The sequence below is a fragment of the Xyrauchen texanus genome, chromosome 45 (assembly GCF_025860055.1).
Source record: "Xyrauchen texanus isolate HMW12.3.18 chromosome 45, RBS_HiC_50CHRs, whole genome shotgun sequence".
NCBI lineage: Eukaryota > Metazoa > Chordata > Actinopteri > Cypriniformes > Catostomidae > Xyrauchen > Xyrauchen texanus.
Genome location: NC_068320.1, coordinates 27,349,400 through 27,420,746, shown reverse-complemented (window position 1 = coordinate 27,420,746; position 71,347 = coordinate 27,349,400). Strand labels below are relative to the sequence as shown.

General features: G+C 39.1%; 6 protein-coding genes across 7 annotated transcripts in view; 3 read left to right on the top strand and 3 right to left on the bottom strand.

Annotated features, from left to right (window-relative positions):
- Positions 1-6,149, top strand: part of LOC127637337 (exportin-T) — a 23,176-nt gene extending 17,027 nt beyond the window's left edge. The window contains exons 19-25 of the mRNA XM_052118350.1: positions 1,336-1,525; positions 3,062-3,178; positions 3,371-3,486; positions 3,576-3,623; positions 3,828-3,896; positions 5,363-5,419; positions 5,623-6,149. Coding sequence (XP_051974310.1) covers positions 1,336-1,525; positions 3,062-3,178; positions 3,371-3,486; positions 3,576-3,623; positions 3,828-3,896; positions 5,363-5,419; positions 5,623-5,649 — 624 coding nt within the window. The 3' untranslated portion in view covers positions 5,650-6,149. The remainder of the gene's footprint in view (positions 1-1,335; positions 1,526-3,061; positions 3,179-3,370; positions 3,487-3,575; positions 3,624-3,827; positions 3,897-5,362; positions 5,420-5,622) is intronic.
- A 118-nt stretch (positions 6,150-6,267) lies between these two features.
- On the bottom strand, positions 6,268-13,625 carry LOC127637352 (RNA-splicing ligase RtcB homolog). Its single transcript, XM_052118369.1, has 12 exons — positions 13,454-13,625; positions 13,056-13,134; positions 11,520-11,587; positions 10,806-10,905; positions 10,571-10,727; positions 10,327-10,483; positions 9,908-10,067; positions 9,660-9,835; positions 8,721-8,909; positions 8,481-8,591; positions 8,285-8,404; positions 6,268-7,660 (listed from the first exon to the last, which is right to left on the bottom strand). Exons 1-12 carry the CDS (start codon positions 13,544-13,546, stop codon positions 7,553-7,555), a joined length of 1,518 nt encoding a protein of 505 aa, XP_051974329.1. The 5' UTR covers positions 13,547-13,625; the 3' UTR covers positions 6,268-7,552.
- Positions 13,626-19,227: 5,602 nt separating this feature from the next.
- Positions 19,228-28,298, top strand: fbxo7 (F-box protein 7). Of its 2 annotated transcripts, none has more exons than XM_052118373.1 (10): positions 19,228-19,264; positions 19,594-19,721; positions 20,017-20,212; positions 20,307-20,528; positions 23,851-23,995; positions 24,086-24,169; positions 24,256-24,351; positions 24,476-24,652; positions 24,747-24,793; positions 27,503-28,297. In XM_052118373.1, the coding sequence occupies exons 2-10, from the start codon at positions 19,600-19,602 to the stop codon at positions 27,809-27,811; spliced, it is 1,398 nt and encodes a 465-aa protein (XP_051974333.1). In that variant the 5' UTR covers positions 19,228-19,264; positions 19,594-19,599; the 3' UTR covers positions 27,812-28,297. The 2 variants fall into 2 exon arrangements, with proteins under 2 accessions (XP_051974333.1, XP_051974335.1); XM_052118375.1 differs by having other exon boundaries at positions 19,231-19,264; positions 19,599-19,721; positions 27,503-28,298.
- Positions 28,299-43,848: 15,550 nt separating this feature from the next.
- Positions 43,849-48,791, bottom strand: LOC127637374 (mediator of RNA polymerase II transcription subunit 21). Its single transcript, XM_052118400.1, has 4 exons — positions 48,729-48,791; positions 46,704-46,818; positions 46,516-46,616; positions 43,849-44,407 (listed from the first exon to the last, which is right to left on the bottom strand). The coding sequence occupies exons 1-4, from the start codon at positions 48,768-48,770 to the stop codon at positions 44,228-44,230; spliced, it is 438 nt and encodes a 145-aa protein (XP_051974360.1). The 5' UTR covers positions 48,771-48,791; the 3' UTR covers positions 43,849-44,227.
- Positions 48,792-48,847: 56 nt separating this feature from the next.
- Positions 48,848-64,032, top strand: LOC127637349 (transmembrane 7 superfamily member 3-like). Its single transcript, XM_052118365.1, has 12 exons — positions 48,848-49,051; positions 53,172-53,326; positions 54,300-54,450; positions 54,603-54,723; positions 58,283-58,454; positions 58,563-58,740; positions 59,143-59,229; positions 59,549-59,629; positions 62,031-62,183; positions 62,286-62,383; positions 62,460-62,622; positions 62,729-64,032. Exons 1-12 carry the CDS (start codon positions 48,982-48,984, stop codon positions 62,980-62,982), a joined length of 1,683 nt encoding a protein of 560 aa, XP_051974325.1. The 5' UTR covers positions 48,848-48,981; the 3' UTR covers positions 62,983-64,032.
- Positions 64,033-64,805: 773 nt separating this feature from the next.
- fgfr1op2 (FGFR1 oncogene partner 2) lies at positions 64,806-67,532 on the bottom strand. Its single transcript, XM_052118384.1, has 6 exons — positions 67,448-67,532; positions 66,809-66,945; positions 66,602-66,719; positions 66,203-66,345; positions 65,961-66,074; positions 64,806-65,870 (listed from the first exon to the last, which is right to left on the bottom strand). Exons 2-6 carry the CDS (start codon positions 66,941-66,943, stop codon positions 65,733-65,735), a joined length of 648 nt encoding a protein of 215 aa, XP_051974344.1. The 5' UTR covers positions 66,944-66,945; positions 67,448-67,532; the 3' UTR covers positions 64,806-65,732.
- Between the last annotated feature and the right edge of the window lie 3,815 nt (positions 67,533-71,347).

Below are 71,347 nucleotides of genomic sequence, written 5' to 3'. Positions count from 1 at the left end.
CCATTTTTACCAAGAGCTGCTTAAGTTATTGAAATATCGAAAATCGTAAAATGCGTTGCTTAAATAGTTTAATAAATGTAATGTATTTATTTTCGGAAAAACACTTTTGGCAGTGCTGGTCAGAATGGGACAATCATGATTAAAAATACTTGTTAACTATTCTAATGCCACAAAGCACCCAAAAAGGTTTTAGAAATGTTAATATTTATTTTAGGAATTATAGTCCTTTTGGATACACTTGGTCAAACCCACATGATAAATGCAACCCCTAAATAACTATAAAGTTCCACTTATCTTTGATAATTATTGACCTATTTGATTGCCGGCTGGCGGCCATGTTTATTTATGTGTCCGACTGATATTGTACGATATGTTAACCGTTGGCCCCTACAACATGCATACCAATTTTCAACTTTATTGATCATACGGTTGCGGCGTTATGAGCGTTTCTTTTTTGTTGTGTCCCTTTTCTTGCATCCTTAGAATGTCATGTTGTTCATGTGTATCAAGTATCGTAACATTTGGACTTTTCATTTGGTAGTTATGAGTCAATATGTACAAGATGGACGACGCCTGACCAATTTGTTGGCTTATATCTTCACAAAGCTTTCGACAAATCAAAATATATGTTAACTTTTTGTCAAGAGGGTTCATAGTAGAGACACCCCAATTTGCGAATCGGACATACGGCCTAGGAGGAGTTCTAAAAAGTAGATATTTCGGATTATGCAGATTAGCACACACAATTTCATGACCGAAATGAAATCGGAGATATACGTTTTGTTTGCCTTGAGCCAATGAATCCAATGACGTTAGACACTTGAGTGTATGACAAAAGGTTTTGGAGTTATGGGCCAAACCATAAACATGATTACTATAGCGCCACCTTGAGGTGGATTGGGCCGAAACTTTGTTTTGGACTACCTTCCCTCAAAGTTTCAGCTCTCTAAGACTTACGGTTTGGTCTGCACGATCAGTTTTATGGCAGAATAATAATAAAAGTCCTTTTACAATTACAATAGGGTTTCAACCCTTCAGGCTTGAACCACTAATGACTCTCCAGAGTGAAACAAATTAGATACGTAAAACGTTCTGAGATCTGAATGCAGATCAATAGAGGATTCAGTTTTGCGGGTCGTCTAGCGCCCCCTATGTGTCTCACAAAACAGGTTATTTCTGACAACATTTGGGTCAGTATCAAAATATGTTGACAAATGTGTCCCTTGACTTTAGGCATGAAACGGCTTTTAAATAGCTAAAAAATATTAAGCACTCAGTGATGTTTATTCATTTTGCAGACTGTTGTATTTTAGTGACTCTCTTTCCCCCCTCTAGAACCAGGTGTCTCCGTTCCTGCAGGAAGTCTTCATGCCGCTGGTGATGGCAATATTTGAGGTGCTTTCTCGTCCAGCGGAGGAGAACGATCAGACGGCAGCGTTAGAGAAACAGATGTTGAGAAGAAGCTACTTCAGTTTCATTCAGATGATCGCTAGCAGTGGCATGAACGAGGTCATGGCTAGTCAAGGTGAGAGTTCACTGCTATCCTGCTTAGCCTCCTGAGACCCTGCGTCCACATGTGAGGACATTGCGTTTTGGTTTCGCTATAGGCTATGCATAATTTAATTTCATTTAAACCGACTGATCTCAGTTCAGGAGGCTCTAGGCTGTCATTAAAGAGTTAAACTTTTGATTCACTGAGTCATGTGATGAAACAACGTGGCGCTGACCACAGCGGAGTTTGTCTTTGGGAGAAACGCCAACAAAACTACATCTTGTAAGAAACCAAATTACATGTTCACATTAAAACCTGTTTGTGTCGAAAGATTAGAGTCTCTAGTTTCATCCGAGATGCGGTTTTTAAAATGGCATAGATTTATCGCGAAACGGCACGCTGTTAAACACAATGACCACGTATGTGGACTACAGGCTAATTTGATTTAAAATATCATATATTCACTGTGCATTATCACTCCGCATCCAAAAACTGATAAATGTGTCTTTCACAGACTTTGTATGGCGTTAGGATGAAAATAAGGTGCATTTCAAACTGTTCTGAGACCAGTGCAGACAGACAGCACACTAGAGGTTAAGTCGTTCACTAAATAGGGAGCAAGGGAGCATCCTATAGCTCTCCTATAACTGTTCTGAGACCAGTGCAGACAGACAGCACACTGGAGGTTAAGTCATGCACTAAATAGGGAGCAAGGGAGCATCCTATAGCTCTCTATAACTGTTCTGAGACCAGTGCAGACAGACAGCACACTGGAGGTTAAATCGTTCACTAAATAGGGAGCAAGGGAGCATCCTATAGCTCTCCTATAACTGTTCTGAGACCAGTGCAGACAGACAGCACACTGGAGGTTAAGTCATGCACTAAATAGGGAGCAAGGGAGCATCCTAAAGCTCTCTATAACTGTTCTGAGACCATTGCAGACAGACAGCACACTGGAGGTTAAATCGTTCACTAAATAGGGAGCATCCTATAGCTCTCCAATAACTGTTCTGAGACCAGTGCAGACAGACAGCACACTGGAGGTTAAATCGTTCACTAAATAGGGAGCAAGGGAGCATCCTATAGCTCTCCTATAACTGTTCTGAGACCAGTGCAGACAGACAGCACACTAGAGGTTAAGTCATGCACTAAATAGGAGCAAGGAGCATCCTAAAGCTCTCTATAACTGTTCTGAGACCAGTGCAGACAGACAGCACACTGGAGGTTAAATCGTTCACTAAATAGGGAGCATCCTATAGCTCTCCAATAACTGTTCTGAGACCAGTGCAGACAGACAGCACACTGGAGGTTAAATCGTTCACTAAATAGGGAGCAAGGGAGCATCCTATAGCTCTCCTATAACTGTTCTGAGACCAGTGCAGACAGACAGCACACTGGAGGTTAAATCGTTCACTAAATAGGGAGCATCATAATTGCATAGAGAGCTATAAGTCATTCACTAAATGGGGAGCAAGGACTTACAGCAGTCACACGGGGGTCTCAGGATAAAAATACACCAATGAGCCTGAAGACATAATGTGACCATGAATACTTTTTTGTTTTTGTCAGGAGCCGGAAACATTGAACGTGTGCTGTTCACCATCATCCAGGGAGCTGTGGACTTCCCCGACCCCGTCGCTCAGAAAACCTGCTTCATCATCCTCTCCAGATTAGTGGAGCTGTGGGGTATGAACAACACGCTCAAACATCAGCAGACACAGAAAGCTCTTTTCACACTGACAGAATTACAGGAATCTTAAAATGATATAATGACACTCAGTTGTCATTGATAGACGTGTATAAGCATTAATAAACACTTAACAATCATTTAAGACAACAGCGTGACAACATCTCGAGTGATAAATTATTCTCTCTCAGGTGGTAAAGACGGTCTGGTGGGATTTCCTGATTTCATCTATAAACACATCATCCCAGCATGTTTCATGGCCCCTCTAAAGCCGACCTTTGACCTTTCTGATGCTCAGACTGTCTTGGTAAGTCTGTTCTGTGTTCTTAAGAGCAGTGAACCGGTATGGTAATTTTGATTGTTTGTGATATTTAACTCTCCACTCTTGTGTTACAGACTCTATCGGAGTGCACGCTCACACTGCATATGATTCATCTCAAAAGAGTGAGTCTCGTTTCATCTTATGTAGAGCCAAAACCGTGTGTGTGTGTGTGTGTGAGATCCTGGAGCAAATCACCATGTCAGATTGTCCTTGTGTAACTATATTCGACTGATGTGCGGTCACTGGTGTTTATGTGTTGGCTTTGAACGTAACGGTCTTTAAAAAGGACGTGTTGTAACACAGACAGTGTTTTTGTCTTTGCTCAGGGGCCGGAGTGTATTCAGTTCCTACAGGAGTATCTGCCCTCACTGCAGGTGTCACCTGAAATTACACAGGTACCTTAAACACTCCTGCCTTCATCAGGATGAATTACATACAGAGGAATTACATTAGTATTAATGGAATATTCCAGGTTCAATACAAATTAAGCTCCACAGCATTGGATTGTTGATTACCACAAAAAATATGAGTTCCATTTTAACTCGTCCCTCCTTTATTTTAACCCTTGTGTTGCGTTCATTTTGTAGTCCCGGTCAAAAATGATCGGCAAACTAAGATTGTTAATAAATCTCTCATATTGCATATATTATCACAAGATTTTCCATTAGATCCTTTTATCCACTTTTTAATAATTATGACAGGTTTTGTACACTTTGTAGTCTTATTGATGGATTTATAGAACTGAGCTAAACGGGGTTTGTGGGGGGCACTCCCTGTGGAAAACAAAAACATGTATAATAATTACAGAATAAATGAACAACCACTTGCTTGATCTGAACAACATCGGTGTTGTTTAAACTAACAATCTGGACTTTATAGTTCATATAGCTTATCCTATTAATTCTTAAATTATCATTTTTAATTGGCTGACAGATAAGAACTGTTTCCTTCTCATACATTGCAATTATATTCAGAGTTTGTAAAAATGTAAAAAGATGAGATAGTCGTGTGTTATATATCGTTAGAAAGGTCAAACTGCAGTGAGATTTAATGTATGAAATTCACACTGACACACAAATATAATAAACAAGAGTGTATTTTTGTTACGTTTTTCCTTATTACTTCCTGAAACATTTTAACCTACAGCAGATTATCCCGATTCAAACGAGCCCAAACAACATATGATCAAAAGAGCTGGAAATATTCCTCATAGTGTACATGGAAAGATGATGCACAAAATGGTGTTCAACGTGTGTCCGTGCGCGAGTGCATGCGTGTAAGTGAATGAGTGCGCGCGAGTGTCTGTGTGCGCGCGCACCTTTTAGCTGGTCCTCGCAAGCAAAAAAGGCTCATAAATCAGCTAAATTGTTTATATCTAATGAAGTGCACAAGTATCTGTGAGGGTTAGGGGATAGAATATATCAAATACATGAAAGTCTATGAAATGTCCTCAGAAGTACAGTAAAACCAACGTGTGTGTGTGTGTGTCAGAGGACTTTGTGTGTGTTCATCTAAATGATTGTGATGCTCCTGAACACTTAATATTTCTGTATTTTGTGGTGTAATTCATTTCCAATGGCTAGTCATTTATGACCAAGAACACAAGTGAAATAAAACTATAAAAATGTCAAGAAAATTGTCAAATTTTTTTTGTGTTTCCAGAAACAATATTTGAGTCAAGGAATTATTATTATTTATTTTTTTGTAAGAACAGAAAAAAACAGAACAAGGGTTAAAAAAAAACACAAATCCTTTGAAATGTTTTTTAAGGGAGCTATAAAAGTGCAGACAGACCTCCCCTGTGATATCATGGGGGAATGATGCTCTGTCTGATCAATATCATCTCTTGTGTTCTTCTCAGGAAGTCTGTCAGGTGCTCCAGCAACCAGACCTTAAAGTTCTGAAGAACTACATGAAGGTTTGTCTGCCGAATTTACATTCACATATAACACCTGTAAAGTGATATTTAGCTGGAAATAATATCTTACGTTAGCACAAAAGTGTTCAAAGAGACCGAGAAAACATATTGATGATGCATTTATAAGTTAATAGGGTAATTTTTGGATTGTTGTTTTGAAATGGCGTTATGTTGCTGTATTAACGTGCTGCTCCTGTCTGCAGGCTTTCTTCCAACAGGCAAAACTTTAAAACTGGAATTGTCACGTGGAGCGTTTCAAAGCCACTTACCGACCACCATAATGACGGAGCTTTAGCATAGAAGCTACTTCAGCACTTAAAGAGAAGCATCACCACACCCATCCTGTCTGCGGACGGGACTTGTACCCCAAACATGGGTCACGTGACCACGCCCCCACAGCAGCCTTGGCTTAATCAGAGTAGTGCTCTCCACGGGGACGTAGCCATCTGGACGGGTGAGATTGTCTGCGATTGGTCAAGACCGAGCCGATGGCATACTGTAGGTGGGGTTTGTGAGGGTGGGAGGGGCTTCAGTTCTGGACAGAGTTTAAAGGGAAAAATCAAAAGTTTAATGTTTTCCTGTTGAAATTGGCAGCAAATGTTTTGGTTATTGTTTGGAAATATGACCCAAATGTTACAGAAAAATCTCTTTGGATATGAAATGGTAATTAGAATTAATTTAATGAAAGGTTTATATATATATACTTTTTTTTTTTTTTTTGAGAAATCAGTGGATTTTTGTTTTTGTAGATTTTCAGTATAAGAAGGGCTGGATTAAGACTGTATTTAATAGTTATTTGTTTTAAACTTTTGGAAAAGCAGTGTAGGTTTTAGTTTGAAGTGATGAGGTTTAAAAAAAAAAAAAAAAATGGAAGTGCTCTTTTATTGCTTTTTGAGCCTAAAATATTTGTTCTTGCATTAATTTTGTTTCATGCTTTTTAATTGTTCGTAAACTGCGAATTGATCAATTTACAAGACCATTTTTGTTCTATCCAATAAACCGTCTTCATTTTCCATGAAACGTTCCTGACAAAACTGTACTGTAATTCCACAGGCTTCATATCGCTAACAAACAATTCAACACTAAATGTTCAGCCGGTCCATCATATTCTGGAGATTTCCTATCTTGTGTTTGAAAAACATGTATGAAATATGCAATGTCTGTAATGTTACAAACTGTGAAAAATCTTTCTAACGAGGTTTGATCCCTGGATCTGCAGTGTGGGAAACGTTTCGGTCGGGTTACGCTGCTAGGTTTGTTTATTTTGGGATTATCTGAAGATTCCCCGCCTGCCCTGCTCGTCCTCAATATTCCCATGTCATGTGTAGGAAGGAGATATGGCTGACAATCGGTGTTGTATTTCTTGAGACACTCATATGCTGATCTGTTGCATGTGGGTTTAGCATAAACATTGATATGTCACATTGGCTTTAGTGTTTACGAATCAAGGAAATGTAAACAAATGTGGAACGGAGAGACTCTGCCATGAACAGAAGTCATTACTAATATTACAATGACCGTCTCTCTCTCTCTGCCGTGACACATGAACGTTTGATTTAGACTTCCTTTGACCTGTTACACATCAGAAATGCTCCAGTCCTGCTCTTCAAAACCCCCACTGTATTTATGCCAAATGAGAGGAGAGAAAGACACAGGTAGACTGAAATGTCTTGATTTATTTTTGATATGCTGAGACACGCTCCCCCTCCTCACTTCCACTTTGTGGATCTTTTGTCATGACCAATAAAGTATTTACTAATCCCACTTTGATGTTTCAGTGCTTCTGTATTTCCTACATCAACTCGCCTGTTTATGCACAGGGGTGCTGCACAGCTTTTAAAAGTCTTTTTAAGGACCCAGGGGAACCCTGAGAATAAGCAAAACCGCTGATGATTAAGTTTTTATTGAGTGCATAAACTCGAGTATTGTCAGTCAAAATCAATGTAAACTTCAGTCACCCCATCTTCAGAAGCACAGATTCATCACACTTTGTTTTATTCTGCCATGCAAAGCTCACGGGTCAAATCCTCAGTCATTATTGAAGACCATGACAGGAAGTTGGTGGTAAGCACTCGTCTGTGGGACCTCCCAGTCAAAAGTATTTGATGCCTTGCGTGCCGTTTCTGATGCCGTTTAACCTTTAATGACAGCGATGGGTCGGAGCTTGATGGCCTTCTTGCTGATTCCGACATCATGGCACGTGTTCACCACATCTGTGACGTTCTTGTAGGATTCTGGCGCCTATTGAACATGAAAATAATGTTTAGCTAAAGAGAAACAGATATTCAAACTTCTCTTTTTAACCCTCCTAATGCACTCAGAATCTGCATACACCCGGTTGTTTTGCGGGTCAATTTTGACCCGATGGTTTTCATCTAAAAAGATTGATATTTTTGGCATGTTAACTGACCCATATGAAGTCATTAGGAATAATCAAATGTAGATATTCCTTGACATTTCAAAATATACATGAACTACAGCAAAACCAGTGTGATGCAGGTGAAGACATCTTTATATAAATAAAACAGGATCAAATTGATAGTCTTGATAAAGTCCCCAAGTTTGGTTCTCGTCCTAAAAACTATGTGATTTAATATCTACCTCTCCTGGGTCAAAAATGACCCAAATGCAATATGAGGGTGTAAACATTCTTAAATATCAGGTCTGGGCCATTTGGTGTGTGTGCATATACAACAGTGTTTACAGGTGATGAGTCACACAGAGTTACACAAACATCAACGTTTTTACATGTAGCATCTTAAATTTACCAGTTAGAAATCACACCAAAATAAACAAATAATATTAGTCGATTTGTAATTTGGGCAAGCGGTTGGAGCCACTGGTCTGTGACTGAATCATTCTCACCTCCTCCATCACCAACTTTGGTGATGCCACTCTGATGGCGATGCCCTGGTCTGCCAGTTTATCTAGAACGTCCTGGAAGTCCAGGTTCCTTCTGGATTTGGCTCTGGACAGCGCTCGACCCTGCAGCGGTCACAAACATGCAGGTAAGCACAAACTGAGATTAAACCACTCCGGCAGAATTAGCGACATCACTCACCGCTCCGTGACACGTAGTGCCGAATGTCTCGCTCATGCCCTGCTCTGTGCCTGTCAGCACGTAACTACAGGTGCCCATGGTGCCTCCGATCAGCACTGGTTGGCCGGTCAGCTACAGCGAGAGATCAGTCAGAATAACTACTTTCAGTGTTTGACAGTCTAACTGCGTTTAGTTGTATAATGTGAAGGCTACTGGTATAGAGGTCTACTTCCCTCAAACACAAGCGTGTGTGTGTGTTACCTGATAGTCTACGGGGATCAGCGGATGGTGAGGAGGGAACGCTCGCGTTGAGCCCTTCCTGTGTATCAGAAGAGTTTTCTGTTTGCCATCCACCATGTGCTCCTCAACTTTGGCGATATTGTGAGAGACGTCATAGATGACGTGCATGTCCAGATCATCAGGCGTTGTGTTGAACACTTTCGAGAACGCCTGCAGTGAAGGTCAGTATGAATACATGTGACAGCATTTTTTTTGTTCTGTATGTATGCTGTATTGCATTTTGTAAATATTATGCAGTATACAGTGCGCTAAAGGGTATTCGGAACATTTACATTTTTGTCAGTCCGATCATATGAAGTTGAACACATTGCATTGTAGGATACAGTATTCCACGTAGTGTGCTCTGGTTGTCTATTGCACATTTTTGTTTTTTTATCCCCTTTTTCCTCCCCAATTTGGAATACCCAATTCCCAATGCGCTCGAAGTCCTCGTGGTGGCGTAGTGACTCGCCTCAATCCGGGTGGTGGAGGACGAATCTCAGTTGCCTCCGCGTCTGAGACCGTCAATCCGCGCATCTCATCACGTGGCTTGTTGAGCACGTTACCATGGAGACGTAGTGCGTGTGGAGGCTTCACGCTATTCTCCGCGGCATCCACACACAACACGCCCTCCCGAGAGCGAGAACCACATTATAGTGACCACGAGGAGGTTACCCCATGTGACTCTACCCTCCCTAGCAACCGGGCCAATTTGGTTGCTAAGGAGACCTGACTGGAGTCACTCAGCACATCCTGAATTCAAACTCGCGACTCCAGGTGTGATGGTCAGCGTCAATACTCGCGGAGATACCCAGGTCACGTCTACTGCACCTTTTGGCAAATATAGTTGCGAAAATGTGCATACTGTACAGCGTACACCAAGCCGTTCCAAACACGGCCTACAACAGCATCTCGGCTGACCTGTCGAGTGAGAAAGGTCATGGACGAGCGGTTGACCCAGGCGTAGTTTCCAGCGGCAGCCATTCCCTTCAGATAGTCCTGACCCTCAGGAGACGTGATGCGCGCACATGCCAACTGACGGTCGTTTACAGTGATCTGATCTCGCTTCATCGCTTTCTCCATGGCAACCAATGCATCTAAACAACACAAAGGACACTGATAACGTAAGTTTGACTCTATAATGCCTGATAAAGCGTAAGCTTACTCACCTGTCGCCACCTGGTGGCCGAGGCCTCGACTGCCGCTGTGGATCATCACACAGATCTGACCCTTGTGATCGATGCCCATCTTCTTCGCCGCATAGTCGTTAAAAATCTCATCCACAACCTGAATCTCAGCGTAGTGATTTCCTGCACCCAGTGTACCCAACTATATGATAATAAGCATAAAAACAAAGTTTTATCTTGTGTGTTTGTGGCACAAATAGCCCAATCATACATTAGAAAGTCTCTCTCTGTTCCTTTATTCCAAGACAGACTTTAGTGAGGGTTTATTTTTGCATTGTAACATGTAATATTTAGCAAAAAGTGTCCCGTGTAAGACAAAGACATACATATTGTTCTTGGAGCGCATTAATCAATACAAACACACCTCCCCTTTAGCTCATTATCTAAATGTGTGTGTACACCTGTGGCAGGCCTCTCTTCTTGGCTTTGGACGAGACTTTGTTTGGGTCGGCCTGCAGCATTCTGCCGTATTCCTCACAATGTTCTTTATCTTCAGCCCAGGCGTAACCTTCCCTCAGCGACCAATCAACACCCATCTCTAGCGCTTCCTCCAGATCTCTACAAACATGTTAAACTCATTATTACAGAGAAAGCCCACACACGGTGTCATTTTAATGATATGCGAGTTGTGTGCATCATGTTTACTTTGCATTCATGGGAATGACGCCCTTCGATCCGACACCGACAGGAATGTGGTCGAACAAGGACTGCGCCAGCTGCTCTTTCACCGGCTGCACGTCGCCCTCGTCCAGGTTAGTCCGCAGCAGACGCACGCCACAGTTAATATCAAACCCGACTCCGCCTGCACACATGACACACATCATGAGCGGTCACGCTTGTGGTGTGCACGTGTGAATCTGAACACGGCTTAGTTACGCACCGGGAGAGATGACTGCCTCAGGGTTGTCCATGTCAAACGCAGCCATGTTTCCAATGGCGAAACCATATCCAGAGTGGACGTCCGGTAAGCCGATAGACCTCTGTGGAACACATGTAGTCATCCCATAATGCATTTGCATTGACAATACTGAAGCGTTTAAGGGAAATTTGTCACATTGAAGGAATATTCCGGGTTCAATACAAGTTGAGCTCAATCAGCAGCATCTGTGGTATAATGTTCATATTCACAAATGATTATTTCGACTGGTTCCTCCTTTTTCTTTAAAAGCAGCGCACACATGCTCCAGTGGGACACTTCCAATGGGGTCAATATTTGGAAGGTTTGAAGTCAGAAATGTGACACTTATAATGTAATAAAAGCACTTACATTAATTCTGTATTATTTGAGCTGTGAAGTTGTTTAAATTGTCGTTTTAGAGTTTTGGGGTTTGCTGACATTTTATCACCATAGCAACGAAGTTGTAAAATTGTGTCTAACTTCACACAGATGCGGCTAATAAGTGATTTTATCACAGTAAAATCATGTTAGCACACATTGTTTATGTCTTATGTTTACAGATTGTAAGTGTCTCACTGGAACACATTTGTGCTTTTTTATTTTTGTTGTTGTATTTTTGTGGTAATCAACATTATTCCACAAATGCTGCCGATTGATCTTAACTTGTATTGAACCCAGAATATTCCGTGAACTCACGTGTACAATTCCCGGGAGGGCGGCGACATTTCCGATTTGCTTCATAGCTGGTAGGAAGCCGCCAAACCCTGTGAACACACATTTACACGAGTGAACTAGAGCGATATTAAATGACATCTCGACATTTTTCAGCCTATTGACGATATTCAATATATTTCGATAATTGTGTATTTGCTCAAATAGATCAAAAGGTTTTTTGTTTTATCAGAGATACCATAATTTCATCCAAACAGCCAATACATTACATATTATAAAGACACTAACTACAAATCTAATAATTACTTTTATTAAATAAACACGGGAGAATGAAGTCAATTTTCATTGATATGCACTTTATATGATTCATAGTAACTTGATAAAAATCTTGACCTACAGATGTGTTTGTGAAAGGTTTGCAGAACTACTTCACTGAAGACAGAAATGGGCGTTTCCCATCATTGAGATTCTGTCATTGGATAGTTTAGAAACGCCCATTTCTGTTCTGCAGAGACCTCAACTCCCTTCACTGACTTCTGAAGCCCAGTTGAGCTGCATGATATTATTGTATAAATGATTAGTCTACTGATGCGCTCTATGAAAGCACATTAAACTCATCAGGACATTCACATTATTGGACGAGTTTAGGTCGATTATTGATCCCTTGAACTGTTTTGTGACGCTCATGTAACGTTTATATTTCAACACATTTACACAAGTTGCTCTGATGTTGGTTTTGTAAACTGGTTTCAAACATCTGATTCAAAACGGGTTTGTGATCATTACTCGTGAATTCTTTGTGTGTAACTATTTTAAACACTTCATGTGGTAAAACGGAGGGTTATTTTGGGATGTTATTTGTTCCAGAATTGTAAATGGAGCATAATGTCCTGCTTGTTTTGGCAGGTTTACATTGTGACAATGTGTTGATTCAACTTTTGTCTTCTTCACAGAGAACATTTTGATTGGCGCTTTTGCTAGCCAAAACTTTAAGGTGTGTCTCCTTTTATATAATCATTACATTTACCTGAAGTGTTTTCTGTCGCTCATCTTGGCTTTTGAAACTTTAAACCTTCTGTGTGTAACTGAGGTATGTTTTATGACTTACAGTTGTGTGTGTGTGTGTGGGTTTTTTTTTTTATACATCATTAACATACAACATAGATATAACAAAGACTTTCACACTAGGGGGCTATTGCTAATTTATATGGAGATATTAAAGCAATTACAAATTTTCAATGTTTTAATTGCTTTTTGCTTCATAGAAAATCGGAGTGAATCAATATAAAGCTCAATTTCTTTCTTGAATGAAGTAAAATAAGTTTGTTTACAGGAGAATATACATTTATGAACATAACATGTATTATATAAATCTGACAATGCTTGATTCTACTGTTCTCCCAAATACCAAATAAAATATGTTTCCAAAACAACATAAATTGGTCATCAATGTTTCTTGTGATAAAATCACAGACATTTTGCCAAAATGGTCTTACAACTGGGCAATGCCAAAATAAATGAACGAGACTGTGAGAGTGTGTCTCAGAGATATGACGTCACCTCCTCCACGACACGCATTCCTCAGCTCTTCAAACATCAGTTTCTCCAGCGGATCATTCACATAGAAAACTCCCTCCACCTGAACATCAAACCATTCAATTATTATATAGACTAATTATAAAACCAGCAATTAAATTGAAACCGCATGTCCTCATATAATCACAATGAAACACTGATTAAAGGGTTCAGAGTAACAAAGTCCAGACACCTTTAGAAAACTGTATTGCAGTAATTTAGCACAGTAATTACTTAATTGATAATAGTATATTTTATACCATAGAATTTATATGGTGCGACCATTCAAAAAATTTAAGAGTTAATGTTATTAGAGGTTTCAGTTCACATTCACGCCACTGAATCACACCAAGTGCGCACGCTTACATCTGTGAGAGATTTACCTGCATATTCGGCACGAATCCTTTCTTAATCCGCCAGCAGTTCTTTCCGATTTTATCCAGATACTGCAGCTCATCGTTATAAGTGCGACTCATTTTAAAGTTTTAATATCTGACGCAATTTTTCTGTCAGGCAAGTTAATTCACGCTCCTCTTCTTCTCTCAGCTTTGTGGACTGTCGGAATTTATTGAGCGTCTTTAGCGCCACCTGTTGGATAAACGTATGAACTACAGTATGTAAATTAGCCTTTATTCATTAGGGCCCTCTTGTGGTAAATTATAAAATTGCAGTGAAAATTCGCTCCTATGACCAGCAGATAGCAGCTTTGAACGAATAATAATAAAAAAAAGGAAACACTAAACAAATTTATCAAAAGTTTAAAAATTTACAGAAATATGTGTGTATGTGTATATGTATGCGTGTGTGTGTGTGTGTATATATATATATATAAATATTATTTTGTATTATTTTTATAAATATACCAAACTATGAACAATTATAAATATGATGTTAGTATTGAACATGGTTGACATGGTAATATTAAAAATATATATATATTTGTCATATTTATTTTGCTTATGGTTAATACGCTGCATATTAGTATATACTAGACATTAATAGACAATTCATGTCCAAACAATATGGCGCATTAATTCCACTGACATGCACCCTCTTGTGGTAAATTATAGAATTACACTGTACATTCGCTACTATTACCACCAGATGGCAGCATTGTGACCGATAATAATTTAGGACGCATAAATATGGCTACACGTTTAATTGTCCTTTGACAGATTTGTATATTTCTTAATAATTTGTCTTGTGGATATCTGTGGTGATTATTTAGATATGCATTTATACATATATTGTTAGTTTATTTCTGTTAAACTAAAAGCAATCTTAATTATGAAAAGCAGTTAAAAAGCAGTCCTTCAGTGTGACATGCTATAAACGTTAAAACATTTGTATAATAATTGTATATAATGCATACCGTTTTATAGCCTCAAATTAAATGCGAGACTACGTGGAAAATGTAAATAATATTTATCGTTTAATTTGTGTCACACACACACACACACACACACACACACACACAGGACAATTCAAGAGAATGGCAAAAAAATTAAAATAATAATAAATAAACTAGAATGTACATTTCCTGAAGAAAATGTGAGTGGTGCTTGCCGTGGCAAAACTCGTCAAATAGCATTTTATAACTGCTGAGATATGTTTTTTTTTACTCGGTTACTAGGGTACCCCCATCTGGTTGCTAGGCAGTTACCATAGTGATATTTATCAAGTCTCCTTGCTATCCTGAGTAAAATCAGTCAACCAGGAAGTCTCTATGATGTTCTGATCCAGCGATATGTGATTTGTTATTTGGTTGCTAGGGTAACCCCTCCTTGTTGCTAGGCAGTTACCATAGTGATTCTAATCAAGTGTCTTTGCCATCCTGATTTAAATAAACCAACCCAGAAGTCTGTACGATTTTCTGGTGCAGAAATATGTGATTTGTTACTCGGTTGCTAGGGTAACCCCATCTGGTTGCTAGGCAGTTAACATAGTGATAGTAATCAAGTCTCCTTGCCATCCTGAGTGAAATAAGTCAACCTTGAAGTCTCTACTGTTTTCTGGTGCAAAGATATGTGATTTGTTACTCGGTTGCTAGGGTAACCCCATCTGGTTGCTAGGCAGTTACCATAGTGATACTAATGAAGTCTCCTTGCCATCCTGATTGAAATAAGTCAACCCGAAGTCTGTACTATTTTCTGGTGCAGAGATATTTGATTTGTTACTCGGTTGCTAGGGTAACCCCATCTAGTTGCTAGGCAGTTACCATAGTGATACTAATCAAGTGTCCTTGCCATCCTGAGTGAAATAAATCAACCCAGAAGTCTGTATTATTTTCTGGTGCAGAGATATGTGATTTGTTACTCGGTTGCTAGGGTAACCCCATCTGGTTGCTAGGCAGTTACCATAGTGATACTAATCAAGTCTCCTTGCCATCCTGATTGAAATAAGTCAACCCGGAAGTCTCTACGTTTTTCTGATGCAGAGATGTGATTTGTTACTCGGTTGCTAGGGTAACCCCATGTGGTTGCTAGACAGTTACCATAGTGATACTAATCAAGTCTCCTTGCCATCCTGATTGAAATAAGTCAACCCGGAAGTCTCTATGTTTTTGTGATGCAGAGATATGTGATTTGTTACTCGGTTGCTAGGGTAACCCCATCTCGTTGCTAGGCAGTTACCATAGTGATACTAATCAAGTCTCCTTGCCATCCTGATTTAAATAAGTCAACCCGGAAGTCTCTACGTTTTTCTGATGCAGAGATATGTGATTTGTTACTCGGTTGCTAGGGTAACCGCATCTGGTTGCTAGGCAGTTACCATAGTGATACTAATGAAGTGTCCTTGCCATCCTGATTGAAATAAGTCAACCCGGAAGTCTGTACGTTTTTCTGATGCAGAGATATGTGATTTGTTACTCGGTTGCTAGGGTAACCCCATCTGGTTGCTAGGTAGTTACCATAGTGATACTAATGAAGTCTCCTTGCCATCCTGATTGAAATAAGTCAACCTGGAAGTCTCTACGTTTTTCTGATGCAGAGATATGTGATTTGTTACTCTGTTGCTAGGGTAACACCATCTGGTTGCTAGGCAGTTACCATAGTGATACTAATCAAATGTCCTTGCCATCCTGATTGAAATAAGTCAACCCGGAAGTCTCTACGTTTTTCTGATGCAGAGATATGTGATTTGTTACTTGGTTGCTAGGGTAACCCCATCTGGTTGCTAGGCAGTTACCATAGTGATACTAATCAAGTCTCCTTGCCATCCTGATTGAAATAAATCAACCCAGAAGTCTCTCTGATTTTCTGATGCAGAGATGTGATTTGTTACTCGGTTGCTAGGGTAACCCCATGTGGTTGCTAGACAGTTACCATAGTGATACTAATCAAGTCTCCTTGCCATCCTGATTGAAATAAGTCAACCCGGAAGTCTCTATGTTTTTGTGATGCAGAGATATGTGATTTGTTACTCGGTTGCTAGGGTAACTCCATCTGGTTGCTAGGCAGTTACCATAGTGATACTAATCAAGTCTTCTTGCCATCCTGATTGAAATAAGTCAACCCGGAAGTCTCTACGTTTTTCTGATGCAGAGATATGTGATTTGTTACTCGGTTGCTAGGTTAACCCCATCTGGTTGCTAGGTAGTTACCATAGTGATACTAATCAAGTCTCCTTGCCATCCTGATTGAAATAAGTCAACCCGGAAGTCTCTACGTTTTTCTGATGCAGAGATATGTGATTTGTTACTCGGTTGCTAGGGTAACCTCATCTGGTTGCTAGGCAGTTACCATAGTGATACTAATGAAGTGTCCTTGCCATCCTGAGTGAAATAAGTCAACCCGGAATTCTCGACTATTTTCTGGTGCAGAGATATGTGATTTGTTACTCGGTTGCTAGGGTAACCCCATCTGGTTGCTAGGCAGTTACCATAGTGATACTAATCAAGTCTCCTTGCCATCCTGATTGAAATAAGTCAACCCGGAAGTCTCTACGTTTTTCTGATGCAGAGATATGTGATTTGTTACTCTGTTGCTAGGGTAACACCATCTGGTTGCTAGGCAGTTACCATAGTGATACTAATCAAATGTCCTTGCCATCCTGATTGAAATAAGTCAACCCGGAAGTCTCGACTATTTTCTGGTGCAGAGATATGTGATTTGTTACTTGGTTGCTAGGGTAACCCCATCTGGTTGCTAGGCAGTTACCATAGTGATACTAATCAAGTCTCCTTGCCATCCTGAGTGAAATAAATCAACCCGGAAGTCTCTCTGATTTTGTGGTGCAGAGATATAGTTATTGCTAAACGGTTGCTAGGGTACTCTGTTTAGTTGCTAGGGAGTGGCTTGACAGCTGCCAATCATGAATCTCCAAAGGCTGCTTGTCAGTATGAATGATATAAACCAACTCCCATGCCTCTGTGACATTCAGAATGGAAGATATCCCTCTATGGATTTTTGTTGCTAAGGTGCTCGACAATGGTTGCTAGGGAGGGGCTAGAAAGTGTTGAGGTGATTCATGATTGGCTGTTTGCTGCCCCGAGTCAAACGAGACCACCCTTGTGTTTTTATGACACTTCTATCCGGAGATATCCCTTTGAAGTCTTTCATTAGAAGTCTATGGGACTTGTTGCTAAGGTGCTCTAAATTGTTGCTAGGGCGTGGCTTGATAGATTCAAAATGATCCTGAGAGACTGATTGGTGGTCTAAGTAAAATGAGCCCGCCCCCTTGTCTCTATGACACTGTGATCCAGAGCTATGTTCAATACAAAGTCCCTATGCAATTTCATTTGATGGGCCGTCCTACACCATTGTAAGTCAATGGGGGCAACTTTGGGCAGCTCCTGCCCCCCAGGGGTGCAACTTTTACCCCATATTGAGGTATGCTCTTACAGAGCCTGCCAGCCTCTTCAAATGTGGCAAATCACACATTTCTGCAAAATCCTCGCTCGGAGCTGTGATGCGTAAAAGTTTGTCACAATGTTAAGTCTATGGGATTTTTCAGCGGCTTTTTTGCCCCTGGGGCAAATATCGTACCCCCGATCGCTTATAAAAGTCATAGCACACGTGTCCTCAATAGGCCGTTCGATTTGACACCTCATTCGTGGGTGTACGCCAAACGGTGCGGGACGAGTTAGGTGCCGAAGTTTTGTACGGAGATATAATAATAAGAAAAATAATAATAAGAAAAAGAAAAATAAGTATGTGAGATTACAATAGTGATGCTTTGCCTTTGGCAAGCACCACTAATAAAAAGCATTCGTAGACATTTATAACATCCAAAAATAAAAATGATTCAGATGTTGAATAAAACAAAGTTGTTTTTTTTTACCATCCAGCATTCAATTGTCAGGCGCCCTCTTGTGGTATATTGTTAAATTGCACTGTCAAAAAGCTGCTGCGACCAGCAGGTGGCGGCATTGTAACGAATAATTGATGAACATTTAAAATGGAAATTGTTTTAATTGTCATTGAGCATATTTACTTATCATTTCTATTTTTAAAATCAGTATACAGCAGTTAGTCAGTACGTTTGAAGTAAGTTTGGTGCAGAAGAAATAGAAATAAACCTTGTGTAAATTGTCAGCTTTACGCTAAACTACAATGCTATTTCTAGCCATTTTACATGTTACCAGACACGATCATATTTATTATCAAGAAAATTCACGTTGGATCATAACTTTATTTTTCTAGTAAGACCTTTGATATTAGGGCAAAAAGCGTATTATTGATAATAATATTTGTATTGTTTTCCTGTAAAAATATCTAAAAATCCTTAAAACAAGATCATTTTGATTAATCTTGTTTTAGAAACAACACTGCATAAGATATTTAGGTTTTACAAAGAATGTATTTTGATTTGTATTTGGTCTTACTGTGGGGGAAAGAAACAAGTTAAAAAATCTAAAAGTAATCCAAAGTATTTAGAATACGTTACTGACCTTGAGTAATCTAACGGAATATGTTACAAATTAAATTTTACAGCATGTATTCTGTAATCTGTACTGGATTACATTTCAAAAGTAACCCTCCCAACCCTGTATATGTATGTATGTATATATGTATAGTTTTATTTATATATTTATATATAGATAGATATATAAAATAAAAATTCTGGGGCAATATCAGTCCTAAGTAAATAAACGTTTCGTTCAGGACTTTTATTTTGAAAGTCTCGCTCAGCTGTTTGTAGTATCTGCAGAGATTCTGGCTTCACTGCGCTCGAGTTTGACGTATCGTCAGGTAAGTGATGTTTATGTTTATGTTTTTCCCTTTTAATCATAAATCAAACGCGGATTTTCTTATTTTTTTTTTTCGCAGTGGCTTTACTTCAAATACGCTGAAATGTTGCTGTACAGTACGGATTATTCTTTACAGACTTTGAAAGTAAAATACCAAAAGTAAAATAAAATATTAAATATCTTAAAAGTAGTATTCATATATGAAGTGATACATTATTAATGTGTGTTTTATGTATTAAACCCACGTGACGTCACACGCTTGTCATTTAATATCAGCGTTTACTCTGAAATGAAAGTGACAGTTTAACGCGAATCTCTGGTTTCATCCAGTGCAGAATGAAGCTCCGGGTGAGAATCAACAAACAGACCAGCAAACTGGAGCTGGACGGACCAGAACCGACTTTATCTGAGCTCAGTGCCCGGATCAGAGACACCCTACTGCCGCTATGTGGACTTGGGTGAGAATGATAGTTCTGACTGGTTCTGCTTGTTATGTGTTGGTGCAATCTGCATATTACAATCACTAAAAACCAGTCTAAACCAGCATGGGATCCAATTCAGTCAAGGTAGACCACGTGGTTGACCAGCAAGTAATGACTTAGTAGACTAGCAACAAACCAGTTTTAAGTTGTCAAAGCAGGTCCAAGATGGTTTACCACCATAAACACTGTTACCACCTTAATCTGGTTTTACAAACTGGATTTTCCACCAGAGATTGATTTGATGTTCATTTGATTTGTTGTCTCTGTGTAGCTCTGATGCAGAGTTTAATCTGTCTCTGAATGGAAAAGATACTCTGCTGGACACCGGACAGACGCTCTCCTCCTGTGGGCTTGTTTCTGGCGACATGATCAGTGTGATTTTGCCAACACAAACTGCCCCACAAACCGCAGGCAGCACTGGAGCCGCTCAGCAGAACCAGACAGACACACTCCGATCCAGCGAGGAGGTGAGTTCTGACTCGGTCCATGGAGAGCAACACACAATGGATGCATTGAGTGTGACTCCATAAACTGAGTCAGCATTTTTGTGTGTTTGTTCAGGCGGGTCCCAGCAGCAGGGAGAGAGATGATGTGATGGAGGAGTGGATGGAGGACGAGTCCGGAGTCTTCGCTCCTCCACCGTTGCTGTGCTGTGAAACTGATGCTGGTCTGATTCCTCACACTCTGGAGCGACTACTGGACTCCGCGATCTGTCAGAACCCGTCAGACTGTCTGATGCTCACCACACACCTTATGCTGCTGGAGACCGGCTTTCTGACGCAGGTCAGAGTTCACCTCATGACCTCTGCTGACCCTTTACAATCACTTTAGTCTAATTATACCCAGATAGGGAGGGTTAATAATAGAAAATCCATTGAAATGCTTTAAAGAGGCAAAAGAATGATCTCAGCACCATGAGTGACACCAAACAGCATTGTCAATATTAAAGGAATATTCCGGGTTCAATACAACTTAAGCTCAATAAACAGCATGTGTGGCATGATGTAGGTTACCTCAAATTTAATTTTGACTCGTCCCTCATTTATTAAAAATAAATAAGCAAAAATGGAGGTTACAGTGAGACACTTACATTGGAAGTCAATGGGGCCACTCCGTAATCATTTCACAAGTATAGCCACAAGACGTAAACATATACATGTTAACATGATATTAGTGTAATAAAGTCACATACTAACCATATCATTGTAAAGTTATAGACAATTTTACAGTTTTGTTGCCATGGTGATGCAATGCCAGTAAACCCTGAAAGCGATTTTATCACACTACAAACATTATTATGCACTTGTGAAAAATGTTGCATTGTGAGGATGTCTTCAAAAACAATGACATAAATTGTTTTCATTTATCACATAATGTCATACAAAGTCCAGTAAACTTAAAAAAGCTAAATCAATATTCAGTGTGGCCACCTTTGACTTTAAAACAGCCCCAATCCTTCTACTTACACCTGGACAAAGTTTCTCTTGGTTTTTGGCAGATTGGATGTTGAAGCTTCTTGGAGAATTCACCACAGTTCTTCTGTCTATCTCAACTGCTTCTGTCTCTTCATGTAATCTCAGACTGACACGATGTTCAGTGGGGGCCATGATATCTGTTGCAGTGTGATATCTGGCTCCCCGTTCTTCTGTTCTAATCTTTTCTATTTGCAAAAGTAATGTTTGGGAGTCTAAAATGTATTTTTTCTGTTGACACACTAAAGCTGGAGATATAAATAACCATCTGAAGACAAACAATTTTGTGAAGCATCTTAAAGGAGACCTATTATGCCCCTTTTTACAAGATGTAATATAAGTCTCAGGTGTCCCCAGAATGTGTCTGTGAAGTTTCAGCTCAAAACACCCCATGGATCATTTATTATACCACGTTATAAATGCCTCTTTTTGTGTGGAATCAAAAACACACTGTTTTCGTGTGTCTCTTTAAATGCAAATGAGCTGCTGCTCCCTGCTGTGGTCTCCATGAATGCAGACAGAGACAATGCTAACTTTAGCTGCATTAGCCATGGAATCAGCTAACAAGCACATTCAGAAAGGCGATTTGTAAACATTAACAAAATATAAAGTGCAATACATCTTCAGGATATAAAGCTGGAACACGAACAGTTGGTGCTGATCCATGATTGAGAATCACATTTTAAGAAAATCCTGCTTTATATTGACACTCATTCACAAAGCAGTCCGGTGTAAAATGATTTGGACAAACATACACACATTTTTGTATGTTTTGCGGCACATTTCCTTGAAAAACAAAACTTGTTCACTGCATCTTCAGCGGCTATGATGCGGGAGTACATGAAGACACTTATGTTCACTTTTACAGCAACAACAGGCACTTATGAGACATTATTCTTCTCACTGTATCTGCTCCAGCAGACTGTGTGTACATCACTCAGGGGAGGAGCTATGATAATAGGGTGGAGTCAATCACCAGTCATGGGTCGTGGCCTGATCTAACCTGACGTCACTTTAGAGCAGAAAGGAAAACCATTCATTTTGACACACTGTTTTTGATTATTAGAAATATAAGAGGAGTGGGTGAACTTTTATCATTGTAGGGTGTTTGTGTACACACACTGCCCACTCACATTTATGAACAAACACCATGTAAAAGTGAATTTTGCATAATAGGTCCCCTTTAAGTGCCTAAGACTTTTGCACAGAACTGTATTTTGAATCGGTATGTATTTAACCCTCTGAATCTTCATACACCTTTTGCATTAGCAGATATATTTTGAAATTGGAGCTTATAGAACATTCATAACAGTGGTTTTCATCTAAAACCATATTGTAACTCAACTCCTTAGTTGCTCATATATTTTATATATATATATATATATATAATCACACACACACACACATACACTGGCAGCCAAAAGTTTGGAGTAATGTACAGATTTTGCTCTTATGGAAAGAAATTGGTACTTTTATTCACCAAAGTGGCATTCAAGTGATCACAATGTACAGTCAGGACATTAATAACATGAATAATTACTATTACAATTAGAAAACAATCTTCTTCAAAGAGTTCTCATGAAAAAATCCTCCACGTGCAGCAATGACATCTTTGCAGATCCTTGCTATTCTAGCAGTCAGTTTGTCCAGATACTCCGGTGACCTTTCACCCCACACTTCCTGTAGCACTTGACCTTTCACCCCACACTTCCTGTAGCACTTGACCTTTCACCCCACACTTCCTGTAGCACTTGCCATAGATGTGTCTGTCTTGTCGGGCACTTCTCACACACCTTACAGTCCAGCTGATCCCACAAATCCTCAATGGGGTTTAGATCCGTAACACTCTTTTCCAAATATCTGTTGTCCAATGTCTGTGTTTCTTTGCCCACTCAAACCTATTCTTTTTATTTTTCTGTTTCAAAAGTGGCTTTTCTTTGCAATTCTTCCCATATGGCCTGCACCCCTGAGTCTTCTCTTTACTGTTGTACATGAAACTGGTGTTTAGCGGGTAGAATTCAATGAAGCTGTCAGCGGAGGACATGTGAGGCGTCTATTTCTCACACTAGAGACTCTGATGTACTTATCCTCTTGTTTAGTTGCACATCTGGTCTTCCACATTTCTTTCTGTTCTTGTTAGAGTCAGTTGTGCTGTGTCTTTGGAGACTGCAGTTACACCTTTGTGTGAAATCTGCAGTTTTTTGGCAATTTCAAGCATTGTATCGCCTTCATTCCTCAAAATAGTGATTGACTGAGTTTACTACTGGCTGAAAGATATTAATGAAATGTGTCGTGAGATATCTCACCAGTCTCTGTGACATCACTAGACTGTAAACGGAAAATAAATATGTGTCCATAGATGTATAAATAATCTGCATAATTTTATGTGTTAAGCCACAGTTGATGCATTGGTCAAAACTGACCCTCAAACTTTTGTAAAAAAAAAAAAAAAATGCTTTCAAATGGTTATCACAAACAATTTTATAAAAAATGTATCAATGTTTTGAAAATGTATAAATGTCTCACTTAATAGTCGAATCTGCTCATTACACTGGGATATGATCCCCAAAATGACACAGCTTATCTTAAAACGGTTCATGATTTGAATGTAATTCATGTCTCACATTGATTAGGGTTCAAGTGGGACCTCAGGTCAGATGCCAATTGGCTGGAGGGCAGCAGGGGGCGTGTACAGACTTCATTATGCCCACCCACTTCTCGAGAACAGCCTTGTATCGGTGGTCGCTGTACCGATGGGCCAAACACTAGTCATTAATGGTACGTTATTCAACCCACAGTTGCTGTTCACTAATAAAGTCGATCTTCCAAAATGTTTGACGTTTTTCTGTTTCTTGTTTTTTAAAAAAGCCGTCCTTAAAATGGACAAGCATTTGGAGAGTTCTAGAAAACTGGTGCTGAAACCAGATGCTTATGTGACACCTGACTGGGCAGGTAATAGGCCAGAGGAAGAATGATTTTGTCTCAGTTATATCTGTGTTATTAATAGTGCGACATGCTAACGTGTTATCACTCCGTAGGTGGCAGCACAGAGGTCGTTTACAGAGACTTACGGAAACTCTCTCGTCTCTTTAAAGATCAGCTGGTGTATCCACTAATGGCTGCCGCCAGACAAGGTGATTTTTCCTGACACAATATAATCTATAGCTATGTATGCAATAGCATACTAACAAACTACTCATACTATATCTGCAGTATGTACTGTTTAGTGTGCATAATATTTGAACTCTGGTGGTGCAGCACTGGGACTGCCTGCTCTGTTCGGTCTGCCAGTTCTTCCTCCTGAGCTGTTGTTACGTGTGTTACGATTGTTGGACGTCACATCACTCGTCTTGCTGTCGGCTGTGTGCCGAGATCTGAATGTGGCTACCCACGATCCCTCACTTTGGAGACACCTGCTGCACAGGGACTTTAGGGGTAATGCCACACACACACACACACACACACACAAGACATACCTCACTTGAGCACATCAGTGTTACTAACGCAAGTGTGTTGTTTTGTTTTGTAGTGTGTTTAGGTGCCGGCACTCAGCTCAGAGACACAGATTGGAGAGAGGTGAGTCTAACATTCAATCAACAAAACATTAAACAATTAGTACACAAATTTACAATAATAGGGATGCACAGACTGCCGATATATTTCAGCCAATTATTGACCAAATTAAAACCATCAGCATATCGGTTATAAGCATGAAAACACTGATATGAAAAACGATGGTTTATTAATAATTTATTAGTCATGTTGTAAAGGCTGAGTGAATTCAAATGCACAATACAGAAATAATAATAGCCAAAATATGTAGAAGACTTTGACGTATGAGATGTCTGTATGATACCAATTAATGCTGCATGATTGACTGATTGTCTGGATTGGCCTTGCGCGATTACTTTAGTCAGCGCTGTGTGAGCAAGCGGCGCCCTCTAGCGGTCTGGACTCCATTATCCATTATGCCTTTTTAGTACAGAATTTAAAGGGGGGTTTTGTTCCTTTGGTTAAAACTTTTCATTTGTTCATGATGTGGTTGACATTTCTGTGGAACATATGCATAGTATGAATTTGTAATGTTCTAATTCTATCGTAAAATTCGGTTGTATTAAACTGCAAAAACAAAAGTGCAAAAATGGTTTAGAAGTACAAAATAACCTTTTTGATGTCAATCATGATGTCGTTTTATTTATCTTCTATTTATCTTTCATTGTTGCTCTCTTTAAAATGTTGGCCTGTCATGTGTTCAACAGATCCAATCAATGTTCAATTGAAATTATTTATTGTTACAAAAGTGCAGGTTTCAGTACCTCTTTTAAAAGAATAATTTCTAAGTAAAATCTGATGACAAAATAGTGCCAAAAAATCGTTATTGGCCTATAGTGTTTTGTTAAAATCGTTATTGGCCTATAGTGTTTTGTTAAAATCGTTATTGGCCTATAGTGTTTTGTTAAAATCGTTATTGGCCTATAGTGTTTTGTTAAAATCGTTATTGGCCTATAGTGTTTTGTTAAAATCGTTATTGGCCTATAGTGTTTTGTTTGAATCGGTATCGGCCCATAGTGTTTTGTTCGAATCGGTATCGGCCCATAGTGTTTTGTTCGAATCGGTATCGGCCCATAGTGTTGTGTTCAAATCGGTATCGGCCCATAGTGTTGTGTTCAAATCGGTATCGGCCCATAGTGTTGTGTTCAAATCGGTATCGGCCCATAGTGTTTTGTTTGAATCGGTATCGGCCCATAGTGTTTTGTTTGAAGCGGTATCGGCCCATAGTGTTTTGTTTGAATCGGTATCGGCCCATAGTGTTTTGTTTGAAGCGGTATCGGCCCATAGTGTTGTGTTCAAATCGGTATCGGCCCATAGTGTTGTGTTCCAATCGGTATCGGCCCATAGTGTTGTGTTCCAATCGGTATCGGCCCATAGTGTTTTGTTTGAATCGGTATCGGCCCATAGTGTTTTGTTTGAAGCGGTATCGGCCCATAGTGTTGTGTTCAAATCGGTATCGGCCCATAGTGTTTTGTTCGAATCGGTATCGGCCCATAGTGTTTTGTTCAAATCGGTATCGGCCCATAGTGTTTTGTTCAAATCGGTATCGGCCCATAGTGTTGTGTTCAAATCGGTATCGGCCCATAGTGTTGTGTTCAAATCGGTATCGGCCCATAGTGTTTTGTTTGAATCGGTATCGGCCCATAGTGTTTTGTTTGAATCGGTATCGGCCCATAGTGTTGTGTTCAAATCGGTAATCGGCCCATAGTGTTGTGTTCAAATCGGTATCGGCACATAGAGTTTTGTTCGAATCGGTATCAGCCCACAGCATTTTGTTCGAATCGGTATCGGCCCATAGTGTTGTGTTCAAATCGGTATCAGCCCACAGCATTTTGTTTGAATCGGTATCGGCCCATAGTGTTGTGTTCCAATCGGTATCGGCCCGTAGTATTTTGTTAAAATCGGTATCGGCCCGTAGTGTTGTGTTCAAATCGGTATCAGCCCACAGCATTTTGTTTGAATCGGTATCGGCCCATAGTGTTGTGTTCCAATCGGTATCGGCCCATAGTGTTTTGTTCGAATCGGTATCGGCCCATAGTGTTGTGTTCAAATCGGTATCAGCCCACAGCATTTTGTTTGAATCGGTATCGGCCCATAGTGTTGTGTTCCAATCGGTATCGGCCCGTAGTATTTTGTTAAAATCGGTATCGGCCCGTAGTGTTGTGTTCAAATCGGTATCGGCCCATAGTGTTGTGTTCAAATCGGTATCGGCCCATAGTGTTGTGTTCAAATCGGTATCGGCACATAGTGTTGTGTTCAAATCGGTATCGGCACATAGAGTTGTGTTCAAATCGGTATCGGCACATAGAGTTTTGTTCGAATCGGTATCAGCCCACAGCATTTTGTTCGAATCGGTATCAGCCCACAGCGTTTTGTTCGAATCGGTATCAGCCCATAGCGTTTTGTTCAAATCGGTATCAGCCCACAGCGTTTTGTTCAAATCGGTATCAGCCCATAGCGGTTTGTTCAAATCGGTATCGGCCCAATTTTTATTGGTATTGGCCAAACATTTCTATGCATCCATAAACAATAAAATAATTTAGCAATGGATCATATAAAAGAAATTATAAATTGACAAGTGATCATTATTTTTAATATGCAAATATACATTTTAAAATGTATAAAAAAAAGTACATTGTGCTGTATTCAAAACAAATAACAGTTACTTTGATTTTGCTATCTAATACAATTTGTGACCAAATAATTTTTAGTCTTTCTCTGTTTTGTCCTCAGCTTTACAAAAAGAAATATAAACAGAGGAAGCAGAATGAGCGTAGGGGCAGATGCAGGTTTTACCCTCCTCATGTGCCTCCGATTTACCCTCTTACCCCCATCCCACCTGCCCCTCTACCCTTCCCACTCTACCCTCCCGGCATCATCGGAGGAGATTACGACCAAACCCCCGTCGTTCTGCCCCGGCCACGCTTCGACCCAATTGGCCCTCTCCCCGGTCATCTCCCAGGTGCGGGCGTTCCCATTGGGCGGCGGTCTTTGAGGCCTGGTGGAAATCGTCCAGCAGACATCAGGAGAGGTTTCATCTGAACGTCAGCACTTTAAATACTCCAACATAAACACGATGTAAACGAGAACTCAAGAATATGCAGAGGATAAAATCATTCTGATGCTGATATTTTCTTTGTGCTCCATTCATTCAAGCAGTCATAGTTACAGGTTTTTTTAATCGATACACAACAATTCATTTGATTAAAGGAAAATTCTGTCATCGTTTCCTCATTCACATGCTCTTCCAAACCTGTTTGACATGCGTGAAAAGTATCATATTAGTAGTACATATGACTTGTGCACTATATTTCAAGTCTACAGAAGTCAGACGGTAGCTTAGTGTGACAAACAGACCCAAATTAAATTTCAGTCTTATGTTCAAACAAAGCTTTTGTTTTAGTTAGTATGAGCAACTTGAGGGTGAGTAAATGATGACAGAATTTTCCTTAAATTAGACATAAGAATAAAGATGTTGAGGCACAAAAAAATAACATTCAATAAAACGTGCAGGGTTATTTTAAGGTGGTCTTCCTTTGTTTGATTTATCCATTGTGATGGTTTATCAAGATTGGAACTATTTGTCTAAATTTTATGTCCAGCTGAGCTTGTTTGTGTCAGTAATTGTTTCTGTCAGTAATTGTTTGTGTCAGTAATTTGCCGTCGTAGCCGTTCAAACAACACCAGTGGTCACGTGTGTGCTCTCTCAGCGCTGTTGGTCCACCCAGGTCTCCGCTTCTCCAGGAACGCCCTCTTGCCCCTCCCGCAGTGCCAGGTTCTCCACCATAGCGGCAGAAGCAGAGGCATATGCCATGTCTCGCCCCTGCGCCATCTGCCTGCCAAACACTGCTTTCCCCAGAGCCACCACAGGCTGTCTGGACTCACACAGCTGTCGGGCGATCACCAGCGTTTCCTTCTCTAACTGCACACCACCTTACTCACCAGTCCATGGAGCAGAGCGTCCTGAGTCGAGATGGGCTGGCCCGTAAACAACATCTCCATTGCAACCTGGAGACAAAGTACAGAAAAGAACTATATATAAACACCGTACTATCAAAACTATTTCATCTCTTTCAAAAGCAGGCATCTCACTACACTCATTTAATAATTGAACTTATTATGATGCCTTAGTGAAGGAAATTCACCTTTCTGGGCACAGCTTGTCCTGTTGCCACACCTGGAGAGGAGCAGAACAGTCCAACGTTGACTCCCGGGGGGTGTTTGTGTGAGTGTGTGTGTGTGTGTGTCTGTGTGTGTCTGTGTGTGAGTGTGTGTGTGTGTCTGTGTCTGTGTGTGTCTGTGTGTGTGTGTGTGTGTCTGTGTGTGTCTGTGTGTGTGTCTGTGTGTGTCTGTGTGTGTCTGTGTGTGTCTGTGTGTGTGTGTGTGTGTGTGTCTGTGCTGTGTGTGTGTGTGTCTGTGTGTCTGTGTCTGTGTGTGTGTGTGTGTGTGTGTGTCTGTGTCTGTCTGTGTGTGTGTGTGTGTGTGTGTGTGTGTGTGTGTGTGTGTGGCTGTCTGTGCGTGTGTCTGTCTTTGTCTGGCTGTCTGTGCGTCTGACTGTCTTTGTCTGGCTGTCTGTGCGTGTGTGTCTGTCTAGCTGTCTGTGCGTGTGTGTGTCTGTCTGTCTGTCTGTGCATGTGTCTGTGTCTGTCTGGCTGTGCGTGTGTCTGTCTGGCTGTCTGTGCGTGTGTGTGTCTGTCTGTCTGTCTGTGCATGTGTCTGTGTCTGTCTGGCTGTGCATGTGTCTGTGTCTGTCTGGCTGTGTGTGTGTCTGTCTAGCTGTCTGTGCGTGTGTGTGTCTGTCTGTCTGTCTGTGCATGTGTCTGTGTCTGTCTGGCTGTGCGTGTGTCTGTCTGGCTGTCTGTGCGTGTGTCGTGTCTGGCTGTCTGTGCATGCGTGTGTCTGTCTATCTGTGTGTCTGACTGTCTGTGTGTGTGTGTGTGCTGTGTGTCCGTGTGTGTGTGTGTGTGTGTGTGTGTGTGTGTGTGTGTGTGTCTGTCTGTCTGTCTGTCTGTCAGGGTGAGCACCCTCAATTGCAAACCAGTAAGAACTGCCCGCGGGTGGATTTACCATGAAGTCCCTCCTGTATGTGAATGTTACTCTGGCAGTAATCATTTATCAGTGTCATGCAGCATGTTTTATTCAGTGGTGTGCTGAATGGGGTGCCAAACGTTGACGAGACCCGCATCATGACCCATGAGCGTGTAAACAGTTTGATAATGTTCTGAGAATAAAACAAGTAAACGGGTCCACTTTACGGCCAACATTAAAATAAGCTTTTAGAATCTCTTTCCCGAATATTTAATTTTACTTTTAAACCCGACTCCAGATGTAGCAGTTACACTCAATACTAAATGACCACTGCATTGAAGTATCTTAAAATAATCGATTAATCGTTTTATTCAGCCTTTATTCAGGTTTACTAACACATGACTGAAAGTATAGCAGCAAAGCTTCAAGCAATCGCAGAATGTCCCATCAGTCAGAATACACTTCAGAAAACTGCATCATTCATTGAGTGCATGTGTGGGCTTAAAAGATAAAACCATACAGAACTTTTAATCTTCAATTTAACAGCTGATCACCAAAATAATCCCACACCCCTGCTCAATTGAATATGTAACACTAATACTGTAAATTGGCAAGAGATTTCCTTGAATACCAGCAAACACACAAAACTCCCTGCACAAAATGCTGCATCAAAACTTATAAACGTGTATGATATGTTTTGTACATTAAAAAATCTAAATTTATGTTGTTTAAGTAGCATTCAAACATGATTTAATCTATTAAAAAATGTGTAATTATGATTCATGACCACTTTATACAGAGCACCTGCACAGTTTTCAGAAGCACCCTCAGTGATTTTGATCTGGAACCGGACCTGACTCTGGCGTTGATGGAGCGATGACGACTCAAATCATGTGAAATCACTTTACAATGACGAAAGAACATTATAGAAATTCAAAATGTTTATTATTATTTGTCTATTATTGTGGTCATGCTCAGCAGTACAAAATGATCCGTAGATCGCTTTGTGTTTATAATTCTGCACAGTTGTAAACTTGAATAAACTTGAATTGGTGCTTTTAGCTTATTTTTTAATAAAAATATCCCCAGAGAAATATGTTCGAGGACCAGTGATTGTCTTAGCTTTTTCACCCCTCGTGAGATTGCATGCCGGTAATTAATTGTGCATTGCAAGAACAAATCTACAAATTACAAAAGCAAATTTGTTTTTTCATTCCACATTTAACGTACTTGCCACCTGTGACCTCACACAGCGTAGCCTACCTGTGTTTTTTGCATAGCCGAATTTCAAACATTACAAGTAAACACGATACTAAGACGGACAGCAAACATGGACAAGATCTTGAAGAGGAGAAATATTGAGGATTGTTAGCCTATGTGGGATAGAAGTGTGCTGTAGAATGTTTTTAGACGTAAAAAAGTGTGCCATGGCAGAAAAAAGGTTCAGAGAATTACTATATATATATATATACATCTCCAGAAATAATGAAGAGACCACTGCAAAATGTTCAGTTTCTCTGGATTTACTATTTATTGGTTGTGTTTGAGTAAAATTAACATTTTTGGTTTATTCTATAAAGTACTGACAACATTTCTGCCAAATTTCAAATATAAATATTATCATTTAGAGCATTTATTTGCAGAAAATGACAAAAAAAAAATGCAGTGTTTTCAGACCTCGAATGCAAAGAAAACAATTCATATTCATTGTTAAACAACACAATAGTAATGTTTTAACTTCAAGTTCAGAAATCAATATTTGCTGGAATAACACTGATTTTAAATCACAGTGTCTTGGCATGCCCTCTGCCAGTCTTTCACATTGCTGTTGGGTGACTTTATGCCACTCCTGGGTGCAGAAATTCAAGCATCTCGGCTTTGATGTCTGATGGCCGTCCATCTTCCTCCTGATCACATTCCAGAGGTTTTCAATGGGGTTCAGGTTTGGAGATTGTGTTGGACATGACCAGGTCTTGATCCGGTGCTCCTCCAGCCACACCTTGATTGATCGGTCTGTGGCGTGAAGCATCGTCCTGCTGGAGAAACCAATCCTCAGAGTTGAATCCTCAGGTCTCCAGACATCTATGGATTTGAATGTGGAATACTGTATCAGAACTGTTTTGTTTATTCAGGTAATAATAATATGACAATGGTTGAGTTCTACAAGAACAAGGGTGTCTGATGTTTAAAAGTTCATGTTTAAATGCCTAATAATTTTCATAGAGATAAGTTAAATGTTTTCAAAGTTTAAAAAAAAAATAATATTTCATAAAAAGATCTGTTTTCATCATTGAGCTCAGCAGTCAGGTCTATGGCAAGCCGAATTGACATATAAAGCCCCATCCTCGACCAGACGTAATTCAGATTTGACCTGATAAATATTATGCGATTGAGACTAGTCAAAATTGATATTGAAGATAACGGCAAATCTGTTCATTTCTCATGCGTTATTATAGTGATTTATTTTAATATCTTTAATAATATTTAAAGTAATATTAATGAGTAGCTGATAAGACATTTTAAGCAGTTACAGTAGTGTCCTGCACTTCATCTAAAACATTAAACATTTTTCTAAGTATTACATATGACATCATTTTGAAAGACTAAATTAAATATTTGTACTTTTAAAACTGTTACACCACAGGGCCATTTAAGTGAACTCCAAAACAGATAAAAAGTGATTATAAATGTTGTAAAAATGTACAGAAATTAAAAAAATAATTATGAGAAGTCACAGCTCCTAAAATATACACTTTCCTCAATATGGTCACATACATTTGAACCTAAAAATGTGATGTTAGGGAAAAAATAACATCATAGACATATGTCAACTACCTAAATATATTTATATATACACTACATTAGATATAAAGTTGATATATTTTGCAGCAGCGATCCAGCAAAATGTGTTAATTGCCATTTAAGAGTCATATCACTCAGATATTGTTAACTGAATTTCACAGAGAGATGTCCACGTGTATAATTGTTTTGAAAATGCAAAATGCTATGCAAATTATGCAATAATTTATGCAGATACTCCAACAATGTTATTCTCTGTTTTGTATTGCACTGTATTTCAGATATTAATATGAGCCAAAGGAAGATGGAGATGGTCTTGAGATATTTGTATGTTTGTACTTTTAATAAAAGTTAACAAAATAAATGAATTGTGTGTGTGATTGATTTTTTTAAGCATAAGTTCTGCCTGATGTAACAGAATGATCACAGTTTCCCACCATTGTGTTCAAGACGTTAAACTTTAGGACATTACATATATTCTCAAAGCATGGATAAAGTCATCTCTAATGGGATGATCTGGATTCTCTTTTGGGCCTCATGTCACACAAGCGTGAATATGGACTCCATAAATGACCTGTAAGACTCAAAACCAAACTGAATTCTTCCATGAGACCCAAAGTATACGAGAGGAGCTTCATGACCTCATCCGTCTCTCACATCTCTGAGGTTCTGGATGTTTGTGGTGGTTTAGATCACGTGAGGCTTGTGAAGTTCAGTGTGTCATGGAGTCATGGAAGTCTTTAAAGGTGTTGTGGGTTTGAGATGTTGACTTGAAGAGTTCTGGGTTCTGTTATGTGTTTCTGTAGCTCACCTGAGAGAGTGTTGCACTAGCAATGACAAGAGTTTCATTCCCAGAGAATACAAAAGATATGCCCCCCGAAAATATGCCTTGTGAGTGTGGTGTCTCAGTGGCTCAGTGGTATGAGCAAGTCCTCCTGCACGGAGGTTCCTGGTTCAAATCCCAGGCTGGACACGGTTGCGTGATGGTATCGGGTTGATCTGATTGAGTGAGTAGCGTCGAGAATGAGTGGACTGAGAGAGGGGGGCTAAAAAGCCAGTCAGGCCCCCCTGGACATCCAGTGTAAAGTGCAGTAGTGGTTCTGTCATTCACACCCAGTATGTTGACTTAGTTTAATTCAGAACTTTTTAAAAACTAAGTCAACGTACTTTGAATGACAGAACCACTGCTGCACTTTACACTGGAGGTCCAGGGGGGGCCCATCTGGCTTTTGAGCCCCCCTTTCTCAGTCTGCTCATTCTCAAGCCTCCTCACTTGATCAGAGCAACCCAATACCATCACGCAACCGTGTCCAGCCTGGGATTTGAACCAGGAACCTCCGTGCAGGAGGACTTGCTCATACCACTGAGCCACTGAGACACCACACTCACAAGGCATATTTTCGGGGGGCATATCTTCTTTAAATTGAAACAGACCAGAAACCTCCAGACTTCAAGTTCAGCCGCTCTACCGTCTGAGTCACAATAGTGAGAGTCGAGATGATTCATGATCATAACCTTCAATGATCATCTAGTGTTTCTCATACAGATCAATACTGGCTCAAAGTCTTCTGAGATGGTTTGATGAATGTTGGACTCGCAGACATCAGCATTACTAATTCTATTGAGTCTTATTTCATGTGTTCATCCGGATGATGCTGAACTCGGCTTGAGCTCTGTAGATTCACACCTGACTCAAGAGAACCCGGTTGTGTACATTATTTACACTGAAGCGATTGTTCTCATACGCTCCTTTATTCAATTATTCAGCTAATCCATTAGTCACAGAGTTCAGTGTGTGTTTCTGATGAAGTTTGTCCATGTTTGTGACATGAGTGTAATCCGTTGATCATTTTCAGAAGATGATAATCACATCAGCATGTCATCAAAGAGATGTGAGAAAAATGAGCATGAAATATTCATATCTCTATAATAGACTTGAGAAAAAGCTCTTCAGATACAGGATCAAAACTCATAATCATTTTTGCAAGTCAAATAAACTTTTACTGTCATTAAAAAACATGTATATGGGGGAACATAACTGCATTTCTTTTATAGGTCCTGATGCTTTTCCATCCAACTATTGTCTGCTTTAATACACACAGGACATTTCATAACAGCATACAGCACATACAGTATATATACAGCACATACAGTATATATACAGCACATACAGTATATATACAGTACATACAGTATATACACAGTACATACAGTATATACACAGCACATACAGTATATATATACAGCACATACAGTATATATATACAGCACATACAGTATATATACAGCACATACAGTATATACACAGCACATACAGTATATATATACAGCACATACAGTATATATATACAGCACATACAGTATATATACACAGCACATACAGTATATATACAGCACATACAGTATATACACAGCACATACAGTATATATATACAGCACATACAGTATATATATACAGCACATACAGTATATATACAGCACATACAGTATATATATACAGCACATACAGTATATACACAGCACATACAGTATATATACAGCACATACAGTATATACACAGCACATACAGTATATATATACAGCACATACAGTATATATATACAGCACATACAGTATATATACAGCACATACAGTATATACACAGCACATACAGTATATATATACAGCACATACAGTATATATATACAGTACATACAGTATATACACAGCACATACAGTATATATATACAGCACATACAGTATATATACAGCACATACAGTATATACACAGCACATACAGTATATATACAGCACATACAGTATATATACAGTACATACAGTATATACACAGCACATACAGTATATATATACAGCACATACAGTATATATATACAGCACATACAGTATATATACAGCACATACAGTATATACACAGTACATACAGTATATACACAGCACATACAGTATATATATACAGCACATACAGTATATATATACAGCACATACAGTATATACACAGCACATACAGTATATATATACAGCACATACAGTATATATACAGCACATACAGTATATACACAGCACATACAGTATATACACAGCACATACAGTATATATACAGCACATACAGTATATACACAGTACATACAGTATATATATACAGCACATACAGTATATATATACAGCACATACAGTATATATACAGCACATACAGTATATACAGTACATACAGTATATATATACAGCACATACAGTATATATACAGCACATACAGTATATATATATACAGCACATACAGTATATATACAGCACATACAGTATATACAGTACATACAGTATATATATACAGCACATACAGTATATACACAGCACATACAGTATATACACAGCACATACAGTATATATACACAGCACATACAGTATATACACAGCACATACAGTATATATATACAGCACATACAGTATATATATACAGCACATACAGTATATACACAGCACATACAGTATATATACAGTACATACAGTATATACACAGTACATACAGTATATACACAGCACATACAGTATATATATACAGCACATACAGTATATATATACAGCACATACAGTATATATACAGCACATACAGTATATATATACAGCACATACAGTATATATACAGCACATACAGTATATACAGTACATACAGTATATATATACAGCACATACAGTATATATATACAGTACATACAGTATATATATACAGCACATACAGTATATATATACAGCACATACAGTATATATACAGCACATACAGTATATACAGTACATACAGTATATATATACAGCACATACAGTATATATACAGTACATACAGTATATATACAGTACATACAGTATATATACAGCACATACAGTATATATACAGTACATACAGTATATATACAGCACATACAGTATATACAGTACACACACAATGCACAGAATACACAGAACATTGTAGGACAGCTACTGTATATGGTCATAATGACATTAATGCATCAGTATAAAAGTGTATAAAAGTGTTCTGCGGGGGAAACAGAATATACATTACAGATATTAAAATGCAGAGTGAGTAAATGCATTTCTAGCTAACATGATTAATTAATTTTTGATTATGCACAATATTTGTTTTGTATAGCATGATATTTACCTAGAGGATAGTCAAGTCAAGTCAATTTTATTTGTATAGCGCCTTTCACAACACACATCGTTTCAAAGCAGCTTTACAGAATATCAGCATTAACAGACGATAAGAACTGTAATGTCTATAAAGTCTATTAATCATCATTGTGTAATTTAGATAAAATACGAATTTTAATAGTGTTTATAAATAATTAAATGATAATTGTATTAATAACCCCAGTGAGCAAGCTGTAGGCGACTGTGGCAAGGAACACAAAACTCCATAAGATGTTGATTAATGGAGAAAAATAACCTTGGGAGAAACCAGACTCACTGTGGGGGCCAGTTCCCCTCTGACTAACCCCACCCTAACCCTAAACCAGACTCACTGTGGGGGCCAGTTCCCTCTGACTAACCCCACCCTAACCCTAAACCAGACTCACTGTGGGGGCCAGTTCCCTCTGACTAACCCCACCCTAACCCTAAACCAGACTCACTGTGGGGGCCAGTTCCCTCTGACTAACCCCACCCTAACCCTAAACCAGACTCACTGTGGGGGCCAGTTCCCTCTGACTAACCCCACCCTAACCCTAAACCAGACTCACTGTGGGGGCCAGTTCCCTCTGACTAACCCCACCCTAACCCTAAACCAGACTCACTGTAGGGGCCAGTTCCCTCTGACTAACATTATGAATGTAATGTAAATATTAATTATGTATAGGTAAAATCATGGTTTAAAATTATTAAACTAAGTGTTAAGGGTCAGTGATTAAACATTGATTGTGTTTGAACTGTAAGATTAATGACCAAAGTCTTTGAAGTCCATCTTGATTAATTGCAGAAGTTCACATAGATGCAATTGTCCTTGTTAATTGACTGATGAAGGCTTTTGTTGGCAATAGTTAGTCTATGCATTTCATTTCAAGATCGTAGTCCATCTATAGACCGAGGTGATGCAGGTTGGAGTTGGCATCAGTTAATCCTCTGAAGTCCGTCATAATAGATTGAAGTGATGTTTGGCACCGGCTGCATTTAGTCATCATCATTCTGCGACATGTAGCAGTGGAGTCCAACATGAAGCAGGAATGGTGCTGGATCCAGCCGGTTCTGGTGACCTCAGGATAGGAGTCCCGAGGTTGAGACAGGGAAACAAATAAAAAGATGTAAGCGTAGATGCCATTCAATTTATTGCAGAGTTAGAGATCATGCTCAATGTTTCTGGTTTCTGGTTCTGGCAGACCCAACTAAAGCAGCCTAATTGTGGGATAAATTAGGTGTATGCCTGGCTAAATAGATGAGTCTTTAGTCTAGACTTAAACTGAGAGAGTGTGTCTGCATCTCGAACAGTGTTTGGGAGACTATTCCATAGTTTAGGAGCCAAATATGAAAAGGATCTTCCTCCTTTAGTGGATTTTGATATTCTAGGAACTATTAACAGGCCAGAATTTTGTGATCTTAATGAACGTGATGGAATATAGTGTGATAGAAGATCACTTAAGTACTGCAGAGCTTGACCATTCAAAGCTTTGTATGTAGTAAACAGAATATTATAATTAATACAGAATTTAACAGGTAGCCAATGTAACGATGATAAAATGGGGCTAATATGATCATATTTCTTGGTTCTCGTCAGCACTCTGGCTGCTGCATTTTGAACCAATTGAAGTTTATTTATTGATCTTGCTGGACATCCTCCCAGTAATGCATTACAATAATCTAGTCTTGAGGTCATGAACGCATGAATTAGTTTTTCGGCATCAGCAACCGAGAGCATATGCCTTAATTTAGCAATATTTCTTAGGTGGAAGAATGCTGTTCTACAAACATTTGTAATTTGATTTTCAAAGGACAGATTGGTATCAAATATAACACCTGAGTTCTTCGCTGTTGAAGATGATGTAACGGTACATCCATCTAGAGTCAAATTATATTTTAGTGGCTTATTTTTAGAGTTTTTTGGTCCAATAATTATAACCTCTGTTTTGTCAGAACTGAGTAGAAGGACATTTCTGGCCATCCAATCTTTTATTTCATTGATACACTCTGCTAATTTTGAGAATTGTGAAATCTCGTCAGGTTTTGAAGAAATATAAAGTTGTGTATCGTCAGCATAGCAGTGGAAACTTATTCCACGATTCCTGATAATATCTCCCAGGGGAAGCATATACATGGAGAAAAGCAGAGGCCCTAAAACTGATCCCTGTGGCACTCCATACTTTACTTTTGTTTGGTTTGACAATTCCTCATTTAAACAGACAAAGTGGTAGCGGTCTGCTAAATATGACCTAAACCATGCTAATGTCAAGTGCTCAATGATTAGTTATTGTGTAGAGAAGTTAAAATAATTAATAATTGATTATGCAGATATCACTTACAAATAATCAGTGTCAGTGTCCAATACATGTTAAACTATAGGATTAACCGTGGTTTAACCAAATGACCGGTTGCCCCAACATCTGTCGTCATGAGGGCATTTGAGTGTCCAGTTCTGGCTAATCTCAAATCGAGTACCTCATTCAACCTGGACCCACTCCAGTTTGCATATTGCACCAACAGGTCAGTGGAAGATGCCGTCAACATGGCTCTTTACTACATACAACATCCTCTAGAGGCCCCAAACACACATGCACGTATCCTTTTGACACCATCAACCCAGTTAAACTCTTCAGCAAGCTAATGGACATCAATCTAGCAATGTGTCTCTGGCTGTTGGATTTTCTCCAAGGCCGACATCAGCAGACATCAACACAGGCACCCCACAAGGATGCATACTCTCTCCACTCCTCTTCTCTCTATTGACCAATGGTTTTAACTCACAGCATAACTGTTAAAATCATCAAGTATGCATCAAGTATGCAGACGACACCACCATTAATGGATTAATCTCTGGAAATGAATCACAGTATGTGGTAAGAGCAGCTTCATGGTGTATCAGCAATGACCTGCAACTAAACACATTTGAAATCTTTGTAGACTTCAGGCACTCAAATGACTCCAAACTCCCAATCTACATAAATGATCAGCGCATTACCATAACTGACTCTTTCAAATTCCTGTACACCCATATTCCAAGCACTTTAAAATGGGAAAATAACACAGACCATCTCATCAGGAAAGCCAACCAATGACTCTTCCTCAGACAATTCATTTGTTTCTGCACAGCCATTGTAGAAAGCATCCTAACATCATCCATCAGTAACGCTTGAACCCTAACAAAGAAAAAATGGGAATGCATTGTCATCTGGGACTCAAAGACTGAGGGTACAGACGCTTGAGATCATTGCCATCCAAATTATCTAGATTAAGGAACTGCTGCTTTTTTGGTTACTTAATAATCATGCCTAAAGAAAATTTACAACTTGTGTTTTATAATGTTTTAACCATGTACATGCACACAATCATACAAAACATAGGACTTTTATCACCCAACACTGTGAAATCTTAATATATTAGTACTTCTGTATCCATAATCTGTTTGCAATGTATTGCATTTTATTTATTTATCTTTACTTGTTAGGTCGGGCACTTTACACTTTAGAGTGTGTCTACCTTGTAATGTATTGTTTTTGTATGTATTATTATTATTTTGCACTGCAGTGTCTCATATACTTATGAGAACTATGCATGATGTTCATTGCTGTATCTATGATAATTTCCACCAGCTTGCTAAATTAAGTTATATTCTATTTTCTAGAGGTCTGGTACTATTTATATGGCTTCCGCCAAGAAAACGCGGTTAGGCCTACTTATGTTTATTTACTACAATATACTTTCTTAAAACCTTGGTTTCTGGCGGCAGCAGCAAAAAAAACAAAAAACAAAAAAAAAACAACAAAAAATAACAACAACAGGTTAGCATACAACAGGCTTGGTTATTACAATAGAATTATAGAAAATGATTTCCGCCAAAAACTATGGCTTCTACAGTCTACAATATTACTATAGTAAAACTATAGCCTAGTTCAAATATGATATTAGAAAAAATTTCCGCAAAATAAGTTTCTTACCATAGTCTTCGTTTTCCTGTATTATCGCTATGGTTTCACTACAAATAAAATACGGTTATTGTAGTAAAAACATTCTACATTTATTGCGCGGGAACGCAAACTCCCGCCTTTTCCTCTGGGGCTCCATATTTCTTGCAAAGAAGCGCAAACCCTGAACAAATCACACCTGCAGCAGTTAATCAGGCTCTTAATTTACGGGCAGGTGTGTTTGAGCAGGGTTGGCTACTCGGTTAAGGATTTTGGCAGAAAAAAAAGAGTCTAATGTTCTTCAGTTTAAAGTCATGAATGAGGCATGCAACCATTCCAGTTTCAACATGAGTGTTATGAATGATTGTGAAGACATAATTTAATAATCCTTGCCTGTCATTGATGATTAAAATAATTTTAAAGTATTAAGAATGTTTCCATTGATCATGGTATACATATTGGAGTGGTTTGTACATGGTTGTTTTGGCCCGCCCGATTAAAATAAAGACTGCTAAACATTACTTTACAATAGGTGGACATTTGGTTCTACAACATAAATTTTTCATACCTCAAACGTGAATTTTGTGGCCTTATTGAATTGCATACTTCATTCCCATTTGAGGTATGACTGTGCGTAATGGTGGTGGTGTAGTGGGCTAAAGCACTGAACTGGTAAGCAGAAGGTTACCTGTTTGATACCCAGAACCACCCAGAACCACCCTTGTGTCCTTGGGCAAGACACTTAACTCCAGGTTGCTCCAAGGGGATTGTCGCTTGTATGTCACTTTGAATAAAAGCATCAGCCAAGTGCATAATGTAAACAATCATTATATGCAGTTCCTATTCATTATTTTTTCGTGGGCTTCCATGGCCACTGTTCTCTGATTGGTGAAGCTTTCTCCACTGGACCATGGGTAATGCAGCTGTTCAACAGAAATTCCACTTTTGTAGACAATTTAAATTAAGTTCAAATAACACAGATGGATGAACAGAAGCAAATGCCATCAATGAGCAACCTTGGAGCTCACGGTAGGACTGTCTAAAGTTAAGATGGTGTTGAAAATCAATAAGTCTATAGAAGAAATGAATGGGATTATTACTACGAACCAGACCAGCTAGTTGCATTCTACTGGATCACCCAATATGACTGGTGTAGAAACCACCAAAAAGCCAATCACCTATTGTATATGGACATTGCATGCCAGTCAAATCAAGAATTATAGTCTGGGGAGGTGTCTTCAGGGTTCCCTTTCTTTACCAACATGCCAAAGGCCAGTTTTCAAAAGCCACTGATATTTAAATGATCAAACTTCCACCTGTAAGGGAACAAAAAAAACAGTAGGCATACAGCAAACAAACTCAACCTGAATCCCTTACTATTCAAAAACAGGAAACAAATGGCACCCTACCTTCCTAAACAATTCTTTTTACAACTGAAGTTATAAGCAACCCAAATGTTGATTGAGTAAATAACTTCCACTCTCATCACTATTAACTACTCAGTTCAAAGTAAAGTCTCTAATCTACAGAAACAGCAGAACAGAGTGCAAAAACAACAACATTTATGGGAGGAAAACAAAAACTGGCACATGAGGTCTGCCGGATGTTTATCCTGGTGATCTTCCTCCCACTTACCAATCCCAACAAGCAAGTTCTCATTGATGGTCAATTAAAGTTAAACAGGAGCACCTGACTGAGGAGACGCCACACATTTGCAAAAGGCTTATATCTTACATGTTTAGATAAATAAACTTTAATTTAAACATTAAATAAACACATATTAATTGGAATTAGCTATATTGATTTCCTGACTAACCAAGGGCAATTTTATATTAATAATAATATTTAAATAATTGTATTATTGTTGTATGAAAACACTGAACGGTGCCGACTTTGGATAAATGTTTAATGTTGTAGAAGGAAATGCAGACTAGTCAGCAAGCCATTTACTTCAAAGTTATGAAAGCTTATGTAAGGGATTTTTTTCATGGAAAGTTATGCAAATTTTCTTACTACTTCCTGAAAGATATTAATGATATAAGTGTTGTGAGATATCTCACCGGTCTCTAGAGTCTGTAAACAGCAAACAAAAAAAGACGCTTTCTGCCTGTCAATCATTTTGAACATTCTCATAGTATTTTAGGTGCAGTGAAATATTGAGGCTTAATGCCATTTTTATGCCATGTTGCTCATAACAGTTGTCAATAGAGGGCGCTAGCACCCTCCCCCCCATTTGGAATTCTCAATGCGTTCTAAGTCCTCGTGGTGACGTAGTGACTCGTCTGAGACGTCAATCTGCGCATTATTATTATCATGAGGCTTGTCGACGCGCTAACATGAGGCTTCACGCTATTCACGCACAACTCACCATGTGCCCCACTGAGAACCACATTATAGCGACCACGAGGAGGTTACCCCATGTGACTCTACCCTCCCTAGCAACCGGCCAATTTGGTTGCTTAGGAGACCTGGCTGGAGTCACTCAGCACACCCTGGGATTCAAACTCGCGACTCCAGGTGTGATAGTCAGTGTCAGTACTCGCGGAGATACACAGACCCCCTGCTGTTGTTGTTTTTGACCATATCTGCTAGATGTTAGTGCCAATAAAGCTCAATTGGTATGTTCTGAGGGCGGGGTTTTGGAATGAGGAGGCGTGGCTAATCCAACGGCTCAGCTTGTCAAAACTCTACAATGGCTAAAATCCCTTAGAGCATCTTTAAATATCAAAGAGCTTCACACATTTGAATTTGATCATTATACATAGTTGAGAGGGGACAGATCAAATCAAGTATAAAGAGAGTGGAATGGGATGAACTTGGGTCAGACTCAAAACCAGGTCTTCCACATGAGCACCACAGCTCAACAGTTCAGAGAATTTGCTTTGCACATAAATAAGGCCATGGTTTTGACATCCTTTGGGTTTTAGATCTCTTTTAAACGCTGAACATGATTTCTGTATGTGTGCAGATTAAACTCACTGTGAATAATTTCTATCACAGATTATTTTGTGTAGACAGACAGTATCTTGACTCATTCAGTGAAGACATGCAGGATGTGACAGTTAAGAGAAATTAGCACATCAACAGTTCAAACTGAAATGCACAAGCACTTTGCAGTTATATTTGATAAATACAAAGAAAACTCTTAATCTCAAATAAACAGAAAAATATCCTTTAATATATAAAAGTGAGCTTATTCAGACCCTGACAATAAACAGCTGAGAGGGGTTGATGGATGTTGGACATTTACTGTTATAAACAGCTCAAGACTTGAAGAAAATAAGAGATAAAAGGTTGTGTACCTAAATCTGACTTTGACATATAGCGTCTTGAGTGTTTTCCACATAGCAGATACACCAAACGTGTCCTCAGCAAAAGTTCTAATCTCAGTGTCTGTTCTGAATGTGTTTGGACTTCTTCAGCCCATAAATAAACTGTACATTAAAAGTTCTCCTGCAACCGATGAAGGATGAGTATAAAAATCCCTGCTGTGTAGAGATGGTACAGTCCATGTTTGGTTTTGGGCCAGTCAATCTCATGATTCAGGGGGTGATGGCTGACTAGGGGTGCCACTGCGTGTGCGCAGCTGTGATTGGGCGATGTCTGCTAGAGCCGACTGGATCTTCTCCAGCAGCAGGTCTCCTCTGTAAACCACTTCTTCCAAACGCGCTGCAGCTTCCTGATTCTCCTCCTCCAGCTGCCTCAAACTAGCTGCCTGGAAAACACAAGGTAAGGTAGAAATGAAAGGAAAATTCCGGGTTCGATACAAGTTTGGCATTTCGACTTCTCCTTTTCTTTAAGGTAAATGGGACCAATCTGTAAACATAAATAATCACTGTTTCAAAAGTATAGTAACAAGACGTAAACACTATGCAGGTTAACATGATTTTACTTTGATACTGTAATCCCATTAAAATGCAACAAAAACGATGGTTTGAACAACTTTACAGCTCAAATAATACATGAGTTTTAACAGAATTAATGTAAGTGCTTTTATAAAATTATAAGCTTCCCATTTTGCCTTTAAACACTCCAGAAATTGCCCCCATTGACTTCCATTGTAAGTGTCCCACTGTAATCTTGATTCTTGCATTATTTTTATTTTTAGTGGTAATCAACTTAATGCCACAAACGCTGTCGATTGAGCTTAACTTGTATTGAACACAGAATATTTCCTTGAACGATGGACATGAAAAGGTGCATCTATTTGACATATTCTGCGGTAACAGACCCCCAAGAACCAAAATTGGAGTTTTGAGGCTTTTAATCCATGTATGTAAGGTTTGAGGTCATCTTTAAGCTGAAATACGCCTAACATATACATTAAAAATGTACAGTATTTCTCTTCCAGGAAAACAATCCAAAGACACTGATGATGACATCATCTTGCACTGAGGGGTGTATGCAGATTTTCTCTCCCTAGAGTGGGAATTGAGGATGTCCCCTCTGACTATCAAGGGCAAGTGGCAAATCATAATGTCAACATAAAGGCTATTTAACATTTATGTTGTGTTCCAATCATTTTCACCAGGACCAATTTTATTTATAAAAATCAAACTGGAATAAAATTCCTTGACATTGTTCACATAAGGTATATGAAAACACACAAAAAAAATTGTCAATTTTCTTTACATTTAATTGCTTTTATTTCACTTTGTTACACTTGTTGTGTTCCCGGTCAAAAATGACCGGTCATTGGAAATGAATGGATTACACTACAAAATACAGAAATATTAAGTGTTCAGGAGCATCACAATCCTTTAGGACAAAGTCCTTGGACATATGCACGCACGCATTATAGAAAACACCAAATCTTTTTTAGGGATGCACCGATCTGATACCTGGATCGCTATCGGCTCTGACACTGAAGCTTTTAGACGGATCGGGTATCAGTCCGACGAGCCCGATCCAAATCCGATACTGTGTGTTAGTCGTGTTCGTTACTGTCAAGCTCCAAAAAGGGCATAAAAGAACCATAAAAACACCATTAAAGATGTTCATATGACTCGTGCATTTTATTCAAAGCCACTTGAAGTCATGTGATCGCTCTGTGAATCACAAAAGACTGTTTAATAAGTAAATATATATGGTATGCACAGCTCCAGCGCGTCAGTGAATCGCGCTGCTCTGTTTACACACACACACACTTGCGGCTATTTTTAGCCTTCACTCGTGTGTATTATATTTGAGCGCTACTCAAGAACAGCATCTCAGATGTAGAAGCTCAATAGTTCGGTTCACTTATATATAATATGCATTTAGAACGGCACTGGAGGAGCATTTTACCAGAATTTAAATAAGAAGCGATTTAAACTACAAACAGACACTTACAGGACGTCCTGGAGACTTCAGAATGTCAAAATAAAAGTGTGAGGGGTTAAAAAGTGCACAATTTAAATATATTACTGTTGTATTAATAAACAGGAGTGTCTTTTGGTCACATTTTTCCTTATTACTTCCTGAAACATTTATATAATATAGACGATGACACATTGTAACTTACAGCAGATTATCCCGATTCAAACGAGCCCAAACAACATATGATCAAAAGAGCTGGAAATATTCCTCAAAGAGAGTACATGGAAAGATGATGCACAAAAAGGCGTTCAACGTGTGTGTGTGTGTGTCGCGCACATCTATTAGGGATGCACCGATACCACTTTTTCTCTTCCGATACCAGAAATCTCAGTGTTAAAAAACTTTCCCCAACTTCCTGTTTCACAGAGATTCACATTAACACAAGACATAAAACAGTGCTTGTCAAGCGGTTTCATGGGGTCTTTAAGTCCTATAGCCAATCACATGGTTTGCCAGTAAATGTACCTGCAGTGCAGCAGTTGATTCTTCACTGGGCAGAGAGTCAATCAACACATCAACATCTTTCGCAGTTCTTGCTATCAAAACTGCAAACAGCTGAGCATACTCTGTAATGACACATGAAAACATCTCAGTTGCACATTAAAAAATTGAGAATGACACCTCATTTTGCCCTGTGCAGGTGTGTACAGTACCTTCTGTGGGGTTAGAGGGCTGGTCTTTGTTGATGGCTGTCTGGATGTTGCTGAATGAGGCTGGAGGTGCACACTGCTGCAGGACTCCAATCGCATTACAGAACTGATCCGCCAGCTAAAACACGCAAACACGTCACATACAATGCAAACACACAACCCAGCATCTATTGCATTGTGTATGTACCGGTACACTCTTGTGTAAAAGGTGCTAAAGCATACTCATATATTCAAAGTAAAATATATTCAATTATTATAATTATTTATGTTGTTTATGTTGATTTCAGGTAAACATGAAAGTGTAAAGTTTTCTTTTTACATGTGTGTGTGTGTCTATGTTAATAATGTAAAGAACATCAAGATAATTTTTTTTTAATAAAAATAGAACCAAATATATTAATTAGATTATACAAAAAGGATGCACATACTAAACCATTATATTTTTCTTATTGCTGTCATATTTGTACTTTTTGACATAGTTTTCAGATATGTGTTGACTCCAGCTTTAAACTGTTTAAATAAAAGTTGATTTTCAGTCCCTTTACCTTTGTTTTTGGGGGAATTTTTATATTTCAACCTCAGTTCCTATAATACATCTATAATACACTGTGTACACAAAATAATTACACTCAGGACCTTCAGGACAAAAATGTCCCCATTGAAACCCATTAAAGCTGCAATATTTGATCCCAGTGTCATTAAAGCATAAAATCATGAATTCTATGATATTATGCTTTCATTCCGGAGCCCTGACTTCCAAACTAAAAAAAACAACAAAAAATATTTTCCACCAGATGGCGCCATTTTTCTCATGTTTTGCCTATGGAGCAAATACAAGCTTTTTTCCTATTTTCTGTATTATAGAGCACTGCAAGACAACTGAATAAATGATGCAGCTAAAATTGTGTGTGTGTTGGTATGGATGTCAGAGTTTGTTTTGTATGTGTGTATTGAGAAATGTGTGTGTGTACATTGAATAATGTGTGTGTGTGTTTTTGTGTGTAAAAAACAACAGTGGCATTATATAAACAAACCAGCATTTAATGGGTTAAAATCCTGAAAATGAATGTATATTTAGTAGTTATGATCAGGACTGATGTTGGTTAAAAACATTTAACTCATAGTGGAAATTAAAATATAATATTATTATGGCAGTTATTTAAGATGACATATTTGTCTTCTCAGGTCCTGAATGTGATTTTATTTTTTAATCTGACACTGCACAAAAGATAATAATGCATCAAAATCCGTGTTGTTGCTGACCATTGACATATCCCAGACTGTGATAATCCAAAAAAAACAAATTCCCTTAAGTATTTTGTATATAGAAAATAATACATTTTTTATGTTTTTTTTTATTCTCATAAAAAACAACAGTGGCATTATGTAAACAAACTGGCATTTAAAGGGTTAAATGAATTATATGAAAATGAATGAATATTTGGTAGTTATGATCAGGACTGATGTTAGTTAAAAAAAAGCACTCATTGAAAGTGGAAAATAAAATTAATATATAATATTATTCTTATGACAGTTTTTTGACGTGGACAGTTTTGTCCTGTATGATCTCTGAGTAACTCGCTTAAATTGACGCACAAGGGTTAATATTGATTAATTAAAAGCCGGTTTTCAGTCCCTTTAACTTTGTGTATTTAATATAGAGCCAGTATAACAATTAAAGCACATAAAACACAAAATATGCATCATTTCAAATTGAAACACTTTAACTACACACATAAACTTAACATACTGAATCTAAAAATGTAGATTTAACTACAATATTAGCTTTTATTGGATATAAATGTTTAAATAATTCCATAAGTACAAAATAATCACGAAATAATAATTGTATAGTTTCAACTACATGCTATGCTAACACTGCTGATATCTACATGCGTCATTATAGAACATTAATATGAATTCTAATTGTAACTTCATCAATCAGATTATTAAATAAACTACTTTGAAGATTTTAACACCATCTGCACACTTTAAAGTAAAAAAAAATAAGATTAAAATGGGTCTTACTGAGTTAACAGCATCCTGAAGCTGAGTTAGCCTGTCCGCCATGTTGGCTCTGCTGCGCCTCTTCAGTTTCCGCTCGGAATTACGTTGGTGAGGAGCAGCGCATGCGCGATGAACTGAAACGCGTTTTACTCAAAAGATGTTGTATTAGCGCAGCAGACCGTAGTGACACTTCCGGAGGCCAAATCTGAACCTGCAAAATGAGTCAAAATTTTGAGCGGTTCTGTTAGTGTGTTTATGGACTCAACCCGGGAAAATGCTACCGAAGAGGGGATGTTTCCTGTTGTTTTTGTCATGGCTCGGATCTCTGCGTGCTCAGGATGAGAGTGAGTTTCAATAAACATGTTTCATTCTCCTAATGAATGTCGATCCCCATAGAGACAAACTGCAACAGTTAACATATGCTAAGTTGAACTTATTTTTTGTAACTCCAATGTTAGGGTTGTGTGCATTAAAACGTGATATTTTATCTAACTATAAAGGGTGAATTTGGCCACTTTTTGACAGTCATGTCAAAGTAATCTAAAATCATTGTAGAAAAGTGTCCAAATATACCTGAATTCAACCTCTAATATAGTTGTAGTATTATATATAGTTACAGTTTAGTAAACAGTGCGTTTATTGATCAGTATTAGTGAAATAAGCTCATTTATATATGTCTCATAAACAAAGGTAAAGTTAAAATACAGTATTAAAATGGGCTTCATGATATGTCATGATAATTTTTTTTTAAAAGTCATATAATGCTATAATAATTATTTCGGTTACCTGCTGTAAGATAGGATTTTGGGGTTTGTTTACAGTGCAGTTTTGTTACCTTTAGAGAATGTATTGTAAACTATATATTTGATTGTTTTCTGCTCAACAGTCAACTATCAAAGTTAATCCTCATGCATTGTTCGGTCATTGTTGACCGAAATACATTTTTCGTTTGTCTGATGGGCATGAGACTTGGGGAATTTACATCCATTTGATATCTGAACACACTCAAAGAAATGGGAGTTGATTCGATCAGTCTAAGTGGTAGAAAAGATACACTTGTACTGTCCCAGTCAAAAGTGACCACCATAGGAAATTAATGGGAAACACTAGAAAAAAACACACAGACATGAAGGGGTGAGACTACCAAACATCAAGAGTGCAAAACACACACACACATACAACTGAACTGGTCAGACTATTAAACAGAATTTTGTCTTTAATTTGTACAAACAAAACAAAATCAGCAACAATGCAGAACACACACACACACACCAAAATGTATTGGTGAGACCATAATATATCTACAATGCTACACACACACACACACACACATTCATCTTGTTACAACCAGTGATAAATTAGGTTATTACTTGTTATTCTACTCATTTTAGGTATGCAAAAACTGACAAAGATAACCTCAAACAAATCATACAAAATGCTAAACCTTGTTAAAAGTAGTCTTTGATCATGTTTAAATAGATATCTAAAAGCTGAACTTGTGACAAAATCTAGTAATCATCTTCTCTTCAACCAGGGATGGATAAGTAGCTCTCTGCAGCCACCTAGTGTTTATACTTGTAATTTCATCAATATTTTTAATGGACAGCACAGTTTGATTCTTGAGACTTTAAGCTTTCAAACAGTATATAATCTATGAGGATCGGTTCAGTATTTGAGAAAATATTCATAAGAAAAGTAAATTTTCGAGCTCAAGGTTATATAGTTAAATAAATTAGTAAATAAAATAAAAAAGGTCTAAATAATATTAGATAGATAATGTCACTTTTGACTGGGAACAACTGGAATGTAATTTAATGATGAACTATTAAAAATGGTTGTCAGGTTGCTTCAGTTTGCATCAGTTGTGAGTTTGTGCCAGTGAATAATGCTCTAGTATTCTGTAACAGTGGAGCATTTTCACACAGCGTTTCTCATTTAATAAACCAGTTGCAATTTCACTTACGGTGCACCATTAAGACAATGCAACAGAGCAAGAATCCATGAGATGCAATTTTACAAACTATTTCCACATTCCTAAAAAATTAGTGTCTCTTGCAGAGTAGTGCAGCTTAAAAGCTTATTGCTTGAACAACCCCACACAAAGTCCTCTGGAAACATTAACTGTTAAAGTTAATATTTTAAATGGAATTATGACTTATTTTCTTGAGATAGCTTTCTAGAGTCCGTAAAGATAATTTAATCTGTGTTGGAAACTAAAGGGGCCCTGCGATGGACTGGCGACCTGTCCAGGGTGTCCCCCGCCTTTCGCCCAATGTTAGCTGGGATAGGCTCCAGCCCCCCGCGACCCTGTACACAGGATAAGCGGTTGACGATGGATGGATGGATGGATGGAAACTAAAGGCCTTCAGAAATGTTTTTTGAGGTTTCGTCAGTTGTCAGAGTGTGTTGAGTTTAGGTGTTGTGTTGACCTACTCTACAGCAGGTGAGAGTCATTATGACATTTTACAGATTTCACAGTCAAGCAGGAAGTTCGTTCAAATTGTGACCCAACGTGAGATGTTTCTAAACCAAATCACACCAACTGTCAAAGCCACTTCCTCAAACGCCTTCAGTAGCATCTCTCCCAAAGGCCTGTCACTCACTGCTGTCTGAATGGAAGGGAATAATATGGATAATGTATCTGCTAACACGTTTATATTTATGTCAGAGGTTTTTACGGGTGGAAATGCCTCCCGAATACACCCGATTTTTGAAAAATCTGATTTATCCGCTAATATTGTTTTCCACACCTAGTTATACATAGTAGTGCATAAAATAATAGTATATGTTGACTTAATTGGGAATTAATTTGAATAAATGTTGAATTTTAATGGTTTTAATTTAAGTATTTACCATAAAAGTATTGTTTAGAGTTAAACCAAATAAGACTTCACGGAGGTTATAACAATACCATAAAAATCAAATCCATTAACCCATTAACCAAAATGTTTTCCAAAATTTCAGATGCAACTATAAACATGAACACCCCGCCACTATGTTTGATTGCCCATTTCTTAAAAATGCATAAAGGTGTTTCCACAATATTTGACATACTTTTACGACTTTCAGAATCTGACGACTATCACTGTGATTTCATCATGAGCATCAGAACATTCTTACATCCATCCATTTTCAACTGCTTATCCGAAGTCGGGTTGTGTGGGCAGCAGCTCCAGCAGGGGCAAACTTCCCTATCCCGAGCCACATTAACCAGCTCTGACTGGGGGACCCCGAGGCGTTCCCAGGCCAGTGTGGAGATGTAATCTCTCCACCTAATCCTGTGTCTTCCCCGAGGCCTCCTCCCAGCTGGACGTGCCTGAAACACCTCCCTAGGGAGGCGCCCAGGGAGCGTCCTTACCAGATGCCCAAACCACCTCAACTGACTCCTTTCAACGCAAAGGAGCAGTGGCTCTACTCCGAGCTCCTCTCGGATGACTGAGCTCCTCACCCTATCTCTAAGGGAGAAGCCCGCCACCCTTCGGAGGAAGCCCATTTCGGCCGCTTGTACTCGCGACCTAGTTCTTTCGGTCATGACCCAGCCTTCATGACCACAGGTGAGGGTAGGAACAAAAACTGACTGGTAGATCGAGAGCTTTGCCTTCCGGCTCAGAGAGCGAGTGCAATACCACCCTGATTTTCCGGCCATCCTCCCTCTCCATTGTCCCCTCACTCGTGAACAAGACCCCGAGGTACTTGAACGCCTTCTCTTGGGTCAATACCTCTTTCCCTACCTGGAGTACGCACTCCATCGGTTTCCTGCTGACATATACATTTTATAAGATATGTTTAAAGTGTGAACTAATATTTTTGTGTGTTTTCATATATGCAGCGTCATGATATAGATCTCATTATTTTACATTATAAGCTATTATGATGTCATCTTCATAAGTTCATGAGACTCAGCGATAAAAGTTGGACAATTTCCCTTTTTTTAAATGTCAATATAGTGTTTGGCGCATAAAATACAAGCGATTTCAAGGTTTATTGAAAAAATAACATTTTATTCATATTGTATTTGAACTGTGAAACAGTTTGATCCATATTTATAGAGCAAGAACAGGAAGTTGTCATGGCCAAACTCTCAAACATTTGGTATCTCTGAAAAGCCCAGAGAGTCCTCTGATAATACCCCAAAAGTTACCCCTGTAGAAAAAATGTATAACAAATGTCCTACACAAAAATCTGGATAATGACCTTTAAAGTCTAACGTATTAAATATGATACATAAAAAATACATAAAAAAAACATGCATTTTTTCCTTTATTTTACAATTTATTTTTATAGTTTGTCTAATGGTACAGTTTAAAGTCACAAAATTAGAAATTTGTCAAGCTTTACAGAGTAAAGATATGAGCAATCATACATAGTGGCTCCTTAAACCATAGTGGTTTTATTTATTTGTTTGGGACACCCTGTACATACGTTGAGGAAAATGACTCTTGTCTTTTTGTGTGTGTGTTTTAGATAGTGTGGAGTTTTCTCTGGGAATGTTCCAGAATGTCAGTGTTCCAACGAATGGGACGGTTCAAGCCGTCGTTTCCCGAATTCCTCCAGACGTCTCATTTATCACGCTGCAGTTTCACACACAATACCGTAATATCACGCTCTCATACACACTGGTAAGAGACCACACCAACACAGACGCAGCAGTCACAATCTGCACTCTCATACACTTTGGTAATAATGTTTTACACGATTTACTGTAATGCAATGTCATACACAAGACACATACACACACACACACACACACACACACACACACACTCACTCTTTCTCAGCTGACCCACTTGAATGGGTTGTTTGAGGCAGCATAACAGGCAGAGCAAGATCATGTGAGCTTTTATTCACAAGCTTTGGTCTCAACTCAAAACTCACACACACACACACACACACACACCTGCATGCATTCCAAATAAAGCCTAAATGGCAGCACTAATGCATGTGTTTACAAGTCAAACAGAAAATTCAACAATGTTTCATGTAGGCCAATACACATACATTCTTTGAATTTATTAATGTAGGTCAGTAATTCGACCACACAGGGTGGGTGCTTTTGGAATATGACTGCACTCTACCTTGCTCTTTTTTCTGCCCTTTTCTCCCCAATTTGGAATGCCCAATTCCCACTACTTAGTAGGTCTTTGTGGTGGCACGGTTACTCGCCTCAATCCGGGTGTCGGAGGACAAGTCTCAGTTGCCTCCGCTTCTGAGACTGTAAATCCGCGCATCTGATCACGTGACTCATTGTGCATGACACCGCGGAGACTCGCAGCATGTGGAGACTCATGCTACTCTCCACGATACACACACAACTCACCACACGCCCCATTGAGAGAACCACTAATCACCACCACGAGGAGGTTACCCCATGTGACTCTACCCTCCCTAGCAACCGGGCCAATTTGGTTGCTTAAGAGACCTGACTGGATTCACTCAGCACGCCCTGGATTCAAACTCTTGACTCCAGGTGTGATTGTCAGCGTCAATACTCGCTGAGATACTCCGGTCCCCTTCTTGCTCTTGTTTGTTGAGTAATATTCTCCTTGGGAGATGTGTGTGTGACCATTTTTGGTGTGTCTGTGTGTTGGTCAGGTTCCAGTTTATGGTCAGTCACTCACAGCAGTGGATGCTGGTCTGTTGTCCACCCTGTTGCCCACTCAGGCCGCACTCTCCTGGTTCATGCATACGCCAGATGGGAACAGTGTGACGGGGATTGCTGTGGTACTGCCATATACAAGCACCGGTAGAGAACTAAGTCATCATATACACACCACTACACAAATACCATCATTTATAGACTACTGATTGTGTGTGTGTATTTGTGTGTGTTTGTTTGTGTGTGTGTGTGTGTGTGTGTGTGTGTGTGTGTGTGTGTGTGCACGCGCTTGGGCACAGATCCTGTTCCAGGTGCATGTAATCAGGAATTTCCACTGGACATTGATCCAAACATTTACCTGCAATACAACCTGTTTGAGACCACTATCAGCTTTGCGCCTGCTAACATCGGATATGCGAGGTGAGAGAGATTTAATGGAGAGTTCTGGGTTCAATACATATTACGCTCAACAGCATTAGAAGCATAATGCTGATTACCACAAGAAATTAATTTTGATTTGCTCCTCGTTTATAAATATATAAAAAGCAAAAATGTAGTTTACAGTGAGGCACTTTTACAACCGAAGTGAAGGGGTTTCAGTTCATAAATGCTAAAATGCACAAGATGTAAACATTTATACGTGCTAACATGATTTTACTGTGATAAAATCACAGTAAAATCATGTGAATGTACAAAGTATGTGAACCCTTTGGAATGAGCTGGTTTTCTGCATTAATTGGTCATTAAATGTTCTAATGTTCATCAAAGTCACGAGTATAGACAAACACAATGTACTGAAGCTGACAACACACAAACTCTTTATTGAACGCATCCCATTAAACATTCACAGTGCTGTGGAAAAAGTAAGTGAACCCTTGGATTTAATAGCTGGTCGATCCTTTGGCAGCAATAAGCTCAACCAAGCGTTTCCGGTAGCTGTGGATTTGACCTGCACAACGTTCAGAAGGAATTTTGGGCCATCCTTCCTTACAGAACCGCTTCAGCTCAGTCATATTCATAGGATGTCTGGTGTCTCTCCTTAAGTCATCCCACAGCATCTCTATTGGGTTAAGATCTGGACTCTGACTGGGACTCTCTAAAAGATGGATTTTCTTTTTTGAAGCATGATGCTCCCTCCACCATACTTCACCGTTTTCATGTTGGTACGCGGTGCCCTTTTTATGCCATACGTAGTGCTGCATGTTCTTCACAAACAATTAAACCTCACTTTCTTGAGTCCAAAAAACATTTTCCCAGTAGCGTGGTGGAGTGTCAAGCTGGTCTTTGATAAACTTAGTTGGAAAGCAGCGACTTCCTTAATGATGTCCTGCCATGAACAGAGATGTTAACCAGTTACAATGATTCCTTCAAGTCTTTGTCTGTTACTCTAGGGCTCTTGTTTACCTCATTGAGCATTCTGTGGTGTGTCCTTTGAGGCATCTTGGCTGGACGGCCACTTCTAGTGGTACCTATAGTACTAAATCATCTCCATTTATAGACAGTTTGTCTCACTGTGGACAGATGAATATCTAACGGCCACTTCTAGAGAGAGTACCTATAGTACTAAATCATCTCCATTTATAGACCGTTTGTCTAACTGTGGACAGATGAATATCTAACGGCCACTTCTAGAGAGAGTCCCTGTAGTACTAAATCATCTCCATTTATAGACCGTTTGTCTAACTGTGGACAGATGAATATCTAACGGCCACTTCTAGAGAGAGTACCTATAGTACTAAATCATCTCCATTTATAGACAGTTTGTCTCACTGTGGACAGATGAATATCTAACGGCCACTTCTAGAGAGAGTACCTATAGTACTAAATCATCTCCATTTATAGACAGTTTGTCTCACTGTGGACAGATGAATATCTAACGGCCACTTCTAGAGAGAGTACCTATAGTACTAAATCATCTCCATTTATAGACCGTTTGTCTAACTGTGGACAGATGAATATCTAACGGCCACTTCTAGAGAGAGTACCTATAGTACTAAATCACCTCCATTTATAGACCGTTTGTCTAACTGTGGACAGATGAATATCTAACGGCCACTTCTAGAGAGAGTACCTATAGTACTAAATCATCTCCATTTATAGACCGTTTGTCTAACTGTGGACAGATGAATATCTAACGGCCACTTCTAGAGAGAGTACCTATAGTACTAACTCATCTCCATTTATAGACCGTTTGTCTAACTGTGGACAGATGAATATCCAACGGCCACTTCTAGTGAGAGTAACTATAGTACTAAATCATCTCCATTTATAGACAGTTTGTCTAACTGTGGACAGATGAATATCTAACGGCCACTTCTAGTGAGAGTACCTATAGTACTAAATCATCTCCATATATAGACAGTTTGTCTAACTGTGGACAGATGAATATCTAATGGCCACTTCTAGTGAGAGTACCTATAGTACTAAATCATCTCCATTTATAGACAGTTTGTCTCACTGTGGACAGATGAATATCTAACGGCCACTTCTAGAGAGAGTATCTATAGTACTAAATCACCTCCATTTATAGACCATTTGTCTAACTGTGGACAGATGAATATCTAACGGCCACTTCTAGTGAGAGTACCTATAGTACTAAATCATCTCCATTTATAGACAGTTTGTCTAACTGTGGACAGATGAATATCTAACGGCCACTTCTAGTGAGAGTACCTATAGTACTAAATCATCTCCATTTATAGACAGTTTGTCTCACTGTGGACAGATGAATATCTAACGGCCACTTCTAGAGAGAGTATCTATAGTACTAAATCACCTCCATTTATAGACCATTTGTCTAACTGTGGACAGATGAATATCTAACGGCCACTTCTAGTGAGAGTACCTATAGTACTAAATCATCTCCATTTATAGACAGTTTGTCTAACTGTGGACAGATGAATATCTAACGCCTACTTCTAGAGAGAGTACCTATAGTCCTAATCATCTCCATTTATAGACAGTTTGTCTAACTGTGGACTGATGAATATCTAAACTCTTCCAGATAACTTTGTAACATTTCCCAGGTTCATGCAAAGCAACAATTCTTGATTGTAGGTCTTCTGAGATCTCTTGGTCCACGTCAGCAGATGCTTCTTGTGATTAGCAAACTCAAAACGATTGAGTGCTTTTTATAAAAGTAGCTCTAACCCACACCTCCAATCTCGTTTCAATCACTTCTGATTCTAGTTAGCTTTTGTTGACGTCATTAGCCTAGGGGTTCACATACTTTTTCCAACCTAAACTGTGAATGTTTGATGTGTTAAATATGCACAAAAACGACACAATGTATGTGTTATGCATGAAAACAGATTGTGCTCATATATTATTGTAACTTTAAGACAAATTTATGCATAAATGCAGATAATTCCAAAGGGTTCACATAATAATTCTTTTCACTGTATACTTTTGAAAATGTGTATTTTAGTGTTTATGGACTGACCCCTTCCGGTTTCATGGTAAATGCTCATTAATAACAAAACCTGAACATATTCAGGGAGTTTGAAAATGGTGTTTTCTAGGCCTGGAGATGTTATTGAAATTAATTCAATATTAAAAGTCATGTTGGAGCTGTGGCACAGAAAGTGTGTTTGCCCCTGGCATGGGGACACAGGCTCGGGCCTGGGACATGTCCCCCCTCTCTCTCTCCCTCACTTTCCTTTCCATGTATAATATCTGGTAAATAAAATTTAAATTAAAATCTTAAGTCATGGAAATTTCTATAATTAGTGCTTGTAAATGTGCAAATCATTCTTTTGTGTTGCTTCCTTTCTCATTGGAGTCAGTTGAAGAATGAAGTGTATCTGTTAACAAATTACTCTAAAGGATTCATTGGTTCGGTTTAAATCAAAATGCATTATTAACCATAAACCAGTAATTCCAGATGACTTAAAATATCTCATCCATTCAGATGGTAAAATCAGGGGAGATATTAAAGAAAGCTGTCCTCATCTCCTCATATCACTCTTGTGTGTCTCAGAGGAGAGACTCCGCCAGCATGTGATGTGGACATGGGCTCCAGTACTCGTTGGCGGCTGGTGTATGAGGTGTATCAGTATTTCCTGACGGAAGGTGACCAATCATGGCAGAGTCTCATCAGCGGCATGGAGAGAGTGGCCAATGTGAAGAGCATACGGGACAATAGCAGAAAAGTGAGTGAGATCTTTCTCTTTACTCTCTGTCTTTCCCTGCAACTTCCGCTTTGTTATTTTTAGTTTTTTTATTTTGTTTTAATGTCTCAGGTATGTTTGGTTTTCCAGGTGTTGTTGTTGTCATCTCATGATCGGACGCAGCTGTCGTTTAACACTCTGCCCGGTCAGGGTGTGGTTTTCTCTGTGGTTGTAAGAGATCCGGTGCTCAACACGTCAGCGTCATACATCCCTGTGCACACGTACGCCTGCAGCTTCAACTCCACGCTGGACGGCTGCAATACTTTAGGTTAGCAGATGATAGTTTTTTAGCATGTTGCTACAGTATGTGGTTGTTAGATTAACGTTTATACAGGTAAGTTGTTCTGGATGGTTGCTAGGGCCTTGTCTGGTAATTTGAGGTGGTTGATTGTATCAATGATGTTCTGGTCTCTTGAATGGTCAACGATTTTTTTTGTCCAAAGCCAAAATTGTCTCATTGCTTATAAAAGTAATAACACATTACTTCTCACCATGCTGTATGAGTAATAGTTTTAGTGATGCTTACTTTTATTTGTGTCTTATATAGGTACATTTTGTGAATGTTATCTTAAAAACAAGTCCTCACAAGTGTAGCAGTATATTGAAAGACATTTTCATAATGCTCTTTTTTTTTAAATGCTCTCTCTCCCTGTTTCTCCCATGCTCCCAGGGCGAGTTTCCACTAAATTGTTTTTCAATGTGATTGGGGTGGCGGGGTTGTTTGTGTGTTTTCTGGGACATCGCTTCTTCAAATGTGGTGAGTGATGTTTTTCTTTCCTTTCTCAGAAACAGGTCACGTTACTGCTATTCATAAATATCGACCTTCTAAAGATGCCCCAAGTATTCTGGGTTTGGGAAAGTCTGGGGCACAACATTTGTGAAAAATGTGGTGTCAGAGGTCAAGATATTTTATAGTTACAAATGAACACTACATGATGAATGATGACATGTTTATAAAGTCACTTTGGAGATGTAGTGGTACCAAAGATTTTTCTTAGCATTACTCTTTTTCCAGTTTACCATTAAAACATACCAGAATGTTACCAGTAAAAATTTCAATTTCTCTCCCATCTCAGAGCTGTTCTGCATGGGATTTGGGTTTATGGCATTTTTCTTCTTTGTCTTGATTACCAGCACCACAGCGCTGGAATATGACCGTGAGTCCATTTCTATCAGATTATCACCAATGCACAGTTACACAAGTACTGAATCAATCTAGGGCACTATCTCTCTAGAACTGAATCACACTAGAACTGAATCACACTTAAATGCAATCACTCTAGAACTTAATCACACTATAATGTTATCACTCAAGAATGGAATCACTTTGAGGTAGAATCACCCTAGAACTGAAACAATCCAGTACAGAGAAACTCTAGAATACAATGACTATAAAACTTAATCACTCTAGAACACAATCTCTCTAGGGCAGAATCACTAGAGCATAATCACTGTAGAATGGAATCACTATAGAACGTAATTACTCTAGAATGTGATCAATCTAGGGGAGAATCATTCTAGAACTTAATCACTCTAGAACACTCATATTTGGGCAGAATCACTCTAAAACTGAAACACTAGTAAGCAATTACTCTATGGTGGGATCACTCTAGAACTGAATAATTCTAGAGCTGAATCACTCTAGAAAGACTACACAAAGACTATAAATAAGTAATCACTCTAGAACACAATCTCTCATGGGCAGAATCACTATAGAACGGAATTACTCTAGAATGCAATAACTCAAGGACAGAATAATTCTAGAACTGAACCACTCTAAAAGTGAACCACTCTAGAACACAATCATTTTAGGGTGGAATCACTCTAGAACTGAATCACTAGAATGCAATTACTCTAGGGTGGAATCACACTAGATGTGATTCTATTCACGAGTGATTCCGTTGTCGAGAATGGAATCACATTGGAGCGGAATCACTCTAGAACTGAATCAATCTAGGACATAAAATCTCTAGAACACAATGACTAAAACATAATCTCTCTAGAACACAACCTCTCTAGGGCAGTCACTAGAGCATAATCACTATAGATTGGAATTACTCTAGAATGCAATCAATCATTCTTGAACTGAATCATTAGAATGCAATTACTCTAGGGTGGAATCACTCTAGAATGGAATCTCTCTAGGGCAGAATTACGTTTTAAAGGTGCAATATGTAAAAAATTGTATGTAATATTCACCTTTTTTTTTTTACCAATGTGTGAACGGCTTGTAACGCAACTTAAAAAATGAGCCCTTACCGGACTTCCTAGGTTGCCTATTAAAGCCTGTAGACTGATTTTCATGCGAAGGGAGCGGGTCGCTTTTGCCGGAAAAATCCAAAGTATGTGCCGTTTATGCACGCTCCCGAGAGACTTGCCTCAGTAATAGCTTCTCTTCCGCTATTCAACAGCGACAACAGTCTTCAACACTACGTAACGTTATCTTAGAGATAGAATCCAGCAAATGTCCGGCTCCCAGAACAACACCGACTCCTACACAAACTCAGAGTTAGCCAAAAAAATACAAATGTATCTACTGAATCCCGTCTGGCTAAGCGGAAACGTGATCGTGGTCAAGCGAAAATTAGAGTGAATATCGGCAAGGCATTTGATTCCTGGAAGGAACTTTGTTCGGTTTTGGGGATCAAAACCGACCCCGAATTGGTGTTCATCTTATTGGACAGGTAAACTTACATAACTGCAAAGCATAATGTACAGTCAATTTTATAAACGGCTACTGTCATCATCCACCAAATTTAGCTAACAGCTATTGATAAAGCTAGGTTTATAGGTTATCGTATAAATGCAGTCAATGTATCATACAAAGAAAAGTGATTACTTCAAACTACATTCTCGCATAGTCAGACCGACATCCACACTTTGTTTTAGCCCTGTTCCAGCACTGGAGAGTCAAATATAATATACAGTCTCAAAGTTTGTAGTAAAACAATCATAACTGTAATTTGAATTAGGCTACCTCATCTGTCAGCATGATGCCAGTGAATCACATTCAGCCTCTTTGAACGTTTTGTCATTGTTTTGGTCGATGCTCGCTCGCGTCACTATGGAATGTGAGCACGTGCAACAGGAAGCTGACTGCAGTTCACTTAATGGCCACAAGTGTCACTAATAACAAGAGTTTCTCAATCACTCTGAAATGCAATCACTAGAGAAAATCACACTATAATGGCATCACTCGAGAATGAAATCACTCTAGGGTGGAGCTGCAGAAGATGAACATCCCATCATTTGTATACAGATGTGCTTTCACATATACTGTAGTGATATACCGATAAATCGGCCAACATTTGGCCGGCTTTCCCTGTTAACAGAAGCCTTTAATTAGTTAAAGTCTGTCGATAGTTTGCGTATGTAAGTAAAAAAAGTGTTATCGTTTTAATTTTAATAGCCTGTAAGTGCACATCTTAATTACCTTAATTAAATTGTATTAGCCACACATTATACAACTAATATAGCAAATACTCTTCAGTCGTAAGTTTGCACAAGAGTTGATGAAAGACATTTAACATGTTTAATATGGTGAATGCCTCTTCACAGTTCGATTGGCTCTGACGGCAGTTATGGGTGTGGTCGGGGGCGTGGTCCTGGTGATGAGCTGGTGGCGGTCTGGCTCTGTCATGGTTTGCATCTTAGTGGTCGGACTTATTCTTGGATTTCTCGTCTCATCTATCATCTTTTTCACTCCACTTGGTAAGAACACACCAGCATCTTTTTGCTTTTTCCTGCATTGTAAGTGCCACAATTTTCTTTATCTTTCTAGCTAATGTTTCCAACCATTTTTTTTTTTCTTAGGTGACCTTCCTATATTCCATAATGATGTGGTGTTTTGGGTTGTGTTTACCTGCATTATGGTGGTTGTTCCTCTATTCTTCATCAGGTGGCCCAGAGAGGTAAAATACACAGCCAATCACAGAAATTCACTCCGTTTTACAAATACACACTGATGTATATCTTTGTGTGTTTCAGGGTAATATAATTACGTGTGGAGCGGTTGGTGCGTATACAGTGATCCTTGCCATCAATGCCTACACCTACACCAGTCTCTCCTACATCACACTAGACGTTCTCAAACGCTTCCTCAACCACAACTTCAGTCGAGCGTTCATCTCTGTTCCACTGCAGGACATCGGTAGGTCTGACGCTCGCGTTCTTGTTATTTTTACAGTAGTACCAAAGGCATCCGAAGAGGCCAGCAGTGTGATTTGATGTTAGTTACTGAATGTTCTCATCTCCAGATTTCATCTTGATCACCGTGTGGGTGGTTCTCGGGGTTTCTGGCATCGTTGTGCAGCTGTATCGCGAGCGGTCACGCCCGTTTTTCCCTCCAAGCCCGTATGTGATGTGGAAGCAAGAGCGAGAGCGCAGGAAGACCAACGTTCTGGACCCCAGTTATCACAAGCCCTCTCTCCCTGCCCGAATGCTCGGCCATGTTCGCCAGCTCACGCGTCGCACAGAACCAGCCGGCGAAAGCACACCCCTCCTCTTTTAACCCTTGTGACTTTTGACGGAAAAGACGATTTCCCCCTCCAGATATTTAGCCCTCAGTCCTGTGGAGATGCTTTTTGTAACAACCATAATGAGGATGCTGCTCTATTTAGTGTCTGGAGACTCTTACCACAGCACATTGGTGTTGGACTGAGCATGTGCACTAGTGTGAGCATGTGTTGGGATATTTAGAGTGCACAATTCCCCTCAATGCTGACTGCCACCGGTATTTGATGATGTCATATACTGTATATACTGTTTAGCCATTGGTTGATTATTGTTTAATATATACAGCTGCCACAGAGTGATTTTAGATGCATTTTAGCATGTGACATGGCACAGGTTGTTAGATTTTGAACAGTAAATATTTTTAAATGTTTTTATATTAGGTCTATGTATGTACAGGGTATCAGCGCAACATTTGAGATTCGGAATGATGGTTTTCAAAGACATCCAGAAGTTTTGTGACGTTTATTTTTAAAATGAATGTATAATACTGTGAGTTCTGACCAAATGAAGAAGGGTACATTAGTATGGCTGATGTTTGTGTTGATGTTCGGTGTCTTAGTGAGATTCTCTTTAGAGATTTCCCTTTATAACAGAATGTGTAGCTCTCTGGGAGACACAAGCCCAAGTATAATGTTTTCTGCAGCTCTGTAAACAACAGGATGCATGTATTGAAGATTCTTCTCTCAGGGTTTCTTTGTGTAATCTCTCACGGACGTGAACTAATCAAACATCTCATCTGTTATCCAATCCTGTCCCTGGAGGAGCCCAACACCACACATTTTGGATTTCTCCTAAATCTTAACACACTTGATTCAACCAGCTCATTAGTAGAGGCGTCATCACCTGAATTTGGTGTTTCAAATAAGAGAGACATCCATAATGTGTAGTTATGTGGACACTTGGACCAGGATTGAGAAGTAATGTTTTAAATAACAGTATAAGTTAAAATAGTAGCTGTATGTATTATTGTAGTATTTCTGTTTTTGTCTGATTTTTAAATGATTCTCTAAACAAGTAAAATGTTAATAAAGTTGTAAAGTTTGTACCATAATTCTGAAATGGTTTTCGATTACTTGCAACATCAAACCACATTGGCAATCCTATTTTACATCAGTAATATAACAGGAAACAGTCCAATTCCGGAAGTAGATATCCCATTAATGTCTTCCTTTGGTAAATCGAGTTTTAACGATAACTTTTAACGACAGACCTACCATGAGCTCTGAGGTTATTAAAGGTGCTGTAAGTAATTTTAGCTGTTGTAGAATTCCCACAAAATGAGCCGTTGGATTAGCCACGCCCCCTCTTTCCAAAACCCGCCCTACAAAGATACCAAAAGCAGAAACGGTCAAAAACAACTGCAGCAAAATCGCGCCCTCTACTGACAACTGTTATGAACAGGCAGAAAGTGTCAGAGACCGCGAACACATTTTTGTTTGTTGTTTAGCCTACAGAGTCTAGAGCTGTCACAGAGCCAGGTGAGATATCTCACGACACTTATTTCAGTAATATCTTTCAGTCTGACTTTTTTGTTGTTGCATATTTGTCCATGAAAAAATCACTTACATCACCTTTAATTGATGGTGTATTGCTTCTGTTGATGCCATCATTCCGCGTTATTTCAACTTAATAAAAAAAAAAAAGAAATCCTGTTTAATAGCAGAATGCCTGGTAAAAACTAAAGAACTACACTTCCCATGATCCTGAATGAACAAAATCCACCAATCAGAAAATCGCAGGAAACAAGGCGCACTAAAAGAGCTCGGCAATCCCATGATGCACTGTAAATGATGCAATTAAGTCATTTTATGTTGAAAACATATGTACTTTTTATTAACGATGTTAAATCAATTGTTTCATATCGTATTGTAGTTAATTCCCTAATTAAAGACAAGTGCAGTTTTGGTACCTTCGTCATTTTGTCCCATTTACAAACACTTTTTTCTTCAAATCAGAGTTTGTAATTTTGTGATTCACCTCGGAGCTGGTTGGGTTGGTAGTTTACAACTCGAATGATTTTATTTAAATTCTCTATAGAAAAAATACTGTTGCGCTCTGTTGAGCCAGTAATAAACTAAAGAACATAGAAAGCAAGTAAGAGGCAGAGCATGCCATCACATTTTGAAGATAAAGACAAACATTTCATTTTTTGGGGTTTGGATTAACTGATCATTCGCAGCAAGACCAGGAAAGTGGGGTCAATTTTGATTTCATGTTGACTTTAATATCTGTACAGTTCCACAGTTTGAACTTATAGAATTTTACAAACTTCACAACCACTTTAATCACTTTCAACAATACATTCTCTCATACACACATAAAACACTGTCACAAATACAAGCAAAAAAACAACCTTTTATTAAAATGGCACATCGCGTGCACATTCGCTTCAGAAAGTCCAACGATCAAGTAATAATTCACAATATGGCAATCAATTAGCTCAGCTCAAATGATTCTGTTTTCATAAAGAGTCAGATTGGTCATTTGACTTTTCCTGAAAAAAGTGTTTATGATGGACTAAGTGATCAGATGAGAAGAATTACTCGCCCCCAGTATATTCAGATGCTGACACTTTCAAAATGTCCCACAGACACAGAGAGCGTATAATCGCTCATGACAGCCGTCGCCGTCTGATGAGTAAGTGAGGTCATGACCCTGCGATCATGGAGGAATTCTGGGATTTGTAGGACAGCTCTGAATGTTTGTTTCTACACGCTGGTCATGTGAGTGGTGATGTCATGGTCTTTAGCTCTTCCTCAGACTGACGTCTGTGCTGGTGAGCAGCGGAGAGAGAGACGTACTGTCAGACGTGTCGTTGCTCTTCAGCACCAGAAAAGCCTCACGGCTGATACCCAAAAGCTCACGCAGGCCACTGTTCTCCAGCTATAGACACAAAAGAATAATCAACAATTTATCCATAACTTTCACAACAGTGCTAAATGTTGTGTGTTTTATTTAGTGTGCATGTCTCACCTCCAGTCGCTTGATTCTCTTTTCATCCTCACATGGTCGCCCTTCATCCACTTCGATGGCTTTCCTCATCACTGTGGCCATTTCATTTATTTTTTCAATGTGCACTTGCATCTCCTGTCACACAAACAGAGCAAACACTATATAAGCCTATTTTAAGTATTTATAAGTCTTCACCACAGTATCACATTGTAAGGTGCACTCGTATTGTGACATTGTGTTACAGAAATGTGTTTAAGACTGACATTAGTATGTTGTTCTCTGAGCTGGGTGACTATCGCAGGATCGTCTCTCTTGCTGGCCATCAGAAGGCGAAACATTTGCTCTCTGTATTTACTCATGATCAGCTCCAGCGCAGACTGATGTTCCTCCAGTGACGTGCGCAACTCTGCAGCGAGAGAGAGAGAGGCACATATTACATTTATGCATTTACGGCAGATGCTTTTATACAAAGTGACTTACAGTGCACTTATTACAGGAACAATCCCCCCGGAGCAACCTGGAGTTAAGTGCCTTGCTCAAGGACACAATGGTGGCAGCTGTGGGGATCGAAACAGCAACCTTCTGATTACCAGTTCTGTGCTTTAGCCCACCACTCCGATATTAGATTTACATTTAAAACAGATCTACTGTTCCAAACACACCTTTATTTTCCTGTTGTAGTTCCCGTATTTGTCGGTTTTCCTGCTGGATGCCCATGACCAGCGTAGAGCGTGGCCGATGTCTCGCAACCTGGTTCAGCACCTCAATCTCTTCCTGATACTAAGAACACACGGGTTAACAGTCACTCTCTATCTTATAGCATTCTCGTGGCCTACAGAGCCATTCTTCAATGTGACCCCTTTTTATACCTGTTTCATGGCCTCCACTCTCTTGTTCAGTAGTGTGGTTTGTTCTATCAGGATCTCAGCAGCATTGTCATGATCACAAAGTCTCTCCACAAGCGATTTGGCATCGGCCAGCACCTTCTCAAGTGTACAGGTCATTCCTGAAGAACACAAAACACAGGCTTTGATTATGACCATGATTCAGTTTATTTCATTCAGCTGCAGGTGGTTCAACCCGGGAGGTCCGTGAACAGATATGTCAAGTATATATAATTTTCTTTAAAAACCGTATTAAAAATATACATGTATTTACATTTTGATACATGGAAATACATATTAACATATATATATAACTGCCAGTAAACACAATCCTATAATCTGCTAATGATCAAAGCAGATTTGTTTACGTAGACGGCTCATTTTCTGCTATTTTTTTATTTTTTTTTTATGGCTTTCTTGATTTCAGAAATACTGCATGTTGTGTTTTGGCAGAGCTAACATTAGCTTTTACGAAGATAAACATGACAGTTATGTATATAAAACACTGAATCATAACAATAAACTCTCCTAATGGCGACCCAAAATCACTGACGCTTTGCGGCTTGATTTTATTTCCAAAATAATATTTTAAAACGATTTTAATGAGCGTAAAACGTATCTTACCTTATCTGCAGCTAAACGGCTCCACACTTCCTGTTGCTACATCCGTGACGTCATCGTGGCCCGGGCAAATAATTCTGGGAAATATAGGAAATAACAGTCCATGTGGGGGCGCTCATACAAGTGATTCAACAACCAAACCCCAATGGAAAGAGAGATTTATTTTTAAATGGATATTTAAATACGTAATCATCCTATCGGATTAATATGAGAGCCACGCGGCAATTTACTGTTTGTTTAAATAGATTAAATAAAGTATTAATTCCCTTTCAAAGTGATTTGAAGAATGCATTTAACTCTGCGCCTGACAGTTTAATATTTACTTTGTGTGTTTTCTTTACAGTTCAAAATATAAACTTTGCTCATTTCATTTTTCAATTGCTTGATGTGTAGCGCGTTAGTGTAGGGATGTGTAGCGCGTTGGTGTAGGGACCGCCCATCTGCTCTCTTGTCCCCGCCCCTTTTCCCGTTGGGTATTTCATTCTGCGTTCTGATTGGCTGTTTCAAACTAAGTTTCCCACTCAACTCAACATTCCAAAGACTCGAGCAACGTGAGTTTCAAATGATGCGTGTCCGCGCACTCACGCGCGCAAGCCCATACAGCTGCGGTGCGAAACGTGGATCAATCTCAGCCGAGTGAAGAGAAACTATTTAATGGCGCACAACTCAAACAACCACATTTTTTAAGCTGGTGAGTTTACGCATGCTGCTTTTTCCAACCTGCGAGAGAACTTTGTACAGAGCTATGTACTTGTTTTGAGATAATTTTCTCAGAAATGTAATGACAACAAAAGTAACTTTGGCTACAAAAAGACTGTCTGTTCTTTATGGCATTTATACTTAAAGAAAATGATTATGTGTAAAAAAAAAAAATGAACTGCCCATTTTTCAATGGAAAATGCATGACGACACACACAGACAGAGAGAGAGAGAGAGAGAGAGAGAGAGAGAGAGAGAGAGAGAGAGATTCAGGACATGCCTGTATTATATCCTGATAGTTTGATTTCATATGTCTCTATGTAATGTGTTGTCTGTCTTTGTAATTACTAGTGGTGTATGTGTCAGTAGGCAGTGTGATATGGCAAAGTAATTCCCATTACATTACCAGTCATTCAACCACATATCTCAATGAAGTTGTTCATTATGATGTATATTATGATTCTGTTAAAGTTGCAGCTCTCTGGGATGTCTGCTAGATATATGTCCTGCACCAGAGGGGGTGGCAAGAGGTGCAGGTGTTTCCTGCTGGGAACAGCTGCCATAATGGTTTCAGCATGTCCTTGGGCGGGATTTGTGTTAATCATCAAGACTTTCTTTGGCACTCTGAAGTGTTAACGGAATGATTACACCAATAAACTTCAGGAAACTCTGCTCTTATTTATATGGGATTTTCAATGGCCCATATGATATCTAAAGAGCAGAATGAGCTGATCCATCATTTCCAATGGACAAATATCGGCAGATCTAGACATTTCATCATTAACATTTTACATTTAACAGCTGTTCATTTTTAGAAAGGGCAGGTAACATATAAGTACATTTATCCACCAAATTTGATAATTTAAAAGTGGCCAAATATCAGCTGATCTAGTTGATATATTGGTCTATATATATATATATATATTTTACAGATATTCATTTAGCCTACACTTTTATCTAAAGCAACCTACAAACGATGAATATTGTCGCACAATCGACTCATCATAAGGGGTTGTGATGAAAACGTCTAAAAACGTCAACCCGCGCATCTTATCATGTGGCTTGTTGAGCGCGTTGCCATGGAGACATAGCACATGTGGAGGCTTCACGGCATCCACGCAGCATCCACAACTCGCCACGTGACCCACCGAGAACAAACCACATTATAGCGACCACGAGGAGGTTACCCCATGTGACTCTACCCTCCATAGGAACCGGCCCAATTTGGTTGCTAAGGAGACCCGGCTGGAGTCACTCAGCACACCCTGGATTCAAACTAGTGAACTCCATGGGTGGTAGTCAGCATCTTTACCACTGAGCTACCCAGGCCCTGCACTATTATGTTTTATTTGCCATCATTAAATCATATTTATTATAGTTATATTTATTATAGTTATAGTCTAAATATCAGTATTGGCATTGTCCATTGAAAAACCCATTTCAACCACTATAACAAGGAAACAATTTGGGAAGTCCTATGGTTGTTTATGTGAACTCCGGCACATGTAAGCTATCCCAAAAATACCCAATTTTCTGCGACTTTACAGACCGTCTGCTTGTTGCTTGGCATCAGGGGCTCTTGAGCTGGAGTGGAGGGTGAAGATCCTGAAATGAATGAATAGTGGGATTAATTCCCCATGATCTCTGCTGCACATGCTGCTCATTGTTATGAATCCTAGATTACTGTTCGTTTATTAATGACCCAACAGATGATTAGTGAGACTGTGGGGGTGCAACAGACCGTCTGATCTTTTAGGAGAGTGCTGGTTAATTGTTGGTGTCTTCTAGCATGTTATTGCATCACCATGGCAATGGTTTCTGTTTACATTACGCCATCAGCAGTCTTGACTTGCTGTTTCTTGTGAACTGGTTTCTGTACAGAGTTATCCATTGTGATAGATCTATATAGCAGCCAAATATATTAATCTGCACATTTTTGTGATAACCGTGTCCACTTGGCGTATTATCAGAAGTGTTTGTACCCCTGTATCAGATTAAAAAAACATATTTTTTCTGTTTTGGTGATTTGAGTAACTATTGTGTACAATCATTGTTAATTTGCACACGTTTAATTTATGTTAGGGTTGTTATCTCTAAATTGTACTATTCAGTATGGGTCTTTAGCAATGGGGACTTTGAACACTGTGTACATTTATAATGTAAAGTCTTATTAAAATATTTTTTCACACTTGTCTACTAACAAGCCCTACAGTGTTTGTTCGTGCATCACAGGAGATTTATGTCAAGTACATCTCAAATTCTGTTTTGTGTTTGATCAAAGTTTTTTTTAGCAAGTCTGTCCAATCAGCACCATCTTTGGAACGCTCCCAGGCAGCAATTTTCTATTTAAACAAGTGGCATAAAATTACAGCTCCTATCTACTTGAATGGGGAAAGACCAAAATCTTTGAAAAGTTTGGTCAAGATTATGATCAAATAACATTTTTCAAATCAGCAGTAAAATTTGACAATACTGGTATCATACATTGTGCTTCTTTGCTTCAGTTTACACGTAAAACCCCCCCAAATTTTCCCGGATTTCATGGCTAATGCTCATGCATGTTCTCAAGTTGATTGAGAGGCGATGTCTGTATCTAAAACATGATTGGCTCTTTTACCAGTAAGGGAGGACTTCCTTTTTACATCCGATGACCATTGGTTGCCGTTGGGCGTTCCATTTTCTCCATTTAATTTTAATAGAAGTTTAATAGAATAGGGGGGGGTGCCTCATAATGGCGTAGTGACTCTCCTCAATCCGGGTGGTGGAGGACGAATCTCAGTTGCCTCCGCGTCTGAGACCATCAATCCACGTATCTTATCTCGCGGCTTGTTGAGCGTGTTGCCGCGGAGACATAACACGTGTGGAGGCTTCACGCTATCCACACACAACTCACCACACGCCCCACCGAGAACGAGAACCACATTATAGCGACCACGAGGAGGTTACCCCATGTGACTCTACCCTCCCTAGCAACCGGGCCAATTTGGTTGCTAAGGAGACCTGACTGGAGTCACTCACCACACGCCCCACTGAGAGCGAGAACCACATTATAGCGACCACGAGGAGGTTACCCCATGTGACTCTACCCTCCCTAGCAACCGGGCCAATTTGGTTGCTATGGACACCTGGCTGGAGTCACTCAGCACGCCCTGGATTCAAACTCACGACTCCAGGTGTGATAGTCAACCCTGAATTTTCATTGTT

Coding starts and splice junctions, on each gene's coding strand:
- LOC127637352 (XM_052118369.1), bottom strand. CDS start 13,546: ATGAGTCGCACTTATAACGATGAGCTGCAGTATCTGGATAAAATCGGA. Junction 10,068..10,326: donor AGAAGAGAGGCCTGCCACAG/GTGTACACACAC, acceptor ATTATCATATAG/TTGGGTACACTGGGTGCAGG. Junction 8,592..8,720: donor TGATCCCCGTAGACTATCAG/GTAACACACACA, acceptor CTCTCGCTGTAG/CTGACCGGCCAACCAGTGCT.
- fbxo7 (XM_052118375.1), top strand. CDS start 19,600: ATGAAGCTCCGGGTGAGAATCAACAAACAGACCAGCAAACTGGAGCTG. Junction 19,722..20,016: donor CTGCCGCTATGTGGACTTGG/GTGAGAATGATA, acceptor GTCTCTGTGTAG/CTCTGATGCAGAGTTTAATC. Junction 23,996..24,085: donor CCAAACACTAGTCATTAATG/GTACGTTATTCA, acceptor TTTTTAAAAAAG/CCGTCCTTAAAATGGACAAG.
- LOC127637374 (XM_052118400.1), bottom strand. CDS start 48,770: ATGGCGGACAGGCTAACTCAGCTTCAGGATGCTGTTAACTCA. Junction 46,617..46,703: donor GCCCTCTAACCCCACAGAAG/GTACTGTACACA, acceptor GTGTCATTACAG/AGTATGCTCAGCTGTTTGCA. Junction 44,408..46,515: donor AATCAACTGCTGCACTGCAG/GTACATTTACTG, acceptor TGTGTTTTCCAG/GCAGCTAGTTTGAGGCAGCT.
- LOC127637349 (XM_052118365.1), top strand. CDS start 48,982: ATGCTACCGAAGAGGGGATGTTTCCTGTTGTTTTTGTCATGGCTCGGA. Junction 53,327..54,299: donor TCACGCTCTCATACACACTG/GTAAGAGACCAC, acceptor TGTGTTGGTCAG/GTTCCAGTTTATGGTCAGTC. Junction 59,630..62,030: donor CACAGCGCTGGAATATGACC/GTGAGTCCATTT, acceptor GCCTCTTCACAG/TTCGATTGGCTCTGACGGCA.
- fgfr1op2 (XM_052118384.1), bottom strand. CDS start 66,943: ATGACCTGTACACTTGAGAAGGTGCTGGCCGATGCCAAATCGCTTGTG. Junction 66,720..66,808: donor GAGTGGAGGCCATGAAACAG/GTATAAAAAGGG, acceptor GTGTGTTCTTAG/TATCAGGAAGAGATTGAGGT. Junction 66,346..66,601: donor ACTACAACAGGAAAATAAAG/GTGTGTTTGGAA, acceptor CTCTCGCTGCAG/AGTTGCGCACGTCACTGGAG.